This window comes from Leucopleurus acutus, assembly GCF_964270905.1.
Source record: "Leucopleurus acutus genome assembly, chromosome: 8".
Taxonomy (NCBI): Eukaryota; Metazoa; Chordata; class Mammalia; order Artiodactyla; family Delphinidae; genus Leucopleurus; species Leucopleurus acutus.
In genome coordinates, this window is record NC_139151.1 from 28,512,755 (window position 1) to 28,584,843 (window position 72,089).

General features: G+C 36.5%; 2 protein-coding genes across 2 annotated transcripts in view; both read left to right on the top strand.

The window, feature by feature from the left end:
- Window positions 1-15,492: 15,492 nt before the first annotated feature.
- Window positions 15,493-49,593, top strand: LOC309964922 (uncharacterized protein; the record flags this gene model as incomplete). Its single annotated transcript, XM_082844097.1, has 18 exons — window positions 15,493-15,502; window positions 16,124-16,390; window positions 18,540-18,602; window positions 21,593-21,708; window positions 22,332-22,505; window positions 22,968-23,202; window positions 23,663-23,806; window positions 26,395-26,504; window positions 26,947-27,042; window positions 34,092-34,145; window positions 34,404-34,464; window positions 38,251-38,505; window positions 42,967-43,076; window positions 44,081-44,254; window positions 45,483-45,717; window positions 46,559-46,702; window positions 47,837-47,946; window positions 49,495-49,593. The coding sequence occupies exons 1-18, from the start codon at window positions 15,496-15,498 to the stop codon at window positions 49,591-49,593; spliced, it is 2,454 nt and encodes an 817-aa protein (XP_082700223.1). The 5' UTR covers window positions 15,493-15,495.
- Window positions 49,594-59,752: 10,159 nt separating this feature from the next.
- LOC309964923 (caspase-12-like) overlaps window positions 59,753-72,089 on the top strand; it is a gene marked incomplete at both ends in the record, with an annotated part of 19,814 nt that continues 7,477 nt past the window's right edge. Inside the window, 5 exons of the mRNA XM_082844098.1 lie at window positions 59,753-59,828; window positions 61,097-61,159; window positions 61,329-61,406; window positions 61,616-61,687; window positions 71,615-71,706. Coding sequence (XP_082700224.1) covers window positions 59,753-59,828; window positions 61,097-61,159; window positions 61,329-61,406; window positions 61,616-61,687; window positions 71,615-71,706 — 381 coding nt within the window. The remainder of the gene's footprint in view (window positions 59,829-61,096; window positions 61,160-61,328; window positions 61,407-61,615; window positions 61,688-71,614; window positions 71,707-72,089) is intronic.

The window sequence follows — 72,089 nt, forward strand, 5'->3', positions numbered from 1 at the left end:
CAAAAGTCACTTCCCCTATTATTCTCAGGGACAAGCCAGACAATCCTTATGAATCAGAGACTAGACTTAAAGGAGATTCTTAGTGAATTCCAAGAATTGAGGTAGATCAATAGATTATTATTATCAGACACATTTCCTTCTAGTCTTCACCAAAGAGTCACATGCATGCATTTCTGAATCTTGTGTGTAGATCTCAAAATCAGATAACTTTCCTGACAAAGGAGCTGTCTCTTGCCTGACAATTCATCTCTGTTAACAAGATGTTGGACAAAACTATAACTCTTAAAAGCTAAGATATTTTCTTACAAAGTTTTCTTCTTTCTTTCAAGAGAATAAGTCCCCTTCTCTGTGATGATTTCTAGGGTATTGGGACCAAGGAGAGAGCCAATATACTAGATATCACAACTCTATGCCACATCTTTTAAAACTTTTGCAGAAATTCTTGCTAGAAGAACAGAGTCAGAATGCAGAAAACTCATAGGAAAACTTAAGCTTTTGTCCTCATGAAAAATTCCTGGAACTACACAAAAAAGAGGCTGGAAGGATAAGATGATCAATGAATGAAATGGAGGGTAAAATGAAGTGGAAGTTTCCCTAGATACGAAATATGCAGAGGTTCTGAAAGTTATATTTTCTAATTCTGTCTTAAGGCATTATAGGAGTTAAAATACAATTACAGGTAGGTATTTTCATGCATATGTGTGGAATACAGGAAAATGGTACAGATGAACCTATTTGTAAGGCAGGAATAGAGACGTAGACATAGAGAATGGACATGTGGACATAGAGGGGGAGGGTGGGATGAATTGGGATATTAGGTTTGACATAAATATACTACTATGTGTAAAATAGATAGCTAGTGGGAACTTGCTGTATAGCACAGGGAGCTCAGCTCGGTGCTCTGTGATGACCTAGATGGGTGGGATGGTGGGGAGAGGGAGGTCCAAGAGGGAGGGGATATAGGTATACATATAGCTGGCTTACTTCATTGTACAGCAGAAACTAACACAACATTGTAAAGCAATTTTACTCTCCAAACATATTATTTATGCAATAATGAAATAATAATGATGCAATACATTATATGTAGATGTTAAAATATGTATATTTTAATATATAGATATTAAAAATAATGTCCCTATAAGGGACATGAAAGTTAGTGTAGACTGATATAGGTGGAGAATATCTTCAATGTTCAAAAAATTTGAGATGAATATTAGATAAGCTTTGACTAAATGGAAGAGAGGAAGGAAACAAGGAGAGAAAATATTCTAGCAAACTGTACAAAATCATTGAGTAAAAAACTCATGTCTGTTCTTGCTTACCACTCTGACATTTTGCTCTTTTTGTCGTACCCTGAGTTAGAATCTTTTCCCCATTGCCTCTGTTTCATTTCAGAAACTCCTTCTACTATCCATTAGTAGGGAAGAATGAAGAAATAGTTCTGGGAAAAGCTAACAGACAATCAAGTAGCTGTCATATCTTTTAGAGTGTAACTCTGACTATGATGTGGATATGTAAGAAGAAATGCAATGCATCTAACTTGCCTTTATTCTGCAGACTTATCCAATATGAGAGAAGGAGGACTAGTCCTCATCATCTGTAACCCAGAGTTTATCCACCTCTCTAAGCACAATGGGTCCAATTGTGACATCACTTAGGTGAAAGGGCTGCTTGAGGATGTAGGCTACAGTGTGCGTGTGGGAAAGAATCTCACAGCAAGGGTAAGAGTCCCTTCCCTGTGCAGTACATATAAACCTACATGCCCATATAGCTCTAATGACTAAATAGTTTTGTAATTTGAGGTCATTCATTTACTTTCCTGGAGTTTGCTTTCTTAAACTTTAAAAAGTTAAACCTGGTGTCTATAATTGTCTATACCTCCTTTGAGCAGTGTATATACATACATATACAAATATATGACACATACATATTTGTGTGCCCATGTGTGTATGTATTTCAGCCATAATATTGTCATTATTATTGTAGTTATTTGATTATTATTAAACCAAAAACTGCTCACTTTTCTTAGGAATTATACACACACACACACACACACACACACTTTGTTCCAGACCGTGGTGATGTGGTAACAGCTGAGGAAGGGGTTCATCCAGAAAGCACTGCAGTCATAGAGGACACAGCCACTGACAGAATTGTGCTAACACTGGGGCATGTAGGTATGTGGAAGTGTAGAATATCTTAACTTCTGTCTTCTACTACTCTCCAGTTTCCTTCATTCCTCAGGTAGTGAATCCTACTGGCCAATCACAATTCAAATTTGTTGACAATAGTAGTCCAATGGGTATGATCCATAGTCTAAAAACAGGGAAGATAAGAGCAGAGAATGGATCTTGGGACAGCAAGTAAAAAATAACCAGCCCAAGTGAGTGACATCAGGGAGGTAGTGAAGTAGGAAGTGGCCAGAATCCATCTCTCCTCCTGACAGAAACATTCTGAAGTTACTATTTTGGAACTCTGGAGTTTATTTGAAAACTTGCAGCTTCCAGGGAACATCTCACTGGTAAATTTCAGCTAATTTCAGTCCATTTCAACTCTGAGCGCAGTATTGGTTAACCCTTCTCCCAAGTCCCATGGTATGCATTTATGGTGCCACTTCTTGGATCCAGAATGGGCAGTAATAGCCTGGTCCTCCACATATCAGGGTTTTGTGTTCTGACTGTGCATTCCTGCTTTGGATTGCTGAGCAGTGGGTGCAGAAGCTGGATACCATATATTCAATACACATGGATTGAAATGGCTTCTAGGAGACTTAAAGGAGTCAGTTATTATTTTTTGCACACTTATTATTTTTGGACACTCACAAACAACTGAAAATACGAGGGAAAGTTAGTGTAGACTGAAATAGGTGGAGAATATCTTCAGTGTTCAAAAATAAAAGCCACCACTTGTACCCAGGATCAAAAATACTGGATAAGACCTTAAGATATCAGGCTGATCTCTGGTACAGAGATACACTGAAACAAAAACAATAATAATGAATAATTAATAATAAATAATAGTAACAATAATAACAACAATATCAATAACAACAACAGAAAACCCTGGGGTAAGAGAATAATATGATTTCCAGTGTCATTGCTTTATAAAATTCAAATACCCAGTTTTTAACAAAATATCACAAGGCACATGAAGAAACAATGAAGCACAAATTATTCAAAAAGAACAAAAATAAAAATGGAAAAAAAATATCCCTGAGGAAGCCCAGACTTACTAGATAAAGTCTTTAAACAACTGTTTTAAAAATGCACAAAAAAGCTAAAGGAAGATATGGGCAAAGACAAGAATAACATATATGTACAAAATGAGGATATCAATAAAAAGATAGAAATTACAAAAAGGAATCAAAAAGAAATTTTGGAACTGAAAAGTGTGATAACTGAATAGAATAAAAAGACAAGGAGAAAATCAAGGAAAATCTTGGTTCTTTGAAAAGATCAACAAAATGGACAAAACTTTAAACTGACAGAAAAAAGAAAGAATGAATATTCAAATAAAAAAATCAGAAATTGGGGCTTCCCTGGTGGCGCAGTGGTTGAGAGTCTGCCTGCCGATGCAGGGGACGCAGGTTCGTGCCCCAGTCCGGGAGGATCCCACATGCCGTGGAGCGGCTAGGCCCGTGAGCCATAGCTGCTGAGCCTGCACGTCCAGAGCCTGTGCTCCACAGTGGGAGAGGCCACAACAATGAGAGGCCCGCATACCACACACACACACACACACAAAAATCAGAAATGAAAGTGGGGATATTAATTCTGTCCTTACAGAGATAAAAGAAGTATTATAAAAGAGTATATGAACAATTGTATACCAACAAACGGGATAATTTAGATGAAATAGAAAAATTCTTAGAAACATACAACCTAATAAAACCTAATCATGAAGATAAAGAAATTCAGAATAAACCTATACTAGTAAGGAGATTGAATTAATAATAAAAACCTCACAGCAAAAATAAGTCTCAGACCAGATGTCTTCACTGGTGAATTCCACCAAACATTTAAAGGAGAATTAACACCAATACTTCTCAAAAAAATTAAAGAGGAAAGAATACTTCCTAACATATTTTATGAGACCAGAATTATTCTAATACTAAAGTCAAATAAAGTCATCATAAGGAAATTATAGAATAATATCCCTTGTGAGTATAGATGTAAAAATCCTAACAAAACATTATAATAGAGTTCAACAGCATATTAAGAGGATATTCATCTTGACCAGTGGTGATTTGTCCTGGGGAAGTAAGGGTGTTTCAACATATAAATAATAAATCAGTATAATACACCATATTAAAGGAATGAATGGGGAAAACATGGTAATCTCAGTTGATACAGAAAATGACATACGACAAAATCCAACATCCTTCCATGATAAAAACTCTTCAGAAAACTAGAAATAAAGGGGAAATTTCTCAGCATGATAAAGTATGTTTATAGAAAACCCACAGCTAACATCATACTCAGTGATGAAATAGTGGAAGCTTTCCCACTGAGCTCAGGAACAATAGAAGGGTACAGCTTTCACTGCTGTTATTCAACATTGTAATGGAAGTTCTAGCTTGAACTATCAAACAGAAAAATAAATAAAAGACTCCCAAACTGAAAATGAAGAGGTAAAATTATCTTCATTCACAGATGACATCTCCTAAATATAGGAAATGTTAAATAATTCACAATCTACTATAACTAATAAATTCAGCAAAGTTGCAGTGTACAAGATCAACACACACAAAATTTAGTTGTGTTTCTGTCCACCAGCAATGAACATACGAAAAGAAAATCAAGAAAGTAATTTCTTATAAAATAGCACTAAAAATAATTAGATACATAGGAATAAATCTACCAAGGAGATGAAAACTTGTATACTTAAAACTACACAACAATGCTAAAAGAAATTAAGGAAGGTCTATGTAGGTGGAAACACAGCCCATCTTCATGACTTAATATTGTTAAGATATGAATACTACCCAAAGTGATCTACAGATGCAATACAATTCCTCTCAGAATTCCAATAGCATTTTTTCTTTCTTAGAAATAGAAAAGCCAAACCTCAAATTCATATGGAATTGCAAGGGGCCCCAAATAGCCAAAGCAATTCTTGAAACAAAAGAATAAAGTTGGAGGACTCATACTTCCCAACTTTAAAATGTACTATAATGTTATAGTAATTGAAACAATATGGTACTGACATAAGGATACAGATATAGATCAATGGAACAGAATAGAAAAACCATAAATAAATCTCATATATATGGTTAATTAATTTTCTAGAAGAGTGCCAAGACTATTCAAAGTGGAAAGGACAGTCTTTCAACAAATGGTACTGGGAAAACTGGATAAACCACATGCAAAAGAATAAAGCTGGACCCTTACCTTATACCATATATAAAACTAACTCAAAAATGAATCAAAGTAAATTTAACAGCTAAAACTGTAAAACTCTCAAAACATTGGAGAAAATCTTCATCACATTGGATTTGGAAACAACTTCACGTCAGCAGAACAGGCAATAAAAAAAATGTATAGATAAACTGGACTTCATCAAAATTAAGAAGTTTTATTCCACTTCTGGGTATATATATTCAAAAGAATTGAAATCAGGAATTTTAATATAAATTTGTACACCAATATTCACAGCAGCATTATTCACAATAGATAAAGGTAGAAATAATCCAAGCATTCATCAACAAATGAATGGATAAACAACATATGGTATAAATATAAATGGAATATTATTCAGCCATAAAAAGAAATGAAATTTTGATATATGCTACAAGATGAATGGGCCTTAAAAACATTATGTTTACTAAAATAAATTAGACACTGAAGGACAACTATTATTTCATTCCACTTATATGCTGTACTTAGAATATGCAAATTCATAGGGAAAGAAAGTAGAACAGAGGTTACCAGAGTTTGGGAGAAGGGGATAAGTGGGAGTTATTGTTTAATGGGTAGAGAGATTTTCTTGGAGATGATAAAAAAGTGTTAGTATAGATAATGGTGATGTCATATAACATTGTGAATGTATTTAATGCCACAGAATTTTACACTTATGAATGGTTAAAATGAAAATGTTATATCATGTAAATTTGCCAGCATTAATATAATACTATGATTCAAACAGCAGCAACAACAAAATAGCAATAGCAACGGCCACTTCTGAGCTCCTTCTATACATCAGACACTGCAAAGTGCCAGGCACTTTACATTTATTCTTTCCCTTGCTCAAAGCATCACTGTTAGAAAGGGTGGACATTATTATCTGATGTTTAAAGGATCTCTTTTAGACCATGTAGTTAGTCCTAAAGACATTTGCTACCCACTCAGAACTTAGGTCCTCAGACAGCACATTTTTGGTGTTCATGTCTCATGGCAGCCTGGATAGAATCTGTGGGACTATGCATAGAGATGAAAAGCCAGATGTGCTATCTTATGATACCATATTCCAAATTTTCAACAACCAAGACTGCTCTTATCTTAAGGATAAATCCAAGGTCATCATCATCTAGACCTGCAGAGGTGATGAATTCTGATGGGATCCAGAGGTCAGGGATGTGTGTATCATGCAAGGTTTTACTGTGTGTTTTATATCTAGCGAAAATGACCTTGTGCCTCACTTTAGTGCCATTATACTAAATAGATATCTTTGGAAAGAATACTTAGGGGGGACAAATAGAAACTGGTATACACCTTAAATATAAATGCCATCCACTCTCAGTGAACTACAGTAAATGATTATATTAATGTTAACTCTAAATTATCTTTACATAGAATTATTAAAATTGTGCCATAAAATGGCTTTAATTTCAACATTTGCTAATCAAATTTGATGATTTCTTAACTGAGAAGTGTTTCACATGATAGTGAGGGAACAAAATTTAATACAATGCTAAGTAAATGGAAAAAGCCACACCTCAAGTTCTACATATTATATGATTACATTTATATGGCATTAAGAAAAAGGCAAAAGTATAGGGACAAAATCAAGTGAATGATTGTCAGGGGCTGAAGATGGAAGGGTTATGCTGTATTTTGATTGTAATGGTAGTTACATGACTTTATATATTTATAAAAACTAAGTAACTGTACACTTGAAAAGGGAGAATTTTACTATATGTAAATTATACCTCAATAAATCAAAACCAATTTTTTTTCACACATACACACTGTATTTTATTTTTACAAGAGATAAACTGACATCAAGCATTGTAAATGTATGGCCACAGAAAAAGCAACAATGATTGCAATTACCAAACACGAAACACACTCATACTATGCCATAATATTGACATTCAGTCTAGTAATCCTCCACTGTGACAGCTCCTTTACTTTGCAGCGATAATTGATTTGTATATTTTTTGCCTCTGAGTCTCTGTGGGATTTTTTTTTAAATTCAAACAGAAAGTCACAAAAATTATAATCATCCTCATCAGTTCACACAGTCCCATGTAATTAATTTTTTAATCTTGATCTTTTGTTAGCACTTTTATGAATTCATCCATTTTCCATTAGAGTTCTGAAAATGCTTATTCATTCAGTTCAGCAGTATAGTCAGTTACCAGAAACCTGTACTTGTCAGAGTCTTTTTCATGAATTCCTTGAAGATGAAACACTTTTATAGGAACATTTTTGCAAAAGCATCAGAGTACACCCAGAACTGTCTGTAAGTGACAGAAGACTTAAAAATGACCATGGTTAAAGATTTGATGAAGATTCATAATAATGAAATTGACAAGGAAATTTAGTTATTTCTGAGATATACATTTTAAAGTAATAACTAGAATTATGACTTGTAACATTATACCAGAACATATAAGATTTTTAGAGATTTCATGTAATATCTGAAACATTTATGTTAACATATTTCCATACAAATAACCCAAAGAAAGTCTAGTATTAATTGTTTTTGTTTGTTTGTTTGTTTTTTTATACTGCAGGTTCTTATAAGTCATGAATTTTATACACATCAGTGTATACATGTCAATCCCAATCGCCCAATTCAGCACACCAGCATCCCCACCACACCGTGGTTTTCCTCACATACGTTTTTTCTCTACATCTCTGTCTCAACTTCTGCCCTGTAAACTAGTTCATCTGTACCATTTTTCTAGGTTCCACATACATACGTTAATATATGATACTTGTTTTTCTCTTTCTGACTTACTTCACTCTGTATGACAGTCTCTAGATCCATCCACGTCTCAACAAATGATTCAATTTTGTTCCTTTTTATGGCTGAGTAATATTCCATTGTATATATGTACCACAACTTCTTTATCCATTCGTCTGTTGATGGGCATTTAGGTTGCTTCCATGACCTGGCTATTGTAAATAGTGCTGCAATGAACATTGAGATGCATGTGTCTTTTTGAATTATGGTTTTCTCTGGGTATATGCCCAGTAGTGGGATTGCTGGATCATATGGTAATTCTATTTTTAGTTTTTAAAGGAACCTCCATAGTGGTTGTATCAATTTACATTCCCACCAACAGTGCAAGAGGGTTCACTTTTCTCCACACCCTCTCCAGCACTTAAAACAAATTATTATGGTATTGCATTCTCTCATAAATATTTTACTTCAGACTTTAATATGATTATTTCACTTGAGGAATAGCTTAGAAGAGAGGAGCAGCAATAGGAAAGAAAAGGGAATGAAAAGATTGTTTTAGTATCTTATGTCTATTGTTGAATAGAGCAGATATTACCTTCCTTGACTTTGCACTGTTGTTATTGTACTATCACTAAACCAAAAACTGCTCACTTTACTTAGGAATAGTCAATAGTATTTTTTACACCATTACTGCCCCTGATCCATAGGTACCTCCAGGTCCAGAAGGTAGTTGCTATTCATCTACATCTTGTTAGATGTCAGTAGAGATACAGTTGTGTTAAGCCTATATACTGTGTGTTTGTGCACATGCGTGCAATTAATTGGAACACCTTCATAAAAGGGTGTCCTATTTATCAATATTTGCTTGTCAAAGAATTGCTAAAATGGGCTCGTCAGTGAATAACAGGGTGGTGTCCCCTCAGCAAACAGTGGAGAGCTGTGGATTAGTGATTCCCAGCAGCCTTAGCAGACAGATCCATAGAGTCTCCAGAAAGCTGAAGGATGATGGTGACCACAAGACTCATGTGGAGAAGGTTTTTATTGCTTTCTGCTCCTTAACCCCATGTATGTATCTTTTATTTGTAGTCAAGGATTTATGGAGATAAGGCCTGCTTGCCTACATGACTTGGCTCATTATCCCAGGAAAGAACATAGGCTAAAAGTCTTTGGAAGGCATTTTTAAAGGAACAGAGAGCCCATCTAAGTTTCTGAAGCCTTTTTTATAGCTTCTTAATGGTCATCCAGTCTCTTTCTGCCTCTACATCTACACATATGTCAGCCTTCTTTATGCTCTGAGTAAGTGATCAGTCACTAGAAATACAACAGTATTGGTTCAGTGAATCTAATTTGCACAATAATATTGTTTTTACTGCTGAGGAGATTTTTAAAAGAGAAAAATGAGGTGAACTCCTTTTCAGAAAGTGTATTTTCTAGTTTGTAAAATAAGAAATACAGTTATAAAATATTGTTAAAAGATCATCATAATTAGTAGCACCTGGTAAAGTGAAATTGCAAACTAGGGATAAAAAAGAGTTTAGAGTTTTAGAGGGTCCAAAGCCCATCATATTTAAGGTGATATAATTTGAAAAAGAAGATAGTATAATAGAGAGAAGAGAATTTCCAGGTCTGGACAAAAACAGGCAGAATTTCTAAAATGCTCAAGTAAAAGCTTATTCTTAATATATATTATTTTATTTATCTAATTATTTTATACCTATACATTTATATGTATTCATGTATTAGATAGATAGATAGATAGATATAGGTATATTCTTATGTAATCTTTAGCACATTTCTGTCAGATAAACTCTGTTGTTTCATTCTTATATAAGGAAGTTTTAAGTTCACAAAAATTGTATAAATTGCCTGAATAAACAGTGGTAGTATTTTGCTAGATTTGAATTCAAGTCAGTTTAACTCTGAAGTTAAGACCATTTTATCTAAACCAACAAAAACAATAGAGAGACTATATTGTTTAGAACCTTGGATAATTCCAAAGTCAGAAACATGTAGACTTTTATGTCCAGGAATGAGCTACTAAAAAAACAGAATATAGCAGACTTAGAAAAGCAGTCTCTGTGACTATTCTAGGAATTGGAAAAAACACTGTTAATTAAGAGAGAACACTCTCAGGGTTACATGCTGGCTGGCCTGTTATCTAAAGAGGGCGTCAATGGTGTTGTATTGAATCATCTTCTGAGCCAAATAGACATAGGTTCAATAACTGCTCTATCAATTTGTAGCTGTTCTGAATTGAGAAAATCTTCAAGATTAGGTGAGAGAATATTTATTAGAAAATATGATCTATAGTATCCATTTAAACTTATCAGTTTTACATTTTAAACCATATAACTTTATTCCCTCATCTATGTTATAATCCTTGCATGATGTCTTCTGTGGTTCAAAGTACACTATGTTACTTTACATATAAAGCCAGCCCAGAAATCTGTCTTTATTTTTCCTACTTGCTTAAGTCTGTCTAGAGATATTCACAATCTATGACATTATTTAAGGGACAGATGTTGTAACACAGGATTTATAATTTCCTTTATACACAGATAATGTCCCCTGGAGAAGTGCAAGTTGTTCTCTCTTAATATCACAACTCAAATTATGTTCAAAAATATTCTTGGTGTTATCTGACAGAAATATTTGTGATGGTAAGTACCATATTATATGACATGCTGTGTATTTATTCATACAATCCAAAACAAACGTGTATAACAACTCATCCTCATATTTTATACCAATGACAGAGTATTATTCTGTGACACACCTTGCTTTTTTAATTATTCTAAATTACTAAGCTCTGGTAGATGAAGAAAGTTGATACATGTTGAACTTCTCTATTCAAAATATTAAAAATCTTATAAGAAAGAGATAAAGAATATTGTAGAGAAAATATAATTTATTAAGATAACGTGGTATGAAACAGTATTTACTTAAATATTTGATTATGGGACACCTTTTGTATAAAAATTTATTTTTGATATATATTTATTTCCTTTATAGATAAGAACTAGAGCTATCTGATGCAGATAAAGCAGTGAAAAAGACAGATGCGTTCCTGCTAATATTCTAATAGGAGGTACAACTAGTAAATATCACATTGTTAAAAAAATATGTAATTTCCAACTTCTAGGGAAAAGAATAATGGGGTTCTTTGAGAAAGAATATGGGAAAAGTTCTATGTCAGATGCGGTCATCTGCAAATTGTAAGTTTGGTAGCATGGGGCAATTTTTGTGTGTTTTTGACTGGCATAACATTTATTTACTGGCCAATGGAAGAGAGATGGCAGGGAGTGGGAAATGAGTGAAAAAGAATCTGAGGTAAAGCCTTAAGGGACAAGAATTTGGGATGAGAATCTCAGAAGACTGAGCCAATCAGGTTTCAATGGGGATTGAAGAAAAAATTCTTCAGGGTTAAGGTTTCCAGTGCATAAACCCTGAGGTAAAAATTATTGCTAAAATCTAGGAGTAAGAGACTTCTGCTTCCAGTTAAGATGGCCTAATAGAGACTAGATTTATACTCCTAACTAAAATAAACAAACAAAAATAAACAAAATATAATATGAGCAACAGTTTTCAGTGAAATGAACATCAGGTAATGAAGGATACTGATCTCTGAGAAATGTGAAATAAACAAGGATGAGTCCTACAATTACCTCAACTTACTATCTCGAGGAAGTTTCCAGGTGAAAGCACAGGGAGGCAGGAGCAAGGCAGAAGCTGTTTGAATCCCTTAGGAGACAGAACTGAGAATTCAGGGAGAAAAAAATGTAGATGGATTTCACAGAATAAACTATCAAAGAGAAGAAACTATCATAGAGAACTCTGGAGGTCTTCAGAGTGTCCTCATTGAGTTTTTAGAAATGTACAGCATGTGTGTGAGGGAACTACTTGAGTCAAGACAAAACTATCCTAAGGAATTAGAGGGAACAATACTATGGTGCATATATAGAGCCAGGAATAGTGCCTATTGCCACCAGCCAGACTAGAAATCTCATAATTTGCCTGCAGACTATTCATAATTGTCTTTTCTAAGTTGTAGAGTATAAAAAGCACTGAAATAAATAATTCTGTCCTTCCTAACAGATCTTAAAAGCAAGACTCAAAAAGATCAAACTGTTATCAAGTAACTTAATGAATCTGAGAACAAAGCACAAGAATACATACAAAAATATTCAGCGGCTTCCCTGGTGGCACAGTGGTTGAGAGCCCGCCTGCCGATGCATGGGACATGGGTTTGTGCCCCAGTCCAGGAAGATCACACATGCTGTGGAGCAGCTAGACCCGTGAGCCATGGCCACTGAGCTTGCACATCCAGAGCCTGTGCTCTGCAACGGGAGAGGCCACAACAGTGAGAGGCCCACATACTACAAATATATATATATATATATATATATATATATATTCAGCACTTGAAAATATATAATTCAAATGAAAATATATAATTCAAAATACGTGACATCTAATTTTAAAATGTCAAGTATGCAAAGAATCAAGAAAGTAAAACTCACCATTAGCTGAATAATAAGTCACTCAAAACTGATCCATAACTGGCACAAATATTAGGATTAGCAGAAAAGGAAGTAAACAGGTATTGTGACAGTATTCTATATCTTTAAATATTTAAGTAGAGTCATGGAAGATATCCCAAATGCCCATTATAGGTGCTGGAGTAAACAAACTGTGTTATATGCATACACTGGCATACTACTAAAATCTACACAGTGAATTTTCTAATTAAAATAAATTTAACACTTAGCCTAGAGTGCAGGGAGCAAAACTGGTGCCCACATGCAAAAGCCAGTTTGTTTGTAATTGTACAGAGTTTTAAAACAATAGTCATAGAGCTATTAATATTTAATTTAGATATTTCAAGCATGTGTGAATGTACACACACACACACACACACACAGAGAACATTTTAGTAACTCTGGATCCTTATTGTCTTAAGATAATAAGGTAATAATGCCCAAAGTGTTTTATTTTTTGTTTTATTTTTAAATTTTTTTAATTTAATTTTTATTTTATATTGGAGTATAGTTGATTTACAATGTTCTGTTAGATTCAGGTGTACAGCAAAGTGATTCAGTTATACATATACATATATCCATTCTTTTTCAGCTTCTTTTTCCATATAGGTTATTACAGAATACTGAGTAGAGTTTCCCATGGACATTAAGTCCTTGCTGATTATCTATTTTATATATACTAGTATGTATATGTTAATCCCAAACTCCTAATTTATCCCTCCCTCTCACGTTTTCCCTTTGGTAACCATAAGTTTGTTTTCAAAGTCTGTGAGTCAGTTTGTGTTTTGGAAATAAGTTCATTTTATCATTTTTTAGATTCCACATATAAGTGATATCATATGATATTTGTCTTTGTCTGATTTCCTTAACTTAGTATGATAATCTCTAGGTCCATCCATGTTGCTGCAAATGGCATTATTTCATTCTTTTGCATGGATGAGTAATATTCCATTGTATGTATGTACCATCTCTTCTTTATCCATTCCTCTGTTGATGGACATTTAGGTTGCATCCATGCCTTGGCTGTTGTAAATAGTGCTGCAGTGAATTTTGAGGTGCATGTATCTTTTCAAATTATGTTTTTTTCCAGATATATGTCCAGGAGTGGGATTGCTGGATCATATGGTAGTTCTATTTTTAGTGTTTTAAGGAACCCCCATACTGTTCTCCATAGTGGTTATACCAATTTACATTCTCCAAAAGTATTTTCAGTAAGTAAATTGATAAGCATGAAGGCCTAATATATGCATTTTTTTACTAGCCCATTTTTCATCAAATATATCAAATATATCTAAAATAAATTGGCCACATTGAGTTTATTTTTGGGATAATTAATTGTACATGTGTTTACAAAAAGCAATGACTTCTTGTGCCTTTCCAGACTCCTTTATTTTTAGTATTAATGAGTCTTCCAACATTCATAACCTGCTTCTCTAATTAATTTCTCCTCCGTAGCACTTACCACATCTAATATTCTGAATATCCTAGTTACGCATGTTCGGTTTCATGTTTGTCTTTCCATTTGAATGTGAGGCCATGGTGGGTAGGGGACCATTGTTTGTTTTGGCTAAACCCTGGCACCTATAACAGTGTCTGGTATGGAGTAGGTCATCCATATATATTTGCTAGATGAATGAATAAATGTGTTGCACAAAAGATAGAAGGAAAATCTGCAGATAATTAACCTTGGCTATTTTTCTAGTGTAAAATATTTATATTATAAATAATAACACCACTTATTGTTTGTTTATCATGTGTCAGGAAATGTTCTATGCAATTTCCACATTTTCACCTACTTAATGCTCAAAACTGTGTATGTATGTACTATTAATGAAAGCATTTTACAGATAGAGGAAGCAAAGCATAGAAAAGTTCTATACCTTGCCCAAGAACATATAGTTAAAATGCTAAGTCCAACATTCTGAGTCTGAAGCCTGTGCTTTTATCTCTGCATTGCCCCTCAAAACAGAGCCACTTGAAATAGAAGAGTGTTAGATTTGATTCTGGTGAGAAATGTTTCTTTCCTAAAAATAGAAAATGTAGGAAGTTCTTTCAGTAGAACTTTTTAGGAAGTTCCCTTCCTAAAAACTTCACAGAGACAAACAGCTCCTAGGACACAGCCCAGAGTCATGAGGTGGGACCATGGATCACAGTGGTTCATCTTCTCCCAGTACTGTAGGTTGAATGTCTGTGCCAAATTCACATGTTCAAAACCTAATGCCCAAGGTGATGGTATTAGGAGGTGGGACCTTTGGGTGTTGAATTGATCATGAGGGCAGAACCCTTATAACAGAGATTCCCAGAGAGATACCTTGTTCTTTCTGCCATGTGAGGACAATGGTGAGAGGTTGGCAGTCTGCAACTCATAAAAGGAACTTCACCACAACTCAACAATGCTGGCACCCTGATCTTAGACTCTGAGCCTCTGGAACTGTGAGGAATACATTTCTCTTGTTTATAAGTCATACAGTCTGTGGTATTTTGTTAGAGCAGCCTGAATGAATGAAGATACCAAAGAATGAGTTGCTCTTGCAGATCACACTTCATTATTATGTGAGTTTAATTGTATATATACTTTCTCACTCTTTTCTTATTCTGTAAGCCCCTTTCCCTTCCTACCCTGATGTGAGTCAAGTTCTCGTGAAGGATACACTCCCTGATGTGGCCTAAGTTTCAGTAATCTGATAATTTCTTTGAAACAACAACAAAAAATGCATATATATGCATGTGTCATGGGTATTTTGCAATGTGTACACGCCCTGCTGAAAAGGAAGGTGGAACATGCTTTCAGTTTCATACAACACACCAAGGCTAAGAGAGAAAAGCTATGGCCGGTGAGTTTCTTTCTTGAAAGAATAGTTTTGGAAGGGGCTGGTTTTTGCAGAAACCATAATTAAGTTCTGTGAATGTTTAGGTGAGCAGAACAGAGGGAGTGCAAAGAGAGGGAGGGGTGGGGGCAAAGGGAAGGAGAGAAGGGGCCCAGAAGCCCCACAGTCTTTAAAAAGGGAAGACAAGGTCCAGAAAGGAACTGGGCTTTACTGGCTGGTATCCTGCTGTCATTTTGCAATCTTAACTGAATTCTTAAATGTCATAGTCTGACAGACGATGCAGAATTGGCATAGAATGGTACCAGCAGTTGTTGTCCCCAAAGGAAATGGGCAATCACTATTTCATTATTTTATTATGCACAGTTGAATAAACATGAGGTACGTTATGATGACCCCTGGTTTTCAGGTACTAAGTTGGAGGTAGTAAATCTGAGTCTTCAGGCCACACAGTGAGCATATGGGTAATACTGAGGGAAGAATAAGAGATGTGGGTGTCCTCAGGATTACCACACTGTGTGGGGAGGGACATTTTATTGATTAAAACTAAAGGATTCTATAATCCGTTGCTGAGATGAAAGGAAAATGAGGCTGTTTCTGTGACTTGAGGCATCCTTGTGTTTCCAACAGACAAGGTCCTGAAGGAGAAGAGAAAGCTGTTTGTCCACTCAGTGGGCATGGGTACAATAAATGGCTTGCTGGATGAGCTATTAGAGAAAAGAGTGCTGAACCAGCAGGAGATGGAGAAAGTAAGAGATGAAAATGCTACAGTTATGGATAAGGCCCGAGCTTTAATAGACTCTGTTATTCGGAAAGGGCCCCAGGCATGCCAAATTTGCATCAGTCATATTCATGAAGATGACTCCCTCCTTGCAGGAACACTGGGGCTTTCCTCAGGTAAGGGTCAATGACTCAGACTGAAGTTCATGTAGGCCATGTTTCTTTATGCCTAACATCTGATTTCTTCATTGGTCATGTTAGTTTGCAAACAACTTCCCTACCTCTGGCTTCAGGGCCCCATTTCTATATCAGTGGTCATTCTGCATCCCCTCTGTCTCTTTTCTTCTTTGTTCCTGTTCTTTTGGTCTTACAGGCCTTCTCTTTTTTTTTTTTTTTTTTTTTGTGGTACACAGGCCTCTCACTGTTGTGGCCTCTCCCATTGTGAGCACAGGCTCCGGACGCACAGGCTCAGCGGCCATGGCTTACGGGCCTAGCTGCTCCGTGGCATGTGGGATCTTCCCAGACCGGGGCACGAACCCGTGTCCCCTGCATTGGCAGGTGGACTCTCAACCACTGCGCCACCAGGGAAGCCCTTAGTGGCCTTATTTTGATTAAAGCTTATTTCCTATCCTGAGAATGTCGTAGCTCATTTGTTGAAGGTCATGAGAACAGTCTTGAAAAGCTTCATGCTATATCCTCTAGTCCTCCTAGCAAGGCACTATTGATTCATCTAGTTAGTTAGTTAAAATAGTTAGTTAAAGCCTAGAGGTCCCTAGGAACTTATGTAGTCATCAGACACAAAGGTTTAAGGTCTGTAATCAAATACTTTGTCCAACTTCTCTCCAAAATTTTGCTCTCCAGGTGGAATAAAATATATTTCAGGGATAGTGGAACTCTCAGAGAATAAATTCAACTTTTACAGAAAAGTAAGGATTTTAAGCAGACTCTTTTAGTTGCCCCCTTGCATTTTCTTTTGAATAAGATTGTGCACTAGCATGGTACTCTGGTGGGGACCATTCTGGGAGGCCCAGCTCCCCTACTCTAGTCTCCTGAGGGCCCAGTACAGGTTCAGCCATCTGAGCTGCCACTTCTGTAGTTCCCTAGTTCCTCCATAAAAAACAAACAAACAAACAAAAAAAAACAGGAGCTCTGATGGACTTACAGTTACGGGTTTCTTTTGTGCTTCTGGAAGTCATTCAGGGGAAGAAGATGTTATTTGAAAGCAAGAAGCCATTTTTTTCCTAAGGATTGAGAGAAGCCTGTGCCCCTCTGAGTGACACAGCAAATGTTTTCTGTGTCGAATTTCTTTGTGTGTGTTTTTTTTTTAACATCTTTATTGGGGTATAATTGCTTTACAGTGGTGTGTTAGTTTCTGCTTTATAACAAAGTGAATCAGTCATACATAAACATATGTTCCCATATGTCTTCCCTCTTGCATCTCCCTCCCTCCCACCCTCCCTTGTTTTTTTTTTTTGATACATATTTTACTTTAACCCCTGCCTCAAGAATTAAAGACAATCAATCAATAACAGTAAGGTTCTAGAATATTTGTATAATAACCAAAGTGTCTTCTTCCTTGTCATATTTCTTTCAACTCATAGTCCTTGAACTGTAGAGGCACTTATACAACTCGTGATAATTCTAATTCCTGGAGTCTGCCTCCCTAGTTGTCAGATGATGCCTCCTCTGTCAGGGTTGTCATGACTTGTTTCCTCCTCGTCTATTTGCCAATTGTTTCAGGGTGCTAGTATATGATAATTGGATGTAATATTTAAATGTACTGTAAAGGGAGAGATATAAAATAACTTCTTAGCAGACACAATACTACAATAGCAAGGCCTCCTCCAGAAAATGTTCTTGAATTTATTGATGGTTAATTTAGTCCAGCAGTCTACATGGGAAAGATGGGACAAACTGCAGCCTGCTTCCTTGGACTTGAAGTTTTGTGGGATGTCCTATGGCTCTCCTCCATTCACAACAGAGACATGAACCATATTTTGCCTATAGAAATCTTGTCTTCAATAGGTACTATGAGAGAAAAACTTGGAGTATTTTTAATTTGTTGGCTCATGCCAATTCTTAAGTTTCTGGAATAAGTTTCTCAGGTGGGTGTTGCTACAGTGAGATTCTTATAAAACCTTAAATAAATTAAATCTCAATCCTTGTCCTTGAAATTGACAATCACAATGCATAGTGACCCCAGAGAAGATATTAATAGATTTGAGTGAGTAAGGCAAATGCAGATTACAGAGGCTGTGTGTCTAACACATTGGGGTAAGAATCTTCAGAGACTGTGACTATTTTAATGTCCTTCATCTTTCCTCAGGTTCACAATCTGGAAATTATCTTAATACACAAGAATCCCAAGTGGTGGTTCCTCCTTTCCCAGGTAATGGTATTTTCAAAGCAATGTCATTCTTTGAACCCCACCTTCCCTGACATTAACTACAGATTAATGGGATGAATCCAGGGTAAGGGGTGCTATGAGTAATTCCCACAGATTTATTCTATACCGTTTTCTCTTCTTACTCTATTCTGCTTTAGCAGGAGCTGTTTCTACAGCTTCACTATCATGTTTATACCAACAAATTCTGAATCTGTATCTCAAATCCTGACTAACCACTTGAGTGCCACACTTCACTAAGTGTCTACTGAACGTGTACACTCATATCTCCTGCAGACACTTTTACTCTACATGAGCCCAGAGATAGCTTTCCATCCTTCCCCCACCTTGCTTCCCTTCCACTTTCCTCTATCTTGATTAATGGTGCCACCATCACCCAGTTATTCAAACCAGAAACCTGAAATTACCATAGACTCTTTCTTCTTCCTCACTTCCAACATTCAAGCAGCAGCCAGATTTTATTGATTTCTCTCTCAAATTCAGATCTGTCTCTGCATTTCTACTTCTACAATTAGATTTCAGAGCCCCCATTGCTACAGTGTTCCATAATTCTCCAGTCATAACTCTCAATATATTTTTCTTGTAATTTTTTTTTTAGTAAATACATCCTTTTCCCTCACAGAACTTTAAGCTTAATGAGGAAATTGAACATATCTGATTTATTTATAGATAACATCTAATAGAAGTTGACCTGTAATGTGTATGAATATATATTTGTTAAGACTATTTCACTGAATAATGTGGCCAGAGTCACTACTATTTGCTATGCCATTAGAAAATATTTAGCACATGCCAACTGTGTTACAAACCCTATTCTATAAACTATTTAGAGAGTAATGAATGAAACAAGAAAGGGTCTTGCTTTTATTGAACTTACATGAATATATGAGTAGTGAATGAATAGGCATTTAAGAAGCTCCACCATCAAATTAAAGCCAACCATAAATTTAGGGATGGAAATGACACTACACATATCTGTATCAGTTAAGATGATATGGAACGTTATAACACAGACATATTTATAATGGCTCAGATATGATAGAAAAGCTTTTCCCAAATCACAAAAATTCTAAAATGGGCATTTTTCATCAGAAGGCAGCTTTCCTCCAAGTGCTAATTCAGATACCTAGGCCTCTTCCATCATCTGATATCTGCAACATATGATGTCAGAATAACTGTGGTAATAATAGTCAAGTTAATGACATTGGAAAGAGTATGTGGGATCATTTGTTTTAGATTTTGCTAGGCTTGACCTGGATGAATCACACAGTATTTCAGCTTGCATCCCATTGTCTAGAACTTAGTTATATGGTCACACCAAGTCACTGGATTTGTGGCAATATAGATCAGCTATGTGTCCAGGAAAAAAAGAATAAAGTGTCTTGTTGAACAGCTAGCCAGTCTCTGCCACAAAACTTAAATGAAAACCTTTTAATTCTACACAATATCGAAGGTAGCACAAAAAATACCTAGGTCCCAAATCACAAAGAAGTTCTTAAAAATATTTCATTCTCTACCCTGAAAATGGTGGTCTCAGCTTTATTGAATCAAGGTCAATATGCATTAGATTTCTTATTAGCAAACTTTATATTTGTCTGAATCTAGCCTCTTGCTTATCAAATAATCAGTGCTTTACTTGTCCTGGAACAGTATTTCATCCACAGTTGTGGATAGATTTCATCACAAAGTGACCCTTTTCTCTTAAAATAAAAATACCCTTAATTTGGAAGAAATTTAGAGGCCACAGAAGCAAATATTTCACCAAGTTTAGAAATTACTCTAGTGAATCAATTAAGGGTGCATATTTTCTTAGCTATTTCATGGGATGGGACACTCACTATAAAACCAAATGCCATAAGAAAAATTAGTTCTAATAAAATCCAAATATTTATCTTTAATGTTTTCTATTGTTCTCCAGACTCCTTTATGAAGGAATACATTTCTTCCACATAATACTGATTTCTATAGTTTTCTCAGATATATCCATTCTAATTATCTCTTACTTTCTCCACAGTCAACACACTTCATGCTACCTTGGTTTACCTGAATATACATCATTTTCTTCAAATTCCCCTTCAAAATTGAATATGTTTCTTGCTTGAATAGTTTAGTTTCTAAAGGATCTTCCAAATATCAAGAAAACTTATTTCTATTTGGAAACAAAGATTATGTTAATTTCTTTAGAAAATACATCACATTATTGGATGGTGTTGAACTTGTGATCAAAGAAACCCCCAAGGCTTTTTTCACATGAACTGCTGTGGAAACTCTTCCTCATATATTTGTGCAATCAATGCTTAGTGCTTTAAATCTCTCTAAGAGTACACCTTGATTTTTGTATTTATCATTCTATTTCATATTAATTCTAGTTCATGTATTCAATATCTTCTCCTTCTCACTATATGTACACACAGTAGAGAGATCTTAAAGGTTAGGACAAAGGCTCACTTTCTTTCTTTCTTACTTTTTTTTCTCTCTTTCTTTCTTTCCTTCACATCTCTAATGCCTATCATGCCTGTTAAGCAAATAAATAACTAAATAAATAGATACATAAACATATTTTTTAAAAAAATCATTGAAATAGATTCATTAAGGTCTACCTCCATTATCCTAACTTTCAATTATTTGAAATACATTTATATCTTAACTATTTTATCTAACATATTGTTTTCTGAGAATTTTATCATGCATGGCCTTAAAAAACTCCCTTTCAATTATTTTAATGAAAAAGATTTGTGAAATGCTGATTCCAAGAGATGAAGCGTTGTGATAACTGTATCACACCACTGGAAATCTCTGGCTTGGAATATATTCCTTTAGCAGAGATGCATTTAATGATGCTAAGGACTAGCCCAGGATTTGGGCTAAAGATTAATTTTCCTCCTCCGTGGCTTCACACACAGATGATTCTAGGAGGAGCACCAAATGGGACACTCAGGAATGCCATTATTCATAATGTTTCTTGTCTCTTGCAGCTCCTCAGGCAATGCAGGACAACACAGTTAAGCTTGCATCTTCAGGGCCAGGAGGGAACCTCAAGCTTTGCCCCCTAGAAACAGCCCAAAGGATATGGAAAGAAAAGTCAGCAGAGGTGCTGTGCTCAGAACATAAGGATCCGGGTGAAATATACACTGGAGACCATTCAAAACTGCAGTGTTCTGCCTTAGAGCTAATTTCCTTGAGAGGTTCTGGAAAACCATCCTGCTCTTCCCTTACATAAAGGATTCCTATTTCCCAGGTTTATGTAAAGATTTCCAAGTTTGGTCCAATCCCCTGAGTGAATAATTATAATGATAACAACAATAGTATCTATTTAATGCTTAATATGAATCAGACACTGTTCTAAGGAAGTTGCTATTAATAACACCTTGAACCCTCAAAATAACCCATTTTAGAGATCAGGAAACTGAGACATGGATTGTTAACTATTTTGGCTAAACCAGTAAGTCAAGGAATACATTTTAAAATTGAGTCATTATGACTCCAAGCCAGTTCATCTCACACAGCCCTACCTCTCAAAAGTAATTAAATCAAGTGCTCAGCTGCCATCTGGGCATTTGCAAATTTCATTCCACTCCTATGGTAGGACTCATTCTCCCTCCCTGCTTTTATCCATTTACAAGAGATTAGGTTTCTATGTAGGACTAAGGGAGGAGAAGCTGAATATTTAATTAGAGAGAACAAGACTGTGCATCCAACCTGCATTTCTTACAGATTTACCCAATAATGGAAAGGTCAATCCGCACACGTATTGCCCTCATTATCTGCAACACAGAGTTTGAAAATCTTCCCAGGAGAGATGGAGCTGATGTTGATATCAGAAACATGAAGATGCTACTAGAAGGTCTGGGGTACAGTGTGGATGTGAAAGAAAATCTCACCGCTTCGGTAATGTCTGTCATAATGTAGAGACAATGGTCATGCCCTTTATATTCCTAAATATGTTAGAAAGATTGGTTGTAGAACCAGAAACTTAATCTCTTGACAGTCTAAAATCTAAATTTGTTCTTGTAGGGTACTTCATGCTTCTAACCTAGAGTCTTTTTTTTTTTTTAACATAGAGTCTTTTAGCAAGGGTCTGGTAAAACTTTTAACTGGGAAGTGTTCTATTAATTCAATAATGTCCACAGCTAAATAAATAAATAAATAGTCCCTTACATTCTACCAGAAATCCCTGAATGGCATCCCATAACACTTTCTTCGCCTTTCCGTGAATTGAAACTTAAATTTTCCTTTTGTATTTCATTGATTTTCATATCATTCAGCAATTCCTTAATGTCTCTTTATTGGATTCCAAGGTGCCATGATAAACAATCACATAGTTCAAAATCAGTGGTATGTCTCTTTCAGGATATGACTATAGAGCTGAAGGCATTTGCTGCTCGCCCAGAGCACCGGACCTCTGATAGTACTTTTCTGGTGCTCATGTCTCATGGAATCCGGACTGGCGTTTGTGGGAAGAAATACTCTGAAGAAGTCCAAGATGTATTAAAAGTCAACACCATCTTTCAAATTTTGAACACGTGGAATTGTCCAAGTTTGAAAGACAAACCCAAGGTGATCATTATCCAGGCCTGCCGTGGTGGTGAGTGCTGATGTCTGGTGACGCTGAAGTTTTGATCTCATCATCTGTATGTATCCAGTATTTTTCAATTCCTTTGAGTCTACTCAAAAAAGGTTACAATCTTTTTTGGTGACAGTAGATGTTCTTTGACATTACAAACAAGATTGTAGCTTCTATGAATTGTATGACTGGTTGGAAGATATTTGTTCAATTTTCAGCTGAGATACCACTTTTAATCTTAAGACTTTGATACTTGGTTGGGATACTTGGATGGGATATATTCATTTGAGGGTTAGGAGAGATAAGACGAGCCTCTTAAGATAAGCATTGTTGAAAAGATAGTTTTTGAAAGTTATGTGTGTATCTGCATGTGAATTAAAGCTAATGACAAATAAATTAGTAAATATGGTTGAACAGATGTTTAGGGGAGGAAGTTCTCTTGACTATTGATAGAACAAGGGACCAAATCTTGTCTTTCCAGAGAATCAAGGAGTGGTATGGCTAAAAGATTCAGTAGAAGCTTCTGGAAACTGTTCCTTATTGGCTCCAGAAGATTTTGAGGATGATGCCATTAAGAAAGCCCACGTAGAGAAGGATTTTATTGCTTTCTGCTCTTCAACACCAGGTAACGGGTATCTGTGTAAGACACGTTTGTGGGCATTACCAATGCAGAAACTCACAACCATCCATTAGAGTGTGGATATCTGTGTTGAACTTTTCATGAGACTCTTGAAGACTAACTCAAGCCTTCCTCTCAGTTACACCTTCAATTCCCCTTATCCATGGAGACCAAATAAATATACATACATTTTTACTAAATTAGTAACTAGTAAACTCCCATGGTGCAAAATATTTTCCTGGACTGTGAGAAATAAATAGAAACATATCCACACTTAAGTAAATTAGAACCTGACTCCACATACCAAAAGGTCTACATTTTGGGATCACTCAACAGTTCAATTTGCCTAGACAAGTATTATAAAACTGTGGTATTTATAAAAGGGGTAGGGAGAAGGAGAAAAGCAGACAAAGCATATTGGGTCCCTAAGTTAAAGTTATTTCAAACAGAAATATGGAGTTTATGAAACAGAAACAACCTGAATGATTCTAAGTCTAGGTTTTAGATTAAGAGTACTGCCAATTATATTTTGACTCTGTCATTTAGTACTCTGTATGTAGCTTCTCTGGGCTTTCTTTGAATTCCTCACTAATATATGTGAATACAAATATCATTGTTGTAAGGATTAAATGAGATAATAAATATGAAATATTGAGCATGACAGAGTAAAGTGCACATTAAATGATGGCAACTATTAAAGATGTTTCTATGTTGTAACTTAATTCAAGGTTTTACCTTGAGTTACTTTCCATATAAAGGTTTAAATAAAAGTCATACACTATGCTTTGGAATTTCTTGGACATTGACATTCTCTTGATTACTTCCAACCTTAAAGACTTGCCTCTGATCAAATAGTTTCATTTCCAGATTATTTTCTATAATAAGGTGCCATCTCTCCAGAGGTAGCTTGCTTTTTGCATTCTGTTGATCATAACCTTTTTTTTAAATCTTTATTGGAGTATAATTGCTTTACAATGGTGTGTTAGTTTCTGCTTTATAGCAAAGTGAATCAGCTGTACGTATACATATATCCCCATATCTCCTCCCTCTTGCGTCTCCCTCCCACCTTCCCTATCTCACACCTCTAGGTGGACACAAAGCACCGAGCTTATCTCCCTGTACCATGTGGCTGCTTCCCACTAGCTATCTATTCTACATTTGGCAGTGTATATATGTCCATGACACTCTCTCACTTCGTGTGTTGACTATATCTTGATGTAGAAATCAATTTTTTTCAACAATTGAAAACAATGACACTAAGCAAAACCTCCACACATTTACAGTTTGTGTATATTTAGCAGACTTAATATTAGACATAACTATTTTTTTTTAATCCTTTGATCCCAGCCTTCCACAAGAGATTTACCTCTGGCAATTATAGACTTTGTAGCCCCCTGTCTTCTTGTCATCCATCTTGGTGATTTCTGTCTCCTTTTCATTCACTTTCCTTACCCTCATTTCCAGATGATTCATAGAAACTCCAGTTCAGTTGTCTTCAGTTTCCAAAAGTAAACCTAGTTTCACATTATCTGGTATTAATCCCAATTACATTGTATGTAGTGATCTTCTGAAGAAAAGTGACCTTCCCCTACCTAATTTCACAAAGAACTTACAGAGATACCAGCCTGCAACTCTCTCCCACCTACTTCCTTTAACTGGAACCAGCTTCGTAAGACAGTTGTAGTTTTAGATAGGATATTAATCCATTACTATTTTACCTTTTATTACCATGTTTATTGGCAAAAAGGTTTTTAAAGCATGTAACCATGTTAAATGCACAGCTATTGATACTTTTCTTATATATTCCTTTGCATAACTTTAAAATGGCTTATAACTTCTATGTCCCTACTATTTTGTATAATTATTCTTTTTCAATGTCTTTTCCATAAGACTGTTTTGTCCTCCAATAGAATATGATCTTTCCCTCTGAAATTTTTTCTAGGTATGTATTTCTTTGCTGTTGGTACCATTTTCATATTTAGTTAATATTTTCTTTGTCTAAATACCTTATGGTCAGTATTATTTGATTTTAATTAAATTATAAAGTAGATAAACTGAAATATTATTAATATGATTACCTTGTATAGACTGGGTATTATATATCCTATATTCCCCCAGATCCTTGTGATACATTACATCTAATATGAAAATATATCTTTGTGGCAGAAGTTATTACCCTACCCATTGCAGTCAAAGCCATTGCATTTCAGAACATATAATTAACTATCAAGTCACTAAGTAGTACTCCTGGGATCCACACTCAGGTATTTCTTTCTCAAAGCCCAGTCACTCCCTTCCACCCCATTCTGCCTTTCTCTCCTTGTCTACTAGACTTGTGTTTCCTTGAACTCAGAGACTGTGCTGTCCTAACATCTATACCTTATATAGCATACTTCACATGACTTTAACTATTGTCAAGTATCAGTGAAAATATACACACTAAATGATGAATATATTCAGTTTAAAATGGCATACAGTCTGTAGGAAACAACATAAACTCAACATCCTGCCTCAGCTGGAATAGAAATCCTAGGACTCCATTTTTGTGGTCAGGCAAGACTTTGCATGAAATTTAGAATGTGCTTTCTTCACAGATAATGTTTCTTGGCGACATCCTGTATTGGGTTCTCTTTTTATTATTAAACTCATTGAACATTTGCAAGAATATGCCTGGTTTTGTGACCTGGAAGAAATTTTCCGAAAGGTAGGGGCTAGATACTTCTTACACTCTACTTACTTGTTTGTTCTAACTCTCTACGGAGCAGCTCTGGACATGTTTTTCTACTAAAAACTGCTCTCCATTTCAAATGAGTTTTGAGGGTCTTTGGTGAGTCAGCCAACCTGGAAGCCAGTTCCAAGTTTTGTGACCTAGAAACCCCCTAGAAGACAATCAATTATTTGAACTCCTCTCTTTTCTGAATAGACAAATGAGTGGACTTTAATTTGCTTGTATTCATATCTATTAGATTCAATAGCTTTTAAAAGCATGGTCATTCCATCTTAGATGTGTATTGCTGATCTGTACAGAGGCACAAACTTTTTGTTTTTATCACTTATTTTGCTATACTTTTTGCAATTTTTCCAGCATAAGTGAAAATTCTTTTACTCAGGAAAAAAAAAATCTACAGACCTTCTTTTACTTTTAGGTTCGATTTTCATTTGAGCTGCCAGATGGTAGGGCACAGATGCCTACTGCTGAAAGAGTGACTTTGACAAGATGTTTCTACCTCTTTCCAGGATATTAAAAAAGTAAGTTGTAGGGACAGATGTGTGTGTGTAGTATGGGTGGGGCGAGGTTGGGGGAAGAGTGCTGAACTACATCCTGGTCAAGATCTCAGGGTCTAATATAATAAACAGTGGATAATGAAAGGATGCCTTTCTGTTGTTTAGTGCAGAGCACACTGCACTCCTCTCAAAGTTCTTCAGAGATAGATGGCCCTTTCTCAAGGTTAGCTGATATAGATTGAGAGGTGGCCAGAGATGATGAAAGCTCAGTTTTAGATGTTCCTCCCCTTTACCTCAGCAGGGCAATATTTAGACATAACATGGGCTCTTCCCTCTTATGAGTCTGTGTGACCCCTTGGTGGAGTGATTTTATAACTTGAATTTCTTTTAGTAGAATTCATTTTTTTCTTTTATTTCCTCTTCCTTTTCTTTAGGAAGCCAGGAGTTCTGCCACTGTATACATGTTTTGGGATCCTGTCAGCAGAAAAGAGACATTTCTTTAAACATTCCAATAAATCTGAAATAAAAATGAAAGGCTGTCTTTTTTTTTTTTTTCCACCACTCTTAGAAGGCAGAGGATGGAATTTGGAGCAAGTAATGGATTTGGAGTCTTTAGACTTCATAAGACCTGAACTGGCTAACACCATTCTTTCCTTCTAGAAACCATTTGCTAGACTTTCTGCTTTAGGAATACAGAAAAAATTACAGTAGGTACCTGAATTCAAAGAATTTAGAGCTCAAGAAGAGATTCAGAGAAGGTAATGTGATAAGTAACTTATCCAAAATCCCAGAATTTAGGATGAAAAAGTCATGACTACACTTAATGTAATTCTAACCCTTCCTTAATGAATTTCAGGAATACAAAGTAAGTTTTTTCTTTTTCTAATTTGGGTATAGTCGGTTTACAATGTTGTGTTAGATTCTGCTGTACAAAGAAGTGAATCAGCTATAGTATACATATATTCTCTCCCTCTTGGATCTCCCTCCCACCTCCCCGCTTCCCACCCATCTACGTCACTGCAGTGCAGAAGCTCCCTGCACTGTACAGCAGGTTTCCACTAGCTATCTGTTTTGCACGGGGCAGTGCACGTACATCAATACCAATCTCCAAATTCATCTCATGCCCCCTCCCCTCACAATGTCCACATGTCCGTTCTCTACGTCTGCATCCTTATTCCTGACCTGCAAATACGTTCATCTGTACCACTTTTCTAGATTCCACATATATGCGTTAATGTATATTTGTTTTTCTCTTTCTGACTTACTTCACTCTGTATGACAGTCTCTAGGTACATCCACATCTCTAAAAATGACCCAATTCTGTTCCTTTTTACGACTGAGTGATATGCCATTGTGTATATGTACCACATCGTCTTTATCCATTCATCTGCCGATGGACATTTAGGTTGCTTCCATGTCCTGGCTATTGTAAATAGTGCTTCAATGAACATTGGGGTGCAGGTGTCTTTTTAAATTATGGGTTTCTCATGGTATATGCTCAGTAGTGGGACTATTGGGTCATATGGTAGTTATATTTTTTGGTTTTTTAAGGAACCTCCATACTATTCTCCAAAGCAGCTGCATCAATTTACATTCCCATCAACAGTATAAGAGGGTTCCCTTTTTTCCACACCTTCTGCATCATTTATTGTTTGTAGATTTTTTGATGATGGCCATTCTGACCAGTGTGCGGTGAGATCTCATTGTAGTTTTGATCTGCATTTCTCTAACAATTAGTGATGTTAAGCATCTTTTCATGTGCTTTTTTTGATATTGAGCTGCATGAGCTGTTTGTATATTTTGAAAATTAATCCCTTGTCAGTTGCTTTGTTTACAAATATTTTCTCCTATTCTGAGGGCTGTCTTTTTTGTCTCATTTATGGTTTTCTTTGCTGTGCAAAAACTTTAAGTTTTATTAGGTCCCGTTTGTTGGTTTTTTTTGTGTGTTTTTATTTTCATTACTCTAGGAGGTGAGTCAAAAATGATCTTGCTGTGATTTATGTCAAAGAGTGTTCTTCCTATGTTTTCCTCTAAGAGTTTTATAGTTTCCCATCTTACATTTAGGTCTTTAATCCATTTTAAGTTTATTTTTGTGTATGGTATTAGGGAGTGTTGTAAGTTCATTCTTTTACATGTAGCTCTCCAGTTTTCCAGACACCACTTATTGAAGAGACAGTCTTTTCTCTATTATATATTCTTGCCTACTTTGTTGTGGATTAGGTGGTCATATGTGTGTGTGTTTGTCTCTGGGCTTTCTATCCTGTTACTCTGATCTGTATTTCTGTTTCTCTGCCAGTGCTGTAGCTTTGCTTTTACTGTAGCTTTGTAGTACAGTTTGAAGACAGGGAACCTCATTCCTCCAGCTCTCTTTTTCTTTCTCAACATTGCTTTGGCTATTCAGGGTCTTTGTGATTCCATACAAATTGTGATTTTTTTTATTCTAGTTCTGTGGAAAATGTCATTGGTGGTTTGATAGGGATTGCATTGAATCTGTAGGTTGTTTGGGGTAGTATAGTCATTCTCACAGTATTGATTCTTCCAATCCAAGAACATGGGATATCTCTCCATCTGTTTGTGTCATCTTTGATTTCTTTCATCAACGTCTTATAGTTTTTTGCATACTGGTCTTTTACTTCCTTAGTCAGTTTTATTCCTGGGTATTTTATTGTTTTTGTTGCAATGGTACATGAGATTTTTTCCCTTAACTTCTCTTTCTGATTTTTCATTGTTAGTGTATAGGAATGCAAGATATTTTTGTGCATTAATTTTGTATCCTGAAACTTTTCGAAATTCATTCATTAGCTCTAGTAGTTTTCTGGTGGCATCTTTAGGATTTTCTATGAATAATGTCATGTCATCTGCAAACAGTGACAGTTTTACTTCTTCTTTTCCAATTTGGATTCTTTTATTTCTTTTTCTTCTGTGATTGCCATGGCTAGGACTTTCAAAATTATCTTGAATAAGAGTGGTGAGAGAGGACATCCTTGTCTTTTTCCTGATCTTAGAGGAAATGCTTCCAGTGTATCACCATTGAGAATGATGTTTGCTATGCGTTTGTTGTATACGGCCTTTATTATGTTAAGGTAGGTTCCCTCTATGCCCACTTTCTGGAGAGTTTTTATTATGGGTTTTGAATTCTGTCAAAAGCTTTTTCTGCATCTATTAATATGATTGTATGATTTTTCTTCTTTAATTTGTCAATATGGTGTATCACATTGATTGATTTGAGACAGAAGAATGAATAAGTGAGCTGGAACATACAATGGAAATAACTGCCAAGGCACAGAATAAAGAAAAAAAAGAATGGAAAGAAATAAGGACAGTCTCAGAGACATCTACAACAACACTAAATGCACCGACATTCAAATTATAGTGGTCCCAGAAAAAGAAGAGAAAAAGAAACAGTCTGAGAAAATATTTAAAGAGATTATAGTAGAAAACTTCCCTAATATGGGAAAGGAAATAGCCACCCAAGTTCAGGAAGTGCAGAGTCCCATGCAGCATAAACCCAAGGAGAAACATGCTGAGACACACATTAATCAAAATAACAAAAATAAAATTCAAAGAAAAAAATATTTAAAGTAGCAAGGGAAAAACAAAAAATAACATATAAAGGAATCCCCATAAGGTTATCAGCTGATTTTTCAGCAGAAACTCTGCAGTCCAGAAGGAAGTGGCAGGATATACTTAAAGTGATGAAAGAGAAAAACCTACAACCAAGAATATTCTACCCAGCAAGGCTGTCACTCAGATTTGACAGAGAAATCAAAAGATTTACAGACAAGCAAACGCTAAGAAAATTCAGCACCATCAATCCAGCTTTAAAACAAATGCCAAAGAAACTTCTCTAGGCTGGAAACACAAGAGAAGAAGAAGAAAAAGACCTAAAAAAACAAAAACCCCAAAGCAAAAAACAAATGATAATAGGAACATACATATCGATAATACCTTAAATATAAGTGGATTAAATGCTCCAACCAAAAGGCACAGACTGGATGAATGAATACCAAAATAAGACCCATATATATACTGTGAACAAGAATCCCACTTTGGGGCTTCCTTGGTGGCACAGTGGTTGAGAGTCTGCCTGCTGATTCAGGGGACATGGGTTCGTGCCCCAGTCTGGGAAGATCCCACATGTCATGGAGCAGCTGGGCCCATGAGCCATGGCCTCTGACCCTGCACGTCCAGAGCCTGTGCTCTGCAACAGGAGGAGAGGCCACAACAGTGAGAGGCCCATGTACTGCAAAAAAAAAAAAAAGAATCCCATTTTGGACCCAGAGACACATACAGACTGAAACTGAGGGGATGGAAAAAGATTTTCCATGCAAATGGAAATCAAAATAAACCTGGGGTAGCAATACTCATATCAGATAAACTCAACTTTAAAATAAAGACTGTTATAAGAGACAAGGAAGGATACTACATAAAGATCAAAGGATCAATCCAAGAAGAAGATATAACAATTATAAATATTTATGAACCCAACATAGGAGCACCTCAATACATAAGGCAAATGCTAAGTGCCATAAAAGGGGAAATCTACAGTAACACAATACTAGTGGGGGTCTCTAACACCTGACTTACACCAATGGATAGATCATGCAGACAGAAAATAAATAAGGAAACAAAAACTTTAAATGACACAGTAGAGCAGATAGGCTTAACTGATATTTATAGGACATTCCATCCAAAAGCAACAGAATACACATTCTTCTGAAATGCCCATGGAACATTCTCCAGGACTGATCACATGCTGGGCCGCAAAGTGAGCCTCAGTATATTTAAGAAAATTAAAAGCATATCAAGCATCTTTTATGACCAAAACACAAGGAACTTAGGAATCCAGTACAAAAAAAATACTTTAAGAAACAAAACACAAGGAGGGTAAACCATATGCTAGTAACCAACCAAAGGATCATTGAAGAGATCAAAGAGGAAATCAAATCAAAAAATACCTAGAGACAAATGAAAATGAAAGCACACCCACCCAAAACCTATTGGATGTGGCAAAAGCATTTCTAACAGGGAAGTTTATAGCAATAAAAGCTTACCTCAGAGAACAAGAAAAATCACAAATAAACAACCTACCTTTACACCTGAAGCAACTAGAAGAAGAAGAACAAACAAAACCCAAAGTTAGTAGAAGGAAAGAAATCATAAAGATCAGAGCAGAAATAAATGAAATAGATACAAAGAACACAATAGAAAATATCAATGAAACTAAAAGCTGGTTCTTTGAAAAGATAAACAAAATTGATAAACCTTTAGCCAGATTCATCAAGAAAAAAAAAAAAAGAAGAGGGCTCAAATTACTAAAATTAGAAATGAAAGAGGAGAAATTACAACTGACACTGCAGAAATACAAAGGCTCATAAGAGACCACTACAAACGACCATAAGCTAATAAAATGGACAACCTGGAAGAAATGAACAAATTCTTAGAAAGGTACAACCTTCTGAGACTGAACCAGGAAGAAACAGAAAATATAAAGAGACTGATTACAAGTAATGAAATTGAAACTGCAATTAAAAACCTTCCAAGAAACAAAAGCCCAGGACCAGATGGATTCACAGGTGAATTCTATCAAACATTTGGAGAAGAGCTAACACCCATCCTTCTCAAACTCTTCCAAAAAACTGCAGAGGAAGGAACACTCCCAAACTCATTCTAAAAGGCCACCATCACCCTGATACCAAAACCAGACAAAGATATCACACTAAAAAGAAAATTACAGACCAATATCACTGATGAACATGGATGCAAAAGTACTCAACAAAATACTAGCAAACAGAATCTAACAACACATTAAAAGGATCATACACCATGATCAAGTGAGGTTTATCCCAGGGATACAAGGATTCTTCAATATACAAAGTAATTTGATTCAACTCTAGGTACATAGTAGTTTACAGTCTTATTGATAAGATGGGACAGTCAACAAACATGGAACAATCAGCAGACAGTACATGACACCCTATGAATAAATGCTAGGGTGACTTGTATGCAAAACAATGTCCCTGTGTGGTGCACAGATAATGAGTTTGGGGTGAAGTTTTCACTTAGCAAGGTTAGACTTAGGAAGAACTGGAAAAACTACTCTTTTACTTGCAAATATGAGCCTTTTCTAATCCTAACCCGTTAACAATGAAGGTGAATTTCTGTCCTTTTTTTTTTTTTGGACTTGTCAAAAATACACCTTTTTTTTTTTAATTGGCGTACATATATATATTTTAGAGCATAGTTGATTTACGATGTTGTGTTAGTGTCAGGTGTACAGCAAAGTGAATCAGGTGTACATATACATATATCCACTCTTTTTTAGATTCTTTTCCCATATAGGTTATTACAGAATATTAACTAGAGTCCCCTGTGCTATACAGTAGGTCCTTATTAGTTACCTATTTTATCTATAGTAGTGTGTATATGTTAATCTCAATCTCCTAATTTATCCCTCCCACCCCCCTTCACCTTTGGTAACCATAAGTTTGTTTACTACTTCTGTGACTATTTCTGTTTTGTAAATAAGTTCATTTGTACCATTTTTTTTCAATTTCACATATAAGTGATACCATATGATATTTCTTTCTTGTCTGACTTACTTCACTTAGTATGATTTGCAGCAGCATGGATGGACCTAGAATTTCTGACCTTTTCAAGACCTTCAAGTTGAGCATTTCATAGTCTTTTTTTTTTCCCTTTCACTAACAGTTCTTCTGGATATATATCTTTTGTACTATCACACAATCATTCTACTACAGCCTGAGACTACTTCTATGGTCAGTCTTTGTTCAGAATATAACAAAAAGGGAGGTGAATAGTCACCCTCAGTAAAAATTAAATGTTAAGGGAAGCTTAGGCAGTTAAAGAAAATCATGAAAGGAATGGAGACAAGGGTTCAGAACTTATTTCCAATAAAAGTGTAAGATGATAGGGAGATGGAGAGGGAATAATACCACCATGATCAGCACAGTTAAAACAGGAAACTAAAGTTATTTGGGTAATCCTTATCCAGAAATGAAAGGGAACCTGTTAGTTTTAACTTCTTCATGATTTGCACTTGTAGCTGAGCAAAGGAGAAATAATGAGAGATCAGAAGCAGAAGGACAGAGAGAACGAGGTGTGGAGCAATGAGGAAAGAAAAAGAAAATGAGGGAAAAAAACAGTCAGAGGTTCCAACATAGGTTGGAAAATATTTTGTCAATTCATTTTTTTTCTTCCAAAAGGAAGAAATAATCCTTCCCAAAGGATTGGGAAATCCATTTGCTGACTACAGGGGACTTCCTGACAGTGAACGCAGAAGTTCTGAGCAGCAGTTTCCCAATCTATGATTAGGAGTCCCCGCCCCCTGAATGGAGGAAGTGTCCAGTAACTTTCATTTTCAAGCCTGTGCTCTTCTCAAGGCATCAGGAAGGGACTACGGTTGTTACATATGGCTGGTGAGTAAGGGTCCTTTCCTAGCTGAGGGTCAGGAACTTGGGTCTTAGAAAACACTTATTAATTGCTTTGTGACAGGAAGAAATATACAAAAGGGAAGTGAGCCAATCCTGTGCAAGCTAAATTCCTTATTAGCTCTGTGTAACTTGAACGGGGGACACTGTCTCGGAGATGCTGAAGGAGAGTATGGTGTCCAGATTATCTCAGAGCCAGGAAGAAGTTATTTCCTTTTTTGCAGCTCCTGGTAATCAAAATGAAGGGTGGATAAAGACAAATAGAGTAAGTTATTTATGTGTGAGAAAACTCTGAAAATTCCTAAATGCACTCTGAAATCTTCTCAGCTTCCTCTTGATTCCATAAAATTGTCCCCATAATCAGATAAGTGAGTCTTTGAATTCCCACCCCCCCCCTTACTATATCCTATATTGAATTATGCTCTTTGTCTTTGTAAAGTAACTACATTTTCCTCCTATTCTAGCTGTGGTGCTAACTACTCTAGCACAGTATTTCTTGGATTGCTATCACAGTTTTTAACTGGTCTCCCTCTCTCCAGGATTTAACCCTCCTATCCATACTGCATACTGCTTTCAGGTCACATATCTTACACACAGAAACTGGAAAGTATAAGAGATGGAATCATTGGCTATTTATGTAGCTAGTATTCAGGTATATCATATCACTTCTTTTTGAATTTAGAATTTTATTTAATTTATTTTTTTTTATGTAGCAGGTTCTTATTAGTTATCCATTTTATACATATTAGTGTATATCTCACTTCTTTGGCTTCATTTTCTTCATTTGAAAAGGAAGAGGTTCAACTAGATCAGTGGTTTCTAAACCTTACAACAAATCTAAATAATCTGTAGACATTAACAAATTTAGATTATTTCCCCCTTCATAACTCCAAATTACTCAACCATGGATAGACTGTAAGCACTTATAATCTTTTAAAGATCTACAAATGATTCTTATGTAGCTGGACTAGGTTTGTCTGCAGATTAGCATTGTTAGGAAAGATGATCAGATCCTTATCTTTCAGTTCTTACCTTCTAGGTATTTACAAATGCAATTTTCTTACTCAGGAACATACACTGGCTCTGTATTGCCTTTTAAAAAATGTCTGAACTTGTCAGACAGGTTTTCCTACCTTTCAAAATATATTTATTCACTTTACCATTAATCTCTCTAAAGCATGATTTCAGCTTCATTAACAAACATTTACTTGCATTCCCCCCCCCGCCCCTGCTCGCACTTTCTTGCTATTGTGTTTCTTTATTTCTTATTTTCCCTGTAGTGTAATTCTTTCCAAGGTTTCTGTCTCATCTCACACATTTAATTTAAGCTCCTAAAATGTAAGGACTGACTGTTTTCTTATCTTCTTCATGGTGATCATACAGCATTTGACTGGGGAGTAGGACATTAAATTCACACTCATGGCTGCCTCTTTAGCTAGGCAGGATGACCTTACTTGTTATTGAATTGGAATCAGGACATCATTAGATAATAGATATGATAAACTGAAAAGCAGTAGACAAAACAAGTAAAGTGACTCAATAAACATAAACTAATGAGTTTGGTTGCCATTGTTAACTAATTAACAACTATAAGGAAAAAAATGTTAGCTTAGGGAGAAACAAGTTTCTCTGGGAGCATATTGCTCTGACACTCAGTCTAGTCTTAAGCATCAGGGAGAATTTCCTAAAGAAAATGCCATGTCATCTGAGACCTGAAGATAAACAGGAAGCAGTTGAGAAATAGAAAGGAATGTTGGGTGTGAGAAACTGTACACATAAGGATCCCTAAGTAAAGGCTTTGTAGAACCTGAAAGAAAGGTAAAGTGTTTAAAATGTAATGAGCAAGGTGGGTATAGTAGCAGAGGATGAGGCTGAATGAGAAGACCTAGATTAGATTAAGCTGAGACATTTCATGGTTACGTCTAGATTTTTAGAACACTGACTTTGCTTCATTGAGAAGAACAGATTAGAAGGGGACAAGAGTAGATTTATCAGACTCTTAGAGTAATTAAACAGGAAAGGATGTTGGCCTGAACTAGAGTATCAAACAGTTAGAGAGGGAGAAGTAGTCAGATTCTGCAAATATATAGCAGATAAAATCAATACAGTTTGAAGTGAGATGGAAAATAAGATATAAAGAAAGCAGAAGAGGTTCAGTATCACCAGCTTTTACTGATTTGGTGTACTTGACTGTAAGATACCATTAACTAGTACATATAGGGAATGAAGAAGGTGATGAAAAACGAGAAGTTCAGCTTTTAAAAGTTGAGTGTAATGAATTTGTGGGATACAGAGAAGGGATGAATATATGAGCCTTAATTTGGGGATCCACCTTTGGGCTGAATCTATAAATTCAGGGATAATTTATTTATTATTTAAAGCTAATAACTGAAGACATGAGAATGTGTAGATAATAAGAGGATGTAAGGTAAACATTCTTTGGTTTTATTGTTTACCATATTTCTCCCAGTGCCACTTATTCAGTCAACACTCAACCTGTTGAAGGCAGAAATAAATAAAATAGAAACCCAGAATTCAGTCAGAGTAAACATTTCATAGATTAACCTGCATGTTGTTCATAATTCTTCAATCTTTCTGTTCTGACATGTGTATACTCTAGTGTAAGACCAGTGTTTCTGCCACCTTTTCTAAGAAGAAGCATTTTGTGACCTCATCTGCAGAAATTTACCCAGTCTTTTCTGAGTCCCTGAATCACTTTCTATTCTCTTAAGTAACTCTTTACCAAGTATCATGTAAAGTAGTTTGATGATTTGAGTGGGGACTTGATTCTGAACCCCTGAGTTTGAATCCCTTCCTACCCTCTTACTAAACATGGTGTACTATTCACACAATTTGGATCAAATATTTAACTAACATCTCTGTGTCTGTTTCCTTTACTATATAATAGAAATATTAATATACATGTTACATGGAATTTTTATTAACTTTAACTTATAAGATTCATATGAAGCACTTGAGACCAATGGGGCCTCAATGAATATCAACTATTATTACTGAAGCTGTACTATGTTTAACTTTATAGAATATGGTGTAAGAACAGAATTTGAATCCTAATTTGTGTGATCTGGGCATTTTATTTAAATGATCTGTAAAATAGGGAAAATATTAACCATCTCATTGGATTATTGTGAGGGTCCATCATATTAATATTTATAAAGTATTTAGTACAGAGACTTGTAAATAATAAAAATATTGTATATTGCTTTAAATGTATTTCTTTTTAAATCCTAAATGCATAATAGATGTTAGCGGTTATTAAATGAACTGATATTGGGTAACTTTTTATTCATGCTTTGTAATGTCCATGTTTCTTTCTCATAATATTTGCCCAATAAACATTTACTGAAAGAATACTTCAAGACAACATGAACAATGAGGCTGGTGCTTCTGGGGCAAAGTTCTTGTTCAATGTCTTGGTGCATTTTTTTTTAGAATATGTCATTTTGTGTCAAGACTATCTTTATATCTAGATGAACTTTATAACTGTCTTTGTAGATTTAATTAAGTATTGATGAGATACCCTGCCTTCCCATGCACTATCCATTCAAATAATACCTGTGGTATTACAATAAAATACTTATTAATTTGACTTCCTTAATCACCCACAAAAGTTCTAATTATCCCAGACAGTAATATATTAACCTGGTGTCATATTGATCTACCATATTGAAAGATCAGTCATCAGATTATTTTCAATTCTGAATTTTTTATTGAGACAAGATCAAGTAAAAGGAAGCTTTGTATTTCTGACAGAAAACACACACAACAAAAACCCACTTAAGATTTTGGAATCTGTGGGCAAAGAGCTCATTACTGGCATTTTGGATGACTTGGTTGGAAAAAATGTCCTGAAATTGGAGGAAGAGGAGAAGAAAAAAATTTATAATGCCAAGCTTGAAGACAAGGCACGGGTCTTGGTGGACTGTATGCGACAGAAACGCCATGAAGCAGGTCAAATCTTTGTTCAAACCTTCCTAAACATAGATAAAAATTCCACCAGTATAAAAGGTAAGACTGGAATTATTTTCAAGGGATATCTTAAATTTTTCAGATCTACTTGGCTCCAAGGCTGCTCCACTGTCCTCTAAGTTCCCCATCCTCCTATTACTAAAGTATAATTTTCACTAAACCTATCATTGTCCTTTTAGAGGCCACCTTGTCATTTGTGGGAAGGTATCTAATTTCCAATTAGCTTAGAAGTTGAGTCCTTGTGTTTAGGTTGATCATAGAGATCGCTAATTGTAGAGACTTTGTAGTAAGGGATACCTGGAGTTGAACTCAGGTTTCTGTCACTTTGGACACTATGTGACTTCATTCAAGTTTCTTAACCTCCCTAAGCATCAGTATGAGCATCTGTGAAATGGGGACAATTTCAGTCACTTCATCACAGGCTTTGTAAAGCTAGGAACATAATGGCAGACACAGATTGACAATTCCTAATATTTTAGCTCCCTTCTGGGACTCTCCTCTGAGCTCCAGATATATTTAGTTCTAGCTGCATATTCAGCATTTCCACTTGAAGGTTCCACTGGCTTCACAAAGCTAAGATATATAAAATGAAACACTTTATTCTCCACATCAAATCTATTACACTTCTTTCCCCTGTTTATCTCATTAGACAGGACTATAATCCACTGAGTTTCTTAATCCAGATCACAAATGTTTTCTTCACCAATGAATAATAGCTCTTAGCAGAGTGCCAGAGACATAGCAGGCATGTAATGAATATAGGATGAATAGGCAAATGAATAACATGCATGTAATAAATATTAGTTACCAGAATTATTTTTAGCTTATAATATTTAAATGTTTACTGTGCTTATTCATTTCTGTGAGTTACAAAATATGATCAGGAGAATACTTATTCAATATAAACTGTCCAATATATTAACATCTTTCAAAACTTCACTTTAAATGAATTATGAATATTACTAGAGTCTAAATATCCTCAGATCCAAGTTCACCAGTGATGGACTCAATTTGGTGTAGAGTTTAACCTAAAATTCCAGCCTGAATACTAGAATTTATCAATAATGATAAGCAATAATAAACAACATGCAACATAACTGTAGAGACCTCACTATAGCAAATAAGCTTTTTCAATAATCCCTTCTCTATGGAGAAGGGACACTCCCACCAGCAGGAATTATACACTAGTCTAATAGATGTCCAAGATTGTGGCCTAGGCTATGTTATCATTAACATTTAAGTTGGTCCTTGTGCAGGTTTATTACTTTCTCTTAAACCTGGGATGGGATAAAAACAATTTGGATTTAAAAATAAAATAAGAGAACAGACTTGTGGTTGCCAAGGGGGAGGGGTGTGGGGGAGGGATAGATTGGGAGTTTAGGGTTAGCAGATGCAAACTATTACATATATAATGGATAAATAACAAGGTCCTACTGTATAGCACAGGGAACTATATTCAATATCCTAAAATAAGCCATAAAGGAATAGAATAGAATAGAATAAAATAAAATAAAATAAATAAAAACAAGATCAGAGATAATTCAACAAATGGGAATCAGAATTGAAATAAGGGGAACTTCAAAATGATTTTAGCAACCCCAGGAACTAGAATGAACCTTAAACTGAAATAACCTATCCCATCAGCAAAGTCTGTGGCAGGCAGGTGGCAGGTATAGACCGTTTCATGAAGTATCCAGTAGCCCCCTGAGTTCTACTGTACATGGAACCTCCAGAGGAATCTCAGGACACCTAGAGTATACTGGCCCAGGAGAACAGGAAGCTTGGTGAGTGGGGCTATTAGAATATGTAAAAGTCCTAGCCAGGCCTTTTGGGCATGGATATAATTCAGAGGGTTCTTAATGAGATACTGAGGAAATGGAGTGGGGGATAGGAAGAATCTAAGCTATTTGTTTCAATTATTTAGCAGTATATGTACATACTATGTGCCAAGCACTGTTATTCAGTCAGAGAGATAATTACTCAAATTCCTACTTGCCAAGGGAGAAGGACTTGTCTTATCTAATATCAGTATCTTTAGTTTTGTTTCAGTTTAAGGGGTTTCTTGAGCATTTCATTAGGTAACAGATAAAACTCAGATATTAAAGTTTTTATCTAATCTGCTTATTTTCTTATTTCTTTTTGCTGTGCTCTCAGGCCCATGGGTACTCCTTTTGAACAGCAGGCTACACTATATTACATTGTAATGAAATGATTCAGTTTCATGATAATTTTACTATTAGACATAAGATAGTCTAATTTTCAGTTTTCTCTGTAAATACTGTATCTATATATAGACATATAATGGTCATTAGGAGATGACATTTATTAAATTCAAGAGTACACCAAACTTGTAAATGACCTGGAAACAGGAGACTTTCAATGACAAAACATACCCTCTGACCAGGGACTATTCCAAGACCCTGGACTTCTTCACATTGGCAGAATCTTCTGGAGTAGGAAAGGAGAGTATGTGTCAGTACTTTATCTACAGAAATAAATGTTAAGACAGTTTGGTAGACTTAAAGACATACCATTTGCTGTATCTCCAGAGCTTACATTTTTAGCATACTTTTTAGAAAGACATTTATAAAAAAATATTATTTAAAAACTAATGGAAACAAATAAATGAAATTGAAAAAAATTATAAAGTTTAAAAACTGAAAAATTTACAGAAGATAATATTGCCTTTCTAATTAAAATAAAATAAAATAAGAGACTGTCTTGGTTCATTCATGTAAATGAACATAAAGGTTTATTCCTTTCATAGACAAAAACCTTGTTATGTTAGGTCTTGATAAACCTCTTCTGATTTTTATTTATGAGGAATCTCTTCCTTCCTTCTCCAAGGGAGGGCTCTGGACTTTCCCAGTCTCTTGCACAATCTTAGTCAAATGAGGCCAAACAGTTTCAGAAAATATTACATTTCTGGGCTTCCCTGGTGGCGCAGTGGGTGAGAGTCCGCCTGCCGATGCAGGGGACACGGGTTCGTGCCCCGGTCCGGGAAGATCCCACATGCCGCGGAGCGGCTAGGCCCGTGAGCCATGGCCGCTGAGCCTGCGCGTCCGGAGCCTGTGCTCCGCAACGGGAGAGGCCACAACAGTGAGAGGCCCGCATACCACAATAAAAAAAAAAAAATATTACATTTCTCATTTCCAACAAGGAGAAGTTATTTCCTCACATTTTAAAACATGGGTTGAAAATTTAGGGCTGGTTATTCAGCACTTTGGAGGCAAGGACATTCAGAGTAATGTAGCATCTCTGACAAAAGAATTGTACCTTCGACACCGGATGCAATACTATATTAATGCATAGCATTTCTCCTTTAAATAGCTGATTTCACAACTCGGTGAATCATTGAAGCCTATCTCCTCCGGAAAGGTTAAGAATTCACTCTGAGGTTGTTGAAAAAATAATACCTGGTTGGTACAGGATTTAGGATTCTATTAAGTATTTGAGTGTGTATGTGTCTGTGTTTGTTGTGTGAATTAGGAGTGGACTTGAGATGTCATATTACCCAATATGATAGCTACTGGGCACACGTGGCTTTTAAGTGCATAAATTGTGGCTAGTAACAGGTTAAAATGATACTATTTTGGATATATTGTTAAACAAAATATATTGTTAAATTAATTGATTCTGTCTGTTTATATTCAATGTGGACATTAGAAAATTTTAAATTGCAGTGCCCTCCCCACCTGCAGCTGAGGCCAAGTCAGGAAAGAGCAACAGGCATCTAAAAGCACAGGAAGGCAGAACCTGTGAGATCTGACCTCAACTCCATCCCCAAGAAATCAAGTGGTCCAACCCCTGAGGGACAGACCCCAACAGGCCCCCACCCACCAGTTTTTTCTCCAATGTGCATAGATCAGATCAGGATGAAGGGAGGAGGCAAGACTCTATCACAACCTATGTGTTTGGGGTCAGGTGTCCCCCAACAGGTTTGTCTGTGTTTGCACCTTGTCCTGTGTCTGAGGTGCTGTGGCTGTATCCTTCTCCTGCCCTGGGATATTTGTATCTCCTGGCTTTGTAATAAGTGCTGCATACTCTCAAAAAAAAAAAAGTGACTCAATGTGAGTGTGACTTAATTCTATTTCTAGTAGATAGCACTCTGATAAATATTTACTAAATGTACTCTTGCTCACAGACAGTAGAAAGTCCACACAGATGAGTAATACCCTAGAGTAAAACCACTGGAAAAATCAAACTGTTTTCATGAGTAAAGGGAAGGCTAACTTTGACCCTAAATCATTAAGGTGTCTTCTTCATAATATCAAAATCTATTATTGCATTTTTGAGTGGATCTGTTTTTACTACCAAGGATTTCTCCCTTCTTTCCCAGTCGTAATACATCTGTCTCCTCACACACAGGTTAGATACAACTATAACCCAACATGTTAAAAATCTTTTTCCCAGGATAACCCTTTTCTGTCAGTTTTCTTAGGTGATAACTGGGTCACATCGTCAGATATCACAATTTATATTATGCGATGTATTCTGCAGCTCCTGAGGAAATCGTGACTGGACCAGATGAGTCAGCAGAAACTACAGATACCCTCAAGCTTTGCCCTCATGAAGAATTTCTTAAACTGTGTAAAGAAAGGGCTGAAGAGGTACTGTGCTCTGTACAGGAAAGAGAGGAAGAGAGAAAAACAATTGCTTTCACTAATTACACAATTTCTTAAAGCATTAGTTACAGAGTGGCAGGGTGGGACAGTGGATTCTTTTTTCATAGATGCTTTGAGCAGGAAGAAATCACATGGCTTCACACAGATTCCAATTCTCTTTCAACCCTATGATAAAATACAAGTCTCTCACTTTTTTCATTTATTTGTTGTCCTATATATTGGGGATTTATTAGAATTTTAGCTGTAGTCATAGAATCAAAATATTTATAAGATAACATGGCTGAGTAGTAATTGTTTGCATTCCAGTTAAAAATTATTAACACCTGCAAAACATTATAAATTAAAATAGTACCAGAATGGGCTTCCCTGGTGGCACAGTGGTTGAGAGTCCGCCTGCCGATGCAGGGGACACGGGTTCGTGCCCCGGTCCGGGAAGATCCCACACGTCGCGGAAAGGCTGGGTCCGTGAGCCATGGCTGCTGAGCCTGCGCATTCGGAGCCTGTGCTCCACAACGGGAGAAGCCACAACAGTGAGAGGCCCACGTACCGCAAAAAAAAAAAAAAATAGTACCAGAATAATGTTACCCAAGGCAAAGGATCTTTATTTTTAGCTGGAGTCAATGGCAAATATCTCCTGGTTTTTACAAAATTTGATCTGAAACTTGATTGTTAAGAAAGATTTGACTAGGTGGAGAAGAAAGAGGAGAAGGAGAGGGTAGGAATTGTTCTAGTCTCCTGAAGATTCTCGAGTAACCATCACAAATATAATCTGGATCATTGTCTGGGCTTTTGAAAAATAATTCCCTTCCAATTTGTACTTCTTTCTATTGTCGATTCAATCCATTACTAAAAGAGAGAAGACAGTGTCTTCTGGTACAGGATAGGAGAGAGGACATCTATGCAAGCCCTTAAAAGCAACAGTGATTGGTGTATGAGGGTTTAAGAGAGATTTAGGTAAATCAAACTCACTACATATCAATTTCCTGCAGATCTATCCAATAAAGGAGACAAAGGCCCGCACTCGTCTGGCTCTCATCATATGCAATACAGAGTTTGATCATCTCCCTCTCAGGAATGGGGCAGCCCATGACATCATGGGAATGAAGGGGCTGCTTGAGGGCCTTGGCTACAGTGTGGATGTGGAAGAGAAACTCACAGCCAGGGTAAGGGCCCCTCACCCACCCCAAACACATACATATTCAACACATATCTTCCTAACAAGTGAACTTTATAATATTAAGCAAATAACTTTAACAACCATAGGTCTCATTTGCGTGTGTGGTGTGTGTGTGTGTGTGTGTGTGTGTGTGTGTGTGTATCTAAGTGTGTGAATGTGTGTTATAAAATAAAAATATTAAGACAGGTGAAATCTATATCTCTTTAGATCTTCAAATATCCTCAGTTCCATAAAACTGTACAAAAACTGATTGGCATATGTACCCACAAAATTCTTAATTCTGAAGTGGGATGATTGAGATTCAGCCCCAATATTTCCCAGAAAATTCTGGAGTAATGAATGTTAGCAGGAGTGTGATCACCATATAAATACTGAATCCTGACTGTTCCAGGGGCTATTTTGGCATTGGGGATGGGTCTGTAAATGAGACAGAAGGTTCCCAGCTCACACTGATCTAGGTTCACTTGGTGGGGGGTGATCAAACTATAAGCAAAACAGAACATTTCAGAGATTTGATGTATCCGTGTGTCTCTAAGATTGAAAAGAAGTGAAAAGGAAATGAAAAGGAAAAAGGAAACATAAGAACAAATTGGTGAGTGAGGAGTAATAATGTTTGATGGAATGGCCAAGAAAGACATTTTGAGGAGGTAATATGGGATCTGACACATGACTATCAGAGACAAGATAACTCTGGAAAGATGTGAATGAAATATATTCCAAGCAGGCTCGACTACAAGTGAAAAGTCTGAACCTAATATGAAACTGGCACTTGAAAAGTACAGAAAGACCAGTGTGACTAGAGCCTAGAGGAGGAGGAAGAATGTCAGAAGGGAGAAGTATACTTATGTCACAAGTTTTATTTTATTCTAAGTATGGTGGGGAGTGCCTTAGAAGGGAAGTGGTATGATACATTTATTATTCAAGGTTTTTATTAAGTAATGAGAGAAAATACAGAGATGAAAATGAAAGTATATAACGACAATAAGCAAATGTAAAATGTATTGGGGACAGGTTATATAATGTCAGAAGGAATAAAAAGTTGAACCCATTGATCCATTATAGAAATAAAAATAAAACTATCATCAAGTAACCACTATGTAAAGCCACCATGATTGGAACGTTACAGATGTTTCTTATACTGATCATAATAAATAGGAGGTCAGTTTAATTTTAATGCTTGTCCTGTTAAAGTAACACTTTGCAGTCTTTTTCAGGATATGGAATCAGTGCTGTGCAGATTTGCTGCCTGTGAAGAGCACAAATCTTCAGACAGCACATTCTTGGTGTTCATGTCTCATGGCATCCTGGATGGGATCTGTGGGACTATGCATAGTGATGAAAACCCAGATGTGCTACCTTATGACACCATCTTCCGGATATTCAACAACCGCAATTGCCTCAGTCTAAAGGACAAACCTAAGGTCATCATTGTCCAGGCCTGCAGAGGTGGTAAGTTCTGAGATGAAAAATCCAAAAGTCATAAAGGTGTTTGCAGAGGACTGTAGTATGTTTTGTTTCTAGGGGAAACAATCTTAAACCCCATCCAGTGAAAATAAACTAAATTGAATTATTAGGAAATTCCAATTAGGGGGCTGGTATCATGAGACTCTGTTTTGTTAGCTGAGAAATTTCTGTTCAATTTGATTCAAGGTAAGTGGTGAAGGAGATCACCAGAATTCTCAAATCAAAGTTAAACAAAAATATTCCAACCTTGGAATGAAATCATTTAAATGACAACTTTACTTGTAAATGTTTTACAGACATTTTGACATTCTCTGGCTTGAGAATAATTTCATTTGAAAGTCAGGCTCTTATGTGATAGCAGTATCTTTTTTTTTTCTCATATATTATTGAAAGGGAAATGAATAAGTAGATGAGGGAAACTGGGATTGCAGTGACATTTTTCTTTCCTTTTTTTTCCTGACTCCCAGTTCCCTTTTAGCTTTTTGGAACAGTGTTTGAAGATGAAAAGCCAAAAATAATTTAGCTATAAAATGATAACTATGCTCTGAAATTATGCAGATAAGGCTTTAACTTCTTTGTTATTCTCAGCAAGTGGGTTCTTCCAATTCTAAAATGCTGTCACTATTAATTGGCATGTTGCTCAACAACACAATAAAAAGGCAAACTGTTGTATGTGGGGTGGAGATACACCTGTATGTGTGTATGTATGTGTGCACATGTGTGTGTGAAACTGGTTAGAATAAACATTGTAAAAGAATGAGGTGGGCAATTGTAACAGTCATACTGAGGGAGACACACAGTGTGTAGGAAATTGATGTCTCTACAGCAAATCATGGGGAATTGTGGGTCAGTGACTCTCCAGCAGCCTTGGCAGACAGCTCTTCACAGTCACCTGAGAACCTGGAGGAGGATGCCATTTACAAGACCCATGTGGAGAAGGACTTCATTGCTTTCTGCTCCTCAACCCCACGTATGTGTCTTTCAATTGCAGACATGGATTTGTGGGTCTGAGGCTACCTCTGAAGATTCTTAAAAAACAAGATAAGCTCTGGGCAGCAATTATTTGACGCAAATTTTGAATGCTGTCAATATATTTTACTTATTCTTCACTTTTAAAAATTGACTTTTATTATATGTTGCACTTTACAGACAAAGGTATAGTAACCATTAAAACAACCTAATACAAGAAAATCCCTTTACCATCACACTAGTTAAAAACAAATGATTGATTCAGTTTTCTATTAAATCCATTCAACATTTTGAGTAGAGTTTTTATGGATCTAGGGACTGATGGCCATTTCTCAAAAATTATCAACTCCAAGCCATTTTCTCCATATTTCCCATCTGGTACTATTTAGAGTAGTATCCCAGCAAGAAGGTGGATGCCCTTTTAAAGGAAGAAGAAAATGATACAATGGGACTTATTAGGCCTACTATTAGGGGAACAGTATCTAGTCCTTGAACTTTAGGTAATCATCTTGAGAAGCCTTATATCTGAGGGTTTCTAATTTACATATTTTTAAGTACTTTTACCACTTTATGGAGGTATAATTAACATACAAAAAGCTGCACATATCTAATGTATACAGTTTAATGAGTTTGGAGATAAGTATATACCTGTGAAATTATTACCACTATCTATACCAAAAACATTTCCCTTCCCTCCAAAAGTTTCATTAGATCTTTTTATTTATTTTGCTCACTGTATTGTGAAAGACATCATGGTATATAATCTGTAAACAATCACCTATGTGAACATGAGGAAATTCTTTAATCCTTCTGAGCTTCTATTTTTCATCTGTAAAATGGGATAATTACAATTATCTCTCAAGCCTCCTTTAAAAGCCAAATGAATAAGCATAAGTCACATAGTAGAAAGTCAATTCCCAAAATACAAGGTAATCACTATGCAATGACCTACAGTTTTGATGAGCTGCTTCTTTAGTTCAACTTCTTTATGGAAAATGAGTTAATGAAAGGTTGTAAGTTCTTCCCCTAAACATGTCAAGATAATTCCCAAGCTATGTTTTAAAAGACAAAAAATGTAAAAAAAAAAACATGGTGAAGGCCACAGCACAAGGCTTACCATTCCTTATCATCATAGATAATGTGGCCTGGAGAGACATCACAAAAGGTTCTCTCTTCATTACTCAACTCATCACATGCTTCCAAAAATATTCTTGGTGCTGTCATCTAGAGGAAGTATTTAGAAAGGTAAGCTCCTCTCTCCTTTTCTAATCATGTATTTGTTCAGGAAGAGTTTACTATTATTTGCCTTTCAAGTGACAATGACAGATTTTTGTCAGACAAACAAAAGTAGAGTGGTACTGGTTTCTGTAATCCATGTGTTTAAAATCTGATTTACAAAAAGACTATGTTAATGCACCACAGCAAAAGATCAAAATAGAACAAAATATTATAACATGTGAGCTTGTGTGTTATGGGCTATAAGTTCTTAAAATTCAAAGAATAGAAAGTATTTTGGATTAATTTTCACTGCTTCACTTCATTTATTCAATAAATATACATTGGATGGTCTACTTGGTAATGGGTTATATCTTCATGACACAGGGGTAAATGAGACATATGTGACATAAGGCTACCTAGAACTAACATTCTTGTGAGAGAGATGGGTACTGAATAAGTAGTCCAACAACAACAATAAAAAGTGTGTGATACAGGTTGTGATAGGATCCAAAAGAGAAAGTCCTAGGACACATGAAAGAGAATGTAGGAGAAAAATTCTTTGAATAGAGTGGCCCAGAAGGGAAGACTTGATACTTCTTCCCCAACTCAGGACATTCCTTATTTACCCCTTCCTTCCTAATTTATTTTCCTCCAATAGCTCTTACTACCACCCACCCAGTATATATTTTGTTTGTTTATTGTCTGTATTTACTCACTTTCATGCAAGCTCATGAAGGCAGGGATTTGTTCAACACTCAACAAGCTGGAAGGGAGGAATTAATATTCACTGAATAAATAAATGTATGAATGAGTGAATAAATGTCCCTCCTTTTTTAGGGAGAAAAGTATTGGTATTAAGAACGTGGGAAAGTGTGGTTATTTTTAAACTAAAACCATAAAGAACAATAGCACTCCCATGGGAAAAGAAGGATATACCTTTAGTAAATTGGAGAAGATTGCATTGTAACCTGAGTCACAGTCTCTGTGACTAGGAGCTTAGGAAGTTAAGTCCTATTGGATGAATAGGATTTAGACATACTTTCAAGGGAATTCCTCAGAAGAGATTAGAAATAGTGGATCTAGGTAAGTAGGATCTCATTGATCAGTCTACAGAAAAATACTTCAGAGCTCATCTTGATGGTGAATGTGAATATTGCTCATCATTCAGGCTTTAAGAACAAAATCCTGGGATTTTAACCTTATTGAATTGAGGAGTTAACCTTGTTAGAGTTTGAAGATAGAGGATCTCTGAGGTCCACTTTTCATGAACGAACACCAAGGGATAATTAATCATCAGATCTGTAGATCAGAAGTGGAAACTAGGAAAAAAATGCAGTTTGAAAAGACTTGAATTAGGCATGAAGTGTGTATTTTGAGATAAAGAGCATATTCTGACATTAGGTGTCATTTCTAAGGGGTAGGGTAGCAGTGACAGGGAATAAGAATGTCCAAGGGCTTGGTTCCATCGATCCTAGGAGCATCCTTCATTCGAAGAATTTTTTGGCTCATTGTGCAAAACATATTTTGAGAATGCGTAAGAGGTACGTATCAGCCAGAACCTCTTTTTGTTTTTAGGTACAAAAAGCATTTGAAAAACCAAGTGTTAAAGCCCAGATGCCCACCATTGAACGACTCTCCATGACAAGATATTTCTACCTCTTTCCTGGCAATTGAAAATAGTAAGTATCAAGAGTTTTTGTTGGCAGGCAGAATAAGTGGGACAGTGATATTAGTAGTGAGGTCCAATGACCAATGACAGCCTATTGCTTTAGTGGTCGAATTAGTAAATTAGTATTCCTTGTTGATGTAGTTTGTTGATTAGTTGCTAATTTTTACCTTACTTATATGCATCTGGATCCACCCCTCCATCTCTACAATCATCAATCAATAAATCAATCAACCAAGAAGGTAAGCCAAATCAAGACAGAAAGTAATAAACAGTGAAGGACACAGGGTAACAATTATTAGCATAGACATGTACTCATGCTTCCATTATTACTTATATTCATGTCTCTCTCTCTCTCCTTCTTTCTCTCTCTCTCTCTGACACACACACACACATTATTAGTTACCAAATATTGCCTCAGATTAAAAAAAAAAACAGAAAAAAGAGGTGACTGTAGAGAAAGCAGGACTGTGGTCCTCTGAGTGCAGGTGTCATATTACTGATACTGAGCTACCATTACTATACAGTATAAAATACACCCTGGAAGAGTTTGTGTCAATGAAGACTCTGGTTCTCTGACTGTTCTCACAGTGTAGATCACAGAACATTCTGAGTCAGTTCTCAGATTCTTTGTTTTTTTTTTTTTTTTTTGCGGTACAAGGGCCTCTCACTGTTGTGGCTTCTCCCGGCTCCGGACGCACAGGCTTTGCGGCCATGGCTCATGGGCCCAGCCGCTCCACGGCATGTGGGATCTTCCTGGACCAGAGCACGAACCCGTGTCCCCTGCATCAGCAGGCAAACTCTCAACCACTGCGCCACCAGGGAAGCCCCTCAGATTCTTAATTACTGCTCAGAAACCCCTTCAATCACCCATATTAACACTTAAACAAAAAATTTTTGGTCAAATTATTTTAGAATGTGGTTATTGAGTTTAGACCCAACAATTATTTACTCACTCATAACAGCTTTATATCACACTATATTATAAGCATATTATTAATCTCCCTCTCAGAAACATAATTAAGTTTATATTTTATAGTAAATTTTATCTCAATTCTTGAAATATTTACCCACCATCTTCTACCCCTGGTTTCTGACACCCTGGCTACATAAATGCATAGACACTTTAGCAGAATAGCTTTGACTGCCTAATTAGTCCAATAGAACCATATTTGGGGATTGAATTATTTATTTGACTAATATTTATCATGCACTTACTATGTTCCAAGTTCTGTTCTAGATGCTTGGAATGTACCAGTGAACAAAATAAATGGAGTCCTTGCTCTCAGAAAGCTCATACTTTAGTGAGTGGAGACAGACTCTAAATACACAAGCAAGTTAATATATGTTAGAGAGTGGTAAGAGCTAATAAGAAAAAATAAAAAGGGCTAAAGAGACACAAAAAGATGGATACCGGGGCTTCCCTGGTGGTGCAGTGGTTGAGAGTCCGCCTGCCGATGCAGGGGACACGGGTTCGTGCGCCAGTCTGGGAAGATCCCACATGCCGCGGAGCGGCTAGGCCTGTGAACCATGGCCACTGAGCCTGCACATCCGGAGCCTGTGCTCCGCAACGGGAGAGGCCACAACAGTGAGAGGCCAACGTACTGCAAGGAAAAAAAAAAAACAAAGATGAATACCATACTGTTATAAATAGATTACTCAATAAAGGCTGCTTTGAAGTAATGAAGTGATTTGAAATCAGAACAAAGAATGGATAGAGTAAGGGAGTGAAGAACGTTATGGCTCTAGTGGGAAATGAATCCCAACACCAGAAATAGGGAGTACGGATGCCCTGAGGCAGATGTGTGCTTAAGACTTTTAAAGTACTGCAAGAAGGCAGCTGGCTAGAGAATAAGAGTGGGAAAAATGGCAGGGTAAAATTCAGAAAAATGGTGAGAAGCTTGATCACATGGGCCTTGATGATCACATGTAAATGTTTTAAAATCTTTTATCCTAAGTGAGATAGGAAACCCTTCAAGAGCTTTTGAACAGAGAAATGATATAATCTAACTTAGATTTTGCAAAGATCACTCTGAGTACTTTTTGATGAATAGACTACAAAGGTCACAGATAGAAGCCAAGGGAAATGGCAAAAGCATATGGAAGAATCACAGTAAGGGTTGGATTGAAGCCTTCCAGGGATCACTATCTTAACCGTCTGTTCTTTTTCTCTTCTTCAGAAAGTCACAGGAAGTTCAGCTGTTTCAACTTCAAGAAGCACTTTTACCAGTACAGAACACATGTTTAACCTTTTGTCTTTCAGTGAAAATGAAAACAAATAAACTGTCGTTTTGGGGGGTCTTCTAATAGAGAATAGAATTTCAGTTAAAATGGTGGATGTATGGAAATGAAGTGGAAGAAGCAAACTGGATTTTCTAGTTTTATTGCATATAATATCTGCACTTCATTGAGTAAGGGGAACTGGTCATGACTTGCCCTCAGCAATAGGGTGAAAGGAGATGGTGCCCATCTGGAGACAAGAGCTGTAAATTGGTCAGCTCCTCCTTTATACACTCATTAAGCCCCAGGACTAGAATTGTGCAGAAGAAGTTTCCTAATATATTATTTAACCAACATCATAGCTTGAGTTCATTTTTTTCTTCAGTAAGTTATGATTTTAGCAAATTATGCCTATGTGTCTTTCTTCCCATCTATAAGTTAATTTGATTTCTTGTTGATTATTTTCTTTCCAGATTTCTGCATATTTCCAAGCTTCAGGAAAATTTTATTATTTAGCAAACATTTGGTTATTGTCTAAAATAAATTGGGCTTTTGATTCAAGATTGTGTAACTGAGTATGTTTGTATGGAAAGACAAATATTATTAGATAAAGAACAGCAAAGAGATTGGGGAGTGTCAGCAATGGAAGAGGAGAATGTTAAAATTTCTGGAAGGGTGAATCTTGGTAGAAGAATTCTGGCACATGGTCATCTGAGCTACTAAGTAAGGAGATGTACCACTTCTGTTACATACACACAGAATTCTGAATAAATATTTTAGTACATGATGAACTGCATTAAAAAAATAAAAGGATTCTCTAGATGTCAAATACAACCATAATAGGTAATATTTATTATTGTATGTCAGGATTATTTTAAGGATTTTGATCGTTATAAGGGATTGTGTGTATATAAGTAGCTACTTTAACCCTCATAACAGCCCTATAAAGTAATCACTATCAATATTACCATTTTACAGGTAAGGAAACAAAAGAAAATAGAGCTTAAGTGATGTGCCCAAAGTTACACAGTTAATAGGTGGCTGCACCAGGATTTCAAGGCAATCTGGCTTGCTCTGGAATCTGAATTATTAACCACTGTACCACCTTACATCTCCAAAGCAAGGAGAAACTGAAATTGTATGGGTTTGAATTGTAATTCAAACTTCAATTTAACTGAAGTTTGAATTGTAAGGTTAAGTAACACTACAAAGATTCATGATGTTTAGGTTTCTGGACTTCATTTGTCCATGTGGAGACATGAGACACATCCCAAAGTTCAAAAATATACAGGGAGAGACTTCATTCTCTGACTACTGCATGATAATATTAAAAACCTAATAACATAAAGACTGCCACACATTTCCACATAGTTGGAAATAAGAACACACACAGATAGTATATACATATACAAACATAAATTATGAAATATACATAAACACATATTAAAAGAAGAAAGGAAAAAAGTATAAACTAAGCATTCAACTTGAGAAGTCAGAAAAATACTGAACCACTTAGAAAATAGAAGAAAGCAAATAATAAATATTAAAAAGAAAAAAATTATGAGATGATAACAAACAAAAAATTGAACAGATCACTTAAGAAAAATCCTGGTCCTTTAAAAAAGAATGGTCAGATAGCAGACGTTCAGCAAGATTGAGTATGAAAAAATAGAATTAGCACAAAGACAATATTAGAGATTAAAAAAAGTGCAACAAATAGAGATAAACATAAATTTTTAAAAAAACATAAGAGAATACAATACATAACATAGATGGAATTCTAGAAACAGTGAATTAACAAGATTAATATATAAAGAAATTAAAAGACAAATGGATCAATAAACATTAAATTAATTATTTTTTGTCATATCTACTGCAAAAATAATTAACAGACCCAAGTGACTGTAGACAAATGTCTTACAAAATGTTTAAGAAATTGATAAACTCAATTTTACATAAATGCTTCCATAAAATGAAAAGATAAGTGAACTCCAATTCTTTTACAGATCTAGTACAAAACTGATATGAAACTAGAGAGGTAGAAGCAAAGTTAGAAAAATACAGGATGATTTTTCAGGAACATTGATGTAAACATTCTAAATAACATGTTAGCAAAGCAATTCTAGCCATATATGAAACATTACTAATATTTTTTAACCAGCTAGTATTTATTCTGGGAATGCACTTATAGTTTGATAATAAAAATAATTATGATAGCATTCCTCAAAATAAGAGATTAAAGGGAAAATTGTGATATTTTAAGAAGTTTAGAAGGCATTCAATAGTATTCAGAATTTGTTCATAATAAAAAAGAAAAACAGAGAGAAAAGCAATCCCTTAATCTAAAAGCATGTATCTAATAAAAGCCTATCAGGAAAAAAGGAACAGAGTAATAGCACTTAATATGAAAAAAATCTATAGCTTTCTTGTACAGAAATATTGAAGTATTATCTTTAGAGAAAATAATATTTTTTTTAAAAATTCAATTTTGCACTAGACTTCCAAGACAATAAAACCAAAAGTAAAAATATTTGGAAGCCAAGAAACAAAACCATCACTATTCCTGAAAAATATGACATTATTTATTGAAAATTTCTTAGAATTAATATATAGTCCCCACATTTGCAAGAATTGAGTCAATATACAACATTTAATAGCATTCTTATATTCAAAAGACAACCAATTAGGAAGTGCTTTTTGCTTTTTTAAAGCCTCTCTTTGCAAAAGCAACAAATATAACATACTTATAGAAAATTCTAAACAAATAGTTGCAAAGTATATGTGGAAAAATATTTTTTTAAAAACATTGAGTGATATAAGAGAAGATTGACTAGAATGAGGGATAGATCACCATCATTGATAAGACAAATAAATGTAAAAATTTCAATTTTCTACCCAAATTAATCTATAAACCCAACAGAATCCCATAGAAAATCTAACAGAGTATTTTCTTGAACTTGACAGATTGTTTATACTGTTTGTTTGGAAGGTGAGACAGTAAGAATAGATAAGAGTAGAAGTGACGGTCATGAGCAAAATTCATGTTTTGAAAGTAAAGTCAACAGACTGGATAAAGTTTTGAAAAAAAAAAAAGAATTACATGTTCCACTCTGAATAACCGGAACAATGAAATTGGCTTGAATAACTGTAAGAATAAAATGGAAAACACTCTCAGAGGAGGTAGATGGGAGGTGGGGGTTGAAGTGTCAAGATTGAGATATCTACCAGACATTCAAATAGATGCCCGTTGACATTGGCTATATGAATATGGTATTCAGGGAACAGGCATAGGCTGAATGTTAAAATGTTGGGTGCCTTCCTATACATAAACAGTATTGAAAACCAAGATACTGGATGAGGCTGCTAAATAAGTGAGGAAAAACAGAGCAGAGACAAAAGATATGAATTAACTGGCAAGCGTTACTAGAAGAAGCAGCCAGCTGAAGTAGCAGGAGAATCAACACAGGGTTGTTATTTGAAAGGCAAATGAATGAAGGGTTTCAGGAAGAGGTGAAAATATTACTGTGAAGTGCTTCTATAGGTCAAAAAGGCTATTGGGGATTAAATATTTAATTTGACAATGTGGAAGTCACTGGTTACATTAACAAGAGTCATTTTGGTAGGGGACTAGAGACAAAGGGTGATTGGAGCTGGTTCAAGACAGAATAAAAAACATTTGGAGACAGCAATGATAGACAATGATTTTGAGGAGTTATGGGGAAGTGGGATCAGGGAGGATTTTTTAATATGGAGTATTATAATGTATTTTTATGGTTATAGTGTTGATATGAGTAAGTGGGAAAATCAATGATGTAAGAGAGCAATGTGACTATTGTTAAACAATGTCCTTGTGTAGGTGAGAGTGAGTGAATAGAATGAAGAGAGTGATGGTTTGGCCTTAGATAGAATTACAGGAGTGAAGGCCAAGTATAGGAGACCAGGTAATTGTGAGTTAGTAGATCTTGAGACTAGAAATATTCTTTGGGATAAAATTATTTGGGAGATTGGGCCCAAAGAGAAGGAAGTATAGTCCCAACATATCACTTTTCCAGACAGATTGCAATATGTACATAGCCAAAAATAATGTAAATGTTCTTCATTTGTTCTTTAACATTTGGTTATTATAACAGACAAAGCACAAAAGGCTTGGTTGTGGATACACAAGTGAATGAAAATCTTAATAAGTTGACAATGTAAAATAAAAATATAGGTTAAAAATATTGGTATAATTGGAAGTGAGAAAAGACAGAGGAGATTGTATGAGGGCAAAAATCTTCAATTTACGTAGAAGAAAAGTAAGCTACTGAGCAACACTGATGGAAGAGGAAATGAGGGTTAAATATATTATTTAATATTTAAAAATTGTGATATCAAATATTAGGTAGAATAAGATGTAAATGAGGCAGTGTAAATGAACTGCATCTCATTTTTCAAGGTAATCAATGGCATTGTTTGTATTTGATATATAAGAAAATAGAGGATAAAATAGGCAAGTTATTGAGAATTCTGAAGATTACCACTAGAAAATAAAAATAGAAATCATTTAGGCAAGTGACATGTAGGATACGGGATCGAAGATTGGGAGAGATAATGCAGAATATGTTTTTTATTAAACACTTTGCTGTACTACTGGATTATTTACCTTAAGTGTGCATAATTTGACAAAATATTTTAAAATTATAATCTATCAACACTTTAATACTGTATAGTCATCAAAAATGAGATAGTTCTTTATGTGTTGACTTTTTTAGAGGTTTGTCATACATTGTCAATTTTTTAAAAAGCAAATTATTGATAATATGGGAAAGAAGTTATAAGTAAATATGTGTTTATCAGTTATCTATTGCTGAGCAACAAACTACCCCAAACTGCAGTGGCTTAAAACAATAAACATTTACTATTGTTCACAAGTTGACCAGTTCACTGAGTGGCTCTTGTCTTTGGAATTATTCATGTGTCTGAGATCACCTGCATGTAGGGTAAGCATCTATACTGACATTGTTGGGACCTACTATATTTTTGGAAAGCATCTGGCTTTCTAAAGTGTAAATACAGAGTGAAGTAAGTCAAAAAGAGAAAAGCAAATATCATATATTAATGCATATATGTGGAATCTAGTAAAATGTTACAGACGAACCAGTTTGCAAGGCAGAAACAGAGACACAGATGTAGAGAACAAACGTATGAACACCAAGGGGGGAAGGTTGGGGGAGATGAATTGGGAGATTGGGATTGACATAAATACACTAATGTGTAAGAACCTGCTGTATAGCACAGGGAGCTCTACTTCACTGTACAGTAAAAACTAACACAACATTGTAAAACAACTATACTCCAATTAAAAAAAAAAAACTGGTCTAGCATGACCTTGGCTGAGACAACTGGGCTTTCCTGTATGTGATGTCTCTTATTCTCTAGTAAACTAGGCCAGGCTTATTCACATGGAAGTTCAGGTGTCCAAGAGGTTAAAGTGCACAATGCTTCTGAAGATCTGTGCTCAGAACTACACAATGTCCCTCTACTGTATCATGTTGGCCAAAACAAGTTACAAGGCCAGTCTGTAGTCAGAGCAAAGGGCATGGATACAAGTAGGCCAATGATTGTGGCCATTAATAAAATCAGTATTGTATTATGTGTTTTTTATAAGAATAGAAAAAGATTCACAAAGATACAAGCTAAACATATAATTGCATTATATATTTATAGTGTTGTATGTTTGTAATGTGAAATTAAAGAAGCTGGATGATCTTACTCTGTTTCACAAAATTTTCTATTGTTTCATTTTCATGGAAAACATCTATGTATTATTTTAAGAAATTTTTAAGAGTTCCTTGTGCATTTAACAGATAGAAGTATACACATGAATCTCATGGATAAACAATACCCAGAACTGACAAAATAGCAGATGAGGAGAGAAGTAAAGAGATCATTTATCTGGGTTTTTAAAACTGTTTGGCATATCTCAGTCAATTTCTCGCTCCCCTTCACCCAAGGCTTCTAAGTTCACACTTCATTTCCGGGGTTGAGGAGACATCAGTCAAGTGAGGCACCCCTACTATTTAGTGGCTAAGGGGTGGCACAGAGACAAATAAGGGTCAATTTGACTTATTAACTGTGTTAAAAATAGTCTGGAAAACAGAACATAGAAACTTATGTTTGTACCCCTGTGTGTGTGTGTGTGTGTGTGTGTGTGTGTGTGTATGTATGTATTTCATTCTGGTGACTTTGTTACAGTAAGAAGAAAAGTCAGTATTCACTTCCTGTGTTCTAAAAGAGAGAAGCTACATATCAGAGGAGGAGTCAAATTCTATCCTGTGGAAGTATGAGAGAATTTGAGAAGCTACAGTTTCCTTTTTAGGTAATGCTGGTACACTGAGAACAAAGAAAGAAAGCTGCTTTCCTTTTCACTGCTTTTCCTGCCCAGGGAGCTGGAGCAGCAATGGCTGGTGAGTCACTCCAGGTTTTCTGTTTTTTTTTTTTTACATCTTTATTGGAGTACAATTGCTTTACAATGGTGTGTTAGTTTCTGCTTTATAACAAAGTGAATCAGTTATACATATACATATGTTCCCATATCTCTTCCCTCTTGTGTCTCCGTCCCTCCCACCCTCCATACCCCACCCCTCTAGGTGGTCACAAAGCACCAAGCCGATCTCCCTGTGCTATGCGGCCACTTCCCACTAGCTATCTACCTTACATTTGGTAGTGTATATATGTCCATGCCTCTCTCTCGCTTTGTCACAGCTTACCCCTCCCCCTCCCCATATCCTCAAGTCCATCCTCTAGTAGGTCTGTGTCTTTATTCCTGTCTTACCCCTAGGTTCTTCATGACAATTATTTTTCTTAGATTCCATATATATATATGCGTTAGCATACGGTATTTGTCTTTCTCTTTCTGACTTACTTCACTCTGTATGACAGACTCTAGGTCTATCCACCTCATTACAAATAGCTCAATTTCGTTTCTTTTTATGGCTGAGTAATATTCCATTATGGCTATGTTTTGTGGGGAGAAAGAGCTCAGGAGGAAGGAATGGGTGAGAGAAGAAGCAATGAAGGGGGCACACACAAGACACAACTATTTTACTCTGAGACTGTAAGGGATGGAAGCTTGGGGCACAGTAATGAGTATGCTAACAAAGTGTTTTAGACAATACATTACAACTTCTTGGAAAAATGGAAAATTTAGAAAATCCAGACCTATGTTCTTAAATCTTTCTTGTTGATTTTAGGCTTTTCTTTGCACTTCTGGACTTGACCCAGAGTTCTCACCTAAATGTTACCTTGTCATAGTGAAAGGCCATGCAGTAAAAATGCAGAGTAACTTGAGTTTCCTCCATATTTCTGCTCTCTGTGTGAATTTTCATTTATAACAGTGAGCAAACCAGATACAGTTTGTGCTCTCAATCTCTGCACAGAGAGTTGCCCTGTCAGCCCTGCCCATGGAAATAAAAATGCATTATTTTACAGGTGTAATATGTTTTACTGCTATACATATTGAATATAATGTGTTTTTAAATTAGGTATTGATAAAAATGACAGGAAGTGAAGGCATCATGGATGATACAAAAACTAAACTGAGTCAGTCAACTCTCACTGACTTACAGTGAAGTTGCTTCACTTCTCTGGACCTCAGTTTCCCCATCCAAAAAAAAAATTAGAGAATTGATCATCCATAAGTATTAGTCTAAGTGTGGTCCTCAGACTAGCAGCTTTGGCACCACCTCAGAAATTGTTAGTAATGTAAATTCATGGGCTCCACCCTGATCTATCAAAAAAGAATTTCTGAGATTGGAGTGCAAAAAGCTCTGCTTATCAAGCTTTTTCAGGAGAATCTTTTTAAAATCGAGAACCACTGGCCTGGAATCAGATATCTAAGCTCCTCTCCGTATCTAAAATCCTATCATTCTCACAGAGGAGAGACTACCAAAAGAAGATCCGGTCAACATGGTGAAGTTAAGGTCCAGGAACGTGCTTGATGGTATTTTTGATGATTTGATGGAAAATAAAGTGTTAAATAGGGGTGAGTTACAAAGATTAGGGGAAGAAGTGGACCACATTGTGAAAAGGACTGGAGACCTGGTTGATGATCTCATTGAGAAAATGCAAATGGCAGGCAAAATATTTAAGGACCATTTCTTCAACCCCAAGAACCAACTGAGTTTGAGTATCTCAGTAAAGGGCTAGTAACTTGTTCTTTATCTACTATCCTCATGCAGTTTTTGTCTTCGTATTTCTTTTTGCAAGTGGATAATATACTATTCACATTTCTAGCACCTTCTTTGCCTGACTGTCTATCTTATTTACTGCCACAAAATGCCCTGATCTACCCAGTCCCTGTTCCATCATCCCCAGTCTGACGCAGATTAGGTGATGAGTAAATATTTGTTAAAGGAATAAATGGTGCTGGTGTTGTATTAAATTAAATGATAGTCTTTAATTAATCTGTGCTACTCTGGGCATACACTGTGGCCTTTAGAGTCATTCCCAGATATAGAATGATCAGTAGAACAAAATCCACCATCTTATTCTTAGCTGTGGATTACCCAAGGAAAAAATCTCTGAGAACCTGTATTTCTCCTTGTTAAAGGAAGACAAAGGGAAATTGAAAGTTTGAGGAACACAGATATGTCCTTCTCTCTAGAGCAGGTATTGGAACACTTTTTCTTTGATGAGCCAGAGGTTAAATATTTCAAGCTTTTCGGACGATATGGTTTCTGTAATAATTACTCAAGTCTGCTGTTGTAGTATAGAATCAGTGATAGAAAGTAAGTACAAAATAAGTGTGGATGTGTTCCAATAAAACTTTATTTACAAAAACAGGTGTCAGGCTGAATTTGGACAGTGGGCCATAGTTTGCTGACCCCTAGTTCAGAGTAAAATTATACATCAGTATATCCCCAATTCTTGGAACACCCTCTGAGACTATTTTGCTATTGTTGAAAGACTAACTTTTGTACAACAATGTATTTTTCTTCCTCATAATGAAAAGTGCTATTTCAGAAAACCTTGATTAATGAATTTGAATATTCCTTGAATTACAGAAGAGGAAGATAATGAGCTCTTTTTTGTTTCAGAGAAAATCTGCCTCCTTTTGCACTTGGCACAAAGTTACAGTTTTCTAAAACAAACCTGGAACTTAGAGAATGGGGCAAATCTCCATGCTCCACAGAGTAGTCAGCCCCATGCTGAGCATAGTCATTTCCTAGTCAGTGAAAGGGAAAGAGTTTGAAGTGTATAGGTTCTATAAATTTAGTTCTGCTAACAAATTTTATTTTACTATTATTTCAGGATCTCATCTGGAAACTGAGAATGATGAATCTGAGAGCACTGAGTCATCTTCTTCTTTGACAAGTAACTGACTCCAAATTTCACATCTCAAGTGAAAACTCTTAGACCTCTAGTGCAGTTAGAAAGTATTTCCTTAAAAGCCTAGAAATTCTATGTTCTCAGTCAGTTTTCATCTTTGGAAATAACCTTCAGAATAGAGCATTGATCCTTAAATTTTTTCATTCCACCTCAGAATCTGAAGATGAAAGTGAAAAAAGTAGAGATGAGGAAAAAGTTGAATCAGCCCAGACATTGACTCTCCCTCCAACAGGTAACTGCCCCCAAACCCAGTGGCTCATGGGAACCCTCATTCATTACTTGGGATAAGGCAGCTGTACAACGTCCCTACATTATAGTGGAAAGACCACTGAACTGAGGCTCAGAAAATCTGGCTTATTTCTCTCCTCTGCACCTAACAAAGTCCCTTAAAAGTAAGGTTAGCATTTACATCCCTGATATTCAATTCTCCTAAGAATGTAGAAGTTGAAAGTGAAGATTATGAAACTGAGAAGAATGCTAGATTGTCCCAGGTATCTGTTCTAACTATGATAGGTAATATCATGGACACATAATGACATTATTAGAGCAAAGACAGATAAAGAAACTCCTTATGGTGTAGTGGAAAGAGAACTGAAGTAAAACCCAAGAAATCTGTAACACTGAGCCCACCACTGTCACTGATTAACCATATTTGCTGGTATAACCAACGTTTCTGAGACTCACATTTTTAAATGGAGTTGATCACACCTTTGAAAGGATTCATAAAACATCAAAGATATAGGCAACTACCAACTGCACAAAACAGAATAAGGATGTGATTAAGAAACACATTAAAAAAAACAGCATGAGTCACACATACTATGTGGTCACCAAAGAATCTGATGAATTATTGGGCCACATTAAAGAACCATAGCATCCATAAAAAGGGTAATGATAGTATTGTCTTCTGAGTACTATATTTTCAAAAGTTACAGAAAAACTTACAAAAGGAATAAAAACTTTGTCATCTTTATTCATTGTTATATTCATTCATACATTATATATTCATACACTAATTGAAAATCTACAGTATGCTACTTTAATTACTGTGTTTATAGCAGTGAGCAAGATAAAGTTACTGCTTTCATACAGTGTAGTAAGGGCAGATATATAGTAAACTCTCAAAAAATAAACAGTATAATTTCAGGGGATGTACACAAGAAAGAGGATTAGGCCATAGAAAGTGATATTGTTGTTGAGGGTAGTGGTACACATGAGTCAGGGTGAACAGTTATGAGAACTCTTTTGAGATTATATTTCAGTATATAACTGAACAATAGGAAGGGAATTGTGCCAAACTTTAAGGCAAAAACATTCCATGGAAAGAGGAAACAAGAACAAGAGCTGTGAGTCAGGAAAGGTCTTGTCATGCAAAAGGGTAATAGAGAAGGCTGGTCTGGCTGGGGAGTAGGAAATGAGGGGAATATGGGTGCAGGAGCTGTCAGATACACTGGGACAGCCACAGTATGTGGGGCCTCTGAAAGAACGAAAAACAATTTGGATTTTATTTGCAGTGCAAAGCCTTTAGAATTTTTTGAGCAGAGGAGTGATAAACATAGAATAGAAAATCTACTTGTAAGCTATTTAAGTGTTTCAGTTAAGAGATAATAGCTTATAAGCTGGGGTTGCAGTAATAGAGATGATAACAAGTGGTTATATTTGGGATCTATTTTGGAGATAGAATCAATAGAAACTACAGATGGATTGGATATGGGCTAATGAAAGAAATGAAGGATTTGTAGAGACATGAATAGACCTAGAGGCTGTCATACAAAGTGAAGTAGGTCAGAAAGAGAAAACCAAATATGGTATATTAACGCATATATGTGGAAACTAGAAATATGGTACAGATGAACTTGTTTGCAAAGCAGAAATAGAGACACAGATGTAGAGAAAAAATGTATGGACATCAAGGGGGGAAAGAGGGAGGTGAGATGAATTGGGAAATTGGGATTGACATATATACACTAACCTGTATGTATTTTATACTAATATGTATAAAATAGATAACTAATGAAAACCTGCTGTATAGCATAGGGAACTCTACTCAATGCTCTGTGGTGACCTAAATGGGAAGGAAATCCAAAAAAGAGGAGGTATATATATACATACAGCTGATTCACTTCACTGTACAGCAGAAACCAGCACAACATTGTAAAGCAACTATACCCCAATAAAAAAAATAGAAAAAAAAACGATTCTAAGTTTTGGGCTCAGCAACTGGGTGAAAGATATCAATTCCTGAGAGAGAGAAAATTTGTGGTTTAGAGAAAACTTGGGAGAAACCTATTTGTAGAAGAAGACGGTATCAGAAGTCCTTCCTTGTAAGTTTAGTTTAAAACATGTTACATCCAAGAGAAAATGTTGAATAAACAGGTGATGTACAACTGAGGAATTCACAGAGAGATGTTGGTACCACCTAGAAGAGGCCACCTAGGGAGAGATGTTGATAGAGAATAACAGAGACTCTAATACAGAATAATTCCACTTTGGGAAGTTTGGCAGAGGAGGAAAAGTTAGCAATGAACAGACAGATTTTGAAAGAGTAGCTGGAAAATGTAGGATCACAGAAGCCTAGAGGGCATGTTTCAAGAAAGATGTGTTCAACCATGCTAAATGCTAAGAAAGCAACAAATAGTCAGTGGTAACCTTGATAACAGATATTTTGCTTAAGTTGTGAGGATAATAGCCATTTTATGCATACAAGAAAAAAAAATCAGAGTTGAAAACATGAAAATAGTGAAAATAGACAATGCCTTTAACGACTGTACTGAGAAGTGGAGCAGAGAAATGGTACAATAGATGGAGGGGAAACAGAGTCAAGGAAATGTGTTTTTAAAAGATAAATTAAGATTCTAATATGCCAACGGGGGATAGCATAGAAGGGAGAGAGGTAGAAATTGATGCTCTAGAAGATAGGGCTGAATAAATGCTTGAGTAAAGTTCCTGTGTGTGAGAGGGAAAGGGACTCATAAGGAGTGGTATCACGCTTAGATCAGAGGAAGAACATATCTTTCTTTTTTTTTTTTTTTTTTGCGGTACACGGGCCTCTCACTGTTGTGGCCTCTCCCGCTGCGGAGCACAGGCTCCAGACGCGCAGGCTCAGCGGCCATGGCTCACGGGCCTAGCTGCTCCGCGGCATGTGGGATCTTCCCGGACCAGGGCACAAACCCGTGTCCCCTGCATCAGCGGGCAGACTCTCAACCACTGCGCCACAAGGGAAGCCCCATATCTTTCTTTTTGGTAGGAGGGAAAGCACAGAAGGTTGTTTTTTGTATTTGTTTCATCAGTATCTTATAGTTTCTGAGTACAGTTCTCTTGCTTCCTTAGGTATGTTTATTCTTAGATATTTTATTCTTTTTGATTCAATGGTAAATGGGATTGTTACCTTAATTTCCTTTTCTGATCTTTCATTGTTAGTGTATAGGAATGCAAGTGATTTCTGTGCATTAATTTTGTATCCTGAAACTTTACCAAATTCATTGATGAGCTCTAGTAGTTTTCTGGTAGCATCTTTAGGATTTTCTATGTATAGTATCATGTCATTTGCAAACAGTGACAGTTTACTTCCTCTTTTCCAATTTGGATTCCTTTTTTTCCTTTTTCTTTTCTGATTGCTGTGGCTAGGACTTCCAAATATATGTTGAATAGTAGTGGCAAGAGTGGACATCCTTGTCTTGTTCTTGATCTTAGAGGAAATGCTTTTGGTTTTTCACCATTGGGAATGATGTTTGCTGTGGGTTTCTGGTATATGGCTTTTATTATGTTGAGGTAGGTTCCCTCTATGCCCACCTTCTGGAGAGTTTTTATCATAAATTGGTGTTGAATATTGTCAAAAGATTTTCCTGCATGTATTGAGATGATCTTATGGTTTTTATTCTTCAGTTTGTTAATGTGGTGTATCACATTGATTGACTTATATATGTTGAAGAATCCTTGCATCCCTGGGATAAATCCCACTCAAGCATGGTGTATGATTCTTTTAATGTGTTGTTGGATTCAGTTTGCTAGTGTTTCATTGGGGATTTTTGCATCTATATTCATGAGTGATATTGGCCTATAATTTTATTTTTTTGTGATATGTTTGGCTCGTTTTGGAATCACGATGATGGTGGCCTTGGAGAATGAGCTTGGGAATGTTCCTTTCTCTGTGATATTTTTTTTAGAGGATAGGTGTTAACTCTTCTCTAAATGTTTCATACAATTCACCTGTGAAGCCATCTAGTCCTGGACATTTGTTTGTTGGAAGTTCTTTAATCACAGTTTCAATTTCAGTACTTGTGATTGGTCTGTTCATATTTTCTACTTTTTTCTGGTTCAGTTTGGTTCAGTCTTGTATCTTTCTAAGAATTTGCCCATTTCTTCGAGGCTATCCATTTATTGGTATAAGGTTGCTTTTAGTAGTCTCATATGATCCTGTGTATTTCTCTGGTGTCCATTGTAACCTCTCCTTTTTCATTTCTACTTTTACTGATTTGGGTCCTCTCCATTTTTTTCTTGATGAGTCAGGCTATAAGTCTATCAGTTCTGTTAAAAATTGAACCAGATATTAGTTTCATTGATCTTTGCTATTATTTTCTTCATCTCTATTTCATTTATTTCTGCTCTGATATTTATGATTTATTTCCTACTAACTTTAGGTTTTGTTTGTTCTTCTTTCTCTAGCTGCTTTCAGTGTAGGGTTAAGTTGTTTACTTAAGATTTTTCTTGTTTCCACAGGTAAAATTGTATTGCTATAAATTTCCCTCTTAGAACTGCTTTTCTGTGTCCAACAGGTTTTGGATCATCATTATTGTTGTTGTTGTCATTTGCCTCTAGGTATTTTTTTAATTTCCACTTTGATTTCTTCAGTGATTCATTGGTTGTTTAGTAACATACTGTTTAGGCTCCATGTGTTTGGGTTTTTTACAGTTTTTTTTTTCATGTAATTGATTTCTGTTGTGTTTAGAAAAGATGCCTGATATGATTTCAATTTTCTTAAATTTACTGAGGCTTAATTTGTGGCCCAGGATGTAATCTGTTGTGGGGAATGTTCCATGTGCACTTGAGACAAAAGTGTATTCTGCTGCTTTTAGGTGGAATTACCTATCGATATCAGTTAAGTTTATCTGGTCTAATATGTCATTTAACTCTGTGTTTCCTTACTAATTTTCTGTCTGGAAGATCTGTCCTTTGGTGTAATTGGGGTATTAAAGTCACCCACTATTTATTTTTTATTTATTTTTATTTTTTGCGGCACGTGGGCCTCTTAATGTTGTGGCCTCTCACTGTTGTGGCCTCTCCTGTTGCGGAACACAGCCTCCGGACACGCAGGCTCAGCAGCCATGGCTCATGGGCCCAGCCGCTCCACGACATGTGGGATCTTCCTGGACCGGGTCACAAACCCGTGTCCCCTGCATCAGCAGGCGGACTCTCAACCACTGTGCCACCAGGGAAGCCCAAAGTCACCCACTATTATTGCATTACTGTCATTTTCCCCTTTCATGGCTGTTAGCATTTACCTTACATACTGAGGTGCTCCTCTGTTGGGTGCATATATATTTACAATTGTTATAATTTCTTCATGGATTGATCCCTTGATCATTATGTAGTGTCCTCTTTGTCTTTTGTCCTCTTTTGTCTTTATTTTAAAGTCTATAAATATTGCTACCCCAACTTTTTTTTTATTTCCATTTACGTGGAATGCCTTTTTCCATACCCTCACTTTCAATCTGTATGTGTCCCTAGGTGTGAAGTGGGGTCTCTTGTAGAGAGTGTATATATATATATATATATATATATATATATATATATATATATATGGGTCTTGTTTATATATTCATTCAGCCAGTCTATGTCTTTGAGATGGAACATTTAATCCATTTACATTTAAGGTAATTATTGATATGTATGTTCCTATTGCCATTTTCTTAATTGTTTTGGGTTTGTTTTTGTAGGTCTTTTTTCTTTTCCCTTCCTCTTATGTTCTCTTCTCTTATGGTTTGATGACCATCTTTAGTGTTGTGTTTGTGTTGATTTTTCTTTTTTATGTATATATCTATTGTAGTTTTGGTGTTTGTTGTTCCCTTGAGGTTTTGATTTAGTACTCTATATATGTACAAGATTGTTTTATGTTGCTGGTCTCTTTCTTGCCTGGAGAAGTTCCTTTAGCATTTGTTGTCAAGTTCGCTTCACAGTGCTGAATTCTTTTAGCTTTTGCTTGTCTGTAAAGCCTTTGATTTCTCCAACGAATCTGAATGAGAGACCTACTGGTTAGAATATTCTTGGTTGTAGGTTTTTCCCTTTCGTTGCTTGAAATATATCGTGCCACTCCTTTCTGGCCTGCAGAGTTTCTGCTGAAAAATCAGCTGATAACCTTATGGGGATTCCCTTGTATGTTATTTGTTGCTTTTCCCTTGTTGCTTTTAATATTTTTGTTTGTCTTTAATTTTTATCAGTTTGATTAATATGTGTCTTGCTGTGTTCCTCCTTGGGTTTATCCTGTATGGGATTCTCTGCACTTCCTGGACTTCAGTGAGTGTTTCCTTTCTCATGTTAGGGAAGTTTTCATCTACAATCTCTTCAAATATTTTCTCAGGCCCTTTCTCTTTTTCTTCTCTTTTGAGACCCCTACAATGCAAATTTTGGTGCATTTAATATTGTCCCAGAGGTCTCTGAGACTGTCCTCATTTCTTTTCATTCTTTTTTCTTTATTCTGTTCTTGGCAGTGATTTCCACCACTCTGTCTTCCAGCTCACCTATTCATTCTTCTGCCTAAGTTGTTCTGCTCTTTATTCCTTCTAGTGTATTTTTCATTTCATGTATTGCATTGTGCATCTCTGTTCTTTAAATCAACTAGTTCCTTGTTAAATATTTCTTGTATTTTCTTAATCCATGCCTCAACTCTTTTTCTGAGATTTTGGACCATCTTTAATATCATTACTCTGAATTATTTTTCAGGTAGATTGCCTATATTCTCTTCATTTAGTTGTTCTTGTGGGGTTTTATCTTCTTTCTTTATCTGGGACATACTTCTCTGTCATCTCATTTTATCTAACTTTCTATGTTTACAGTCTCCTTTCCACAGGCTGCAGGATCTTAGTTCCTCTTGTTTCTGGTGTCTGCTCCCTAGTGGGTGATGTTGGTCCAGGGGCTTGTGTAGGTCTTGTGGAAGGGACTGGTGCCTGCCCTCTCACAGATGGGCCTGTGTCTTTTCCCTCTGATGGGCAGGGCCATGTCTAGGGGTGTGTTTTGAGGCAGTTGTGAGCTCAGTACAACTTTAGGCAGCATGTTTTCTGATGGGTGGAGCTGTGTTCCTACCTTGGTTGTTGTTTGGCATGAGACTTTCCAGCCCTGGGGCCTAAAGTTTGTTGGATGGGACCAGGTCTTTCTGCTGAAATTTGGACCTCTGGGAGATCTCCATTCAATATTCCCTGGGGCTTCTGCTACCAGTTTCCTTGCCCTCACAGTGAGTGATAGTTAACATCTGCCTTCCCAGGAGACCCTCTAAGACCCCTAGGTAGTTGTAGCCTGGGTTCCTATGGAGGTACTGCTTTGTGCTGTGTCCCTCCAAGAGTGGAGTCTCTTTTTCCCCCACCACTGTGGAGCTCTTGCACTCAAGCCTGCTGGCTTTCAAGACTAAAATGCTCTGTGGTTTCTTCCATCCAATGCCAGACCCTCAGACTGTATTGGAGGGCTATTTTATGTGGAACCTCTCTGTGTAACCTGCATGGGTTTAATATTTTTTGGTGCAAGGGTTGTTTTTAATATAGATGTCTGCCACCTCTTTCCTCACTGTATGATGGCTGTTATTCCCTTTATAGGAGGTGTGACTGATGTTGTAGTGTCCAGAGCTTGCACTGGATATTGAGCAGGGCCTCCCCTTTGCCCTGTGGTTGCTACTTCCTTGCCAGAGGTGGGGTATGCTCCCTAGTTGTTGGAAGAGAGACCCCCAGATCTGTTTCTTAGCTGTGTTTCTGATCTGTGGTTTGAGGTAGGCAGGATTGCAGTACTCCTACTGGGAAGGAAGCCACTGAATATTCCTCCTCTGGAGCTGTTCACCTATGGGTGTGCTCTGTTGTATCACCTTTCACCCATTGTAAGAGCTCTCAGGTTACACTGCTGTTGGCACTGCTTTCAGTCCCACCTTAACTGTGGGTATGCCAGCCACTGGCCCTGGTATCTCTCAGATGTTTTTTTCACCAGACCTCCAGCATAGATCCACTGAATTCAGGTCCCAGGATTGCAAGTAGTCATGGATCTGGACCTACTCTGGGTGCTATGGGGGCAGCTCTGACTCTAGCCTGGCCCAAACCTTATGTATATGTGCCCACAAAGTCTACAAATGCTAAAGCTAGGTCCATCTTGGCTGTGGGAGCACTTGTTGCCCATTCAGACATTCTGTAGGTGCTGAGATTACAAGGCTGGTCACGGGGGTGTCAATTGAATCTTCATACAGCTGTGAGGAGAGATTTGAGTTTTTCTTCCTTAGTTGCATGTTCCCTGTGGGCTCAGCTGTGGTTTCAGCCCCACCTCTGCATGTGGGCCACCCACAGAGGTCTGCTCCTGAGTCTTCCCTGGAGCACACGAGTCTGTCCCAGTGGGGAGGGAGCTTGGATGCAGCACTGAGGCCAGGGTCACAAGAGCCCTGGTGGTTATGGGAATGCAGTAAGGCAGTGGTCCTGGGCCTGAGGGAGCTGGCCTGGGGAGGCAGCGGCCAACATGTGGGGAGAAAGGCTGCAATGACATCTCCACCCCTTGTCACTTAACCTTGGTACTTTTCTTCTATGGCAGTCCAGGTTTCCTCCACAAGAATTCCTGGTTGTGGATTTCCTCACTCCTGTCCCCTCAAGCTATCTCCTTGTAGCCAACAGCAGTCCTTTCCCTGGGTTTGCTCTCCATACACCATGTTCCAACACCCAGGCCCTGTGCACACCAGTGGACACACATCTCAGGCTGGGGCATGCAGGGCTGTGGCACAGACTGTCTGTGTAGGTCTCACTCTGTCCTGCCTGCCACAAACCAGTTGCTGCACTCTCTTCTAACAGCCTCAGAAGCTCCCCTTTTGTCCCAACTGATCTTCCCACAGGTGAGGTGCTTCCCTGGATGCAGCAACCTCTCCCCTCCTTCAGCTCCCCAACCCAGGGGTGCCGTTCCCATCCTGCTTCCTCTCCTCTTCTTTTTCCCTTCTCCTTTCCTCATCTTACCCAGTTATGCAGGGATTTTTCTTGTCCTTTTAGGTGCCTGAGGTCCTCTGCTAGTGTTTTATTTTATTTTATTTTTTGTTTTTGCAGTACATGGGCCTCTCCCTGCTGTGGCCTCTCCTGTTGCAGAGCACGGGCTCCAGACGCGCAGGCTCAGTGGCCATGGCTCACGGGCCCAGCCACTCAGCGGCATGTGGGATCTTCCCGGACCGGGGCATGAATCCATGTCCCCTGCATCGGCAGGCGGACTCTCAACCACTGTGCCACCAGGGACGCCCCCCTCTGCTAGTGTTTAGCCATGTTCTGTGAGAATTTTTCCATTTGTAGATGTATTCTTGATGTATTTGTGGGGAGATATGAGCTCCATCCACATTCTCCTACTTCTCTGCCATCTTGACCTCCATCAATGATATTCTTATGCAAAAATATTAGAAGGAATAGAATGTTTGTTGCCTAAGGGAAAATGTGAACCAGGGGATACTTGATAGCTATTTTGAAGTATGAGAAGATAACTCTTCATTAACTTTTAATCTGTGCCAGGTATCATTCTAGATACTAGGAATACAGAGATTAAAGACATCTTCCCTGTCTTAATTATACTTACAGTACTGTAAACACAATTAAGATAAAAATAATTATTTATATGGGGCATTTACATAAAAAAATAGAAACATAGGGAAAGATATATTAAAGTCATGGGAGAATTCATGGGCTTTACAGGAAGAGGAATTAGATGTTTTTTTCTGTATGTTCCCAGTGTGGAAAATATATATTAGTGCTTGGAAAGTTCACACTTTATGATGCTCAGAACTGTTCAAAAATGCCTTAGAATGTTGTAAGTACCCTGTTAGTGGAGATATTTCAGAGAATGGTAATAATAAAGTAGGCATATAGTCAGCAGAGTTCAAATATCTGAATAATGACCTTATTAGGCAAGATGAACATTAGGCTTCCTTCCCAATGTTAGATATCATGTTTATGTGAATCTAGTGTGTTGGGTCTGAGAAAGCAATCAAAGTTATGACCACTACCAAAAACAGAAATTTATGGTGGGTTCAGTAAGAAGCAGAAAGCAAAAGGGGGAGTATTCAAGATTTGTGTTTTAGTCATTTTAAATATGAAATGATTTTCTTATTATATTAAACTTTGTGGTGGGCTGGCAGTAAGCATTTCTGGAGAATGAAAGCCCAGTCAAAAGATCTGCATGACTTCATGGTAGTGGATGCTACTGTTTAATGAGCTATTTTTTCTCTTTTAGCTCCTCAGGAAACACAGGCTTCCCAACATGGGAAGTTAAAACTTTGTCCTCCTGATCATTTCCATACACTGAAGACAACAAAGGCAGATGAGGTGATATGCTTTGGAAGATTTTCCATTTAAACAAGATACTGGGACTCACTCAATTTTAGTTCTTGTTACAAACGTCCTAAGATCAGACCAAAGGCACAAGATGTTATTTAATCATCTTATCTAATTAACTGGTTCTTACATTTGATCTCCTGTCTCTTCCATCACATTCTGAACTCCTATCCACCACCCAACTGAAGCCAAGTTCCTAGAGTGTATACTCAGACCTAGTATATGTTTTCAATTTCAGGTATTGTCTCTTTCCTCAAGAGAATATATTTCCATTTCCAGGCTCTCCAGCCATCCACTATTTAATTGAAAGGGCCTGTTTTGTATGAACTTTGGAAGCAAAATTAGGAGGTCTGGAGCAACTCATTTTGTGTCTG